We start from the raw sequence: 69,232 nt of genomic DNA, 5'->3' as shown, positions 1-69,232 counted from the left end.
TCCACACCCAACATGGAACTTGAGCTCCTGAGCCCAAGACCAAGAGTCATGTGCTCTACCAACTGAGCCAGCCAAATAGCCCTAAAACCCTTTTTTAAGTATACGCACTTAAGTGTATGCTGTAACCTACCAGATGTGTATGGTAACAACCGTTGCCTCTGGGGAATAGTAATTGGAGTGGAGATGGGGGTCAAGTGCACAAGGGAGACTTTTTCACTGTATATCCTTTTCAACTAGTTGACTTTTTAAACCATATACGTGTATTACTTTGAAAGACAAAGGAAGGCACCTGGGTGGCTTATACGGTTAAGTGTCTGACTCTTGGTTTCAGCTGAGGTCATAATCTCGGGGTCCTGGGATCGAGCCCTGTGTCAGGCTCCATGCTCAGTGGGGAGTGTGCTTGCGATTCTCTCTCTCCCTTTGCCACTGCCCCTGCTTGCAGGTGCACTGTCTCTAAAATAAATAAATAAATGAATGAATAAATAAATAAATAAATAAATCTTTGAAAGACAAAGGAATATTTTTAAAATTTTCCATTTTTTATACTTTACACTTTGTTTTCCATAGTTTTTACTGTGACTATGAATTATCTTTTAGAAATAAAATAAAAATTCAACATTTGGCATAGAAGACTTAAAAGCTAGGAGGATAGCAGATTATCAGAACACTTTCTAGGTCAAAGCCAGAAGAAAAATAGTGTTATTCTTCTGGTTCTTAGGTGAAATTGGTTGGGGAAGAAAACATTATCCAGTATTTTTCCTTTGTGTGGGAATCCTCACAGTATATTGTTTTGATAATACATAGTTTGCTATTTTCATGATATAAAACCTTTTTCCTCAGACATATGATGTGCTTTTTAAAATTATCTTTCCTAGAGATTCTAATATGCTACTTCTGTATCCTACGTTGAAAATCACTTATTTAATGTTTGTCTCTCTAAGTAAAAAAGATACGTCCTCCATATGCTCACTAACTATTTCAGCTAAACTTTATGAATTTTTTTTTCAGGATGAATTTACAGGAATTGAGCCCTTGAGTGAGGATGCTATTATCACAGGTTTCAGGAATGTAACTATCTGTCCTAACCCAGAAGACACTTGTGACTTCGCCAGAGCAGCTCGCTTTGTATCCACGCCTTTTCATGAGATAGTGTCCTTGAAGGATCTCCCTTCTGATCCTGAGAGGCTGCTGCAGGAGGAGGATCTAGACATGAAGCTCTCTGAGGACCAGCAGACTGCTTGTGGCACCATCTACAACCCGACTCTCAGCATCAAGAAGCTCAGGTGATTGATTGTATGTTGCACTTATTCGAGTGATCACTTATTCTGTGTGTGCTTGTCAGTTAGAGCCATCATTTATCACGTTCTCACTACCTGCCAGGTACTGTGCTAAGTGCTTTACATGACACCCTGATGACGTGGTGGTGGGATTTGGTAATTGATTTACGTATGAGGGTTAGAAGAAGTAAATTTTGGTGGTTATGAGACTGAGAGCCCCAGGAGGATTCTGGTGTCTTTGAGAAACTTGGCAAAGTATACCTGATTGAGAGACAGGAGGCATTTTGTTTTTCCTTTAATACTAAGTTTTAAATAGTGGTAGAATAGCTTGATACTAATTTCAAATAGGCTAGAAGTGTACTTTTTTTTTAGATTTTATTTATTTGAGAGAGAGAGAGATCATGAGTAGGGGGGAGGGACAGAGGGAGAAGCAGACTCCCTGATGAGCAGGGAGCCTGAAGTGGGACTTGATCCCATGACCCTGGGATCATGATGTGAGCTGAAGGCAGATGCTTAACCAACTGAGCCACCCAGGAGCCCAGGAGTGTACTTTTTTAAAGTATCTTTTAGGAGTGCCTGGGTGGCTCAGTTGGTTGAGTACTCAGGTTTCAACTCTTGATTTCGGCTCAGGTTATGATCTCAGGATCATGAGATCAAGCCCTGGGTCAGGCTCCGTGCTAAGCGTGGTTCCTCTGAGCCTGCTGAGTCCCTCTGCCTCTGCCCCTCCCCCTGCTCTCGCTCTCTCTCTCAAAAAGGAAGGAAGGAGGGAGGGAGGGAAGGAAGGAAGGAAGGAAGGAAGGAAGGAAGGAAGGAAGGAAGGAAGTCTTAAAAAAGATAAAGTTACCTTTTAATGGGAAGGTGGAAATGAATAAAGGGTGGTATGAAGGAATGGCATAGGGAGCCACAGACTAAACCTTATGATCTATCTATATTTAAAAGTTGGCTAATTTAGGGGCGCCTGGGTGGCACAGCAGTTGGGTGTCTGCCTTAGGCTCAGGGCGTGATCCTGGCGTTATGGGATCGAGCCTCACATCAGGCTCTTCTGCTATGAGCCTGCTTCTTCCTCTCCCACTCCCCCCGCTTGTGTTTCCTCTCTCACTGGCTATCTCTATCTCTGTCAAATAAATAAATAAAATCTTTAAAAAAAAAAAAAGTTGGCTAATTTAAACAAATGAATATTGGTTTTAGGAATATTCTTTAATTTGCCGATTTGTGCTTTTAAAACTGCATTTTCAAATTTTTGTTCAATCAACTTTCAGTCACTATTGCTAGCATGTATTCACCTTGACTGATTTGGGTTTCCCTTTTTCTTTCTTGACCTTTTCTTATTAAAGAATAAAATGTATAGAGAAAGGATAAACAAGAAAAAAGTATCTTAGTATTTCTCAGTAGTCTAGAATAGATATAGATTAGGCATTTGCTATAGATTAGGTAAATAAAGCATAAATTTAGAAAATCTAATGCTGAGCATTGCCTGTCAACCAGGGTAGATAGAGTCACCTAAATTCTGATTATGAATCTATATCTGTTTCAGGAAAATAATAGACTTTGAAAATTAGGCTAATGAATATTAAATAACAAAGATAAAGTGATACCTGTTATCCCTATGAGGACTGACTCTTGTGGTTCTTTCAGCCCAATTATCGAAGACAGCCGTGAAGCCACACACTCCTCTGGGTTCTCTGGGTCTTCTGCCTCAGTTACAAGTTCCTCCTCCATCAAATGTCTTCAGATTCCTGAGAAACTGGAGCTTACTAATGAGACTGCAGGTAGCTTCATGCACACCACTTGTAAGCAGACCTCTATATCCATGTTTACTGAACACTTATTTATGTCAGCACACTGAGCTATGTGGGTTTTTTTTCCTATAGAAAAGTTCCCATAAATTGTGCAATTTCTAGAATGAATCAGTATTAACCGAACACCATAACGACCTGAGGTGGATGAGTTGTCTTAGGTTAGCTGTGTTGATTGTGCTATCTTGTGTTTTTTCCTCTCCTCTGTTTATAACACCTATTTTAGGTTATGGGGGTGAAGGGTTTTTTTTTTCCCAACTGTTTTTTTTTCCCCCAGACAACCCTACTCAGTCACCCTGGTGTCCACAGTATCGCAGACAACTACTAAAATCTCTGATGGAGCTGAGGGCCTCTGCAGAGTTTTTTATAGAAGATAGACCGATGCCTAAGTTGGAAATAGAAAAGGAGATTGAACTGGGTAAGTATCATTGAATGCATGGGGGGTTTTGTATGGCACTATAGAAGTAAGTGATTGTTTGTACTTGAGCTTGATGCTTGGGCACAGCAAATATTTTTAGATGATAAGAAACAGCATTATAGGGGCACCGGCTGGCTCAGTCAGTAGAGCACGCAACTCTTGATCTCAGGGTCGTAAGTTCAAGCCCCACAATGGGGGTAGAGTTTACTTAATTAAAACAAAAAACAAAAAAACTCATGTATTAAAAAAAAAAAGAAACAGCATTATAGAGGTTGATACACTGTTAAATTCATGTCTGGGTAACAATATGGATTCTGTCTTCCCCTCTTCAACTTTTAACAAATGATTTGGAAAAGTATTCTAACTGGCTGCTAACTGGCAAATATAAAGTACTTTTGGCCCTTAAACCAGGAAGTAAAAGCTAAGGGGGCTGTACGTATTCACAGTGATTTTTAAATGGAATCAAACCTTCTCAACAGGTAATGAGGATTATTGCATAAAACAAGAATACCTAATATGTGAAGATTACAAGTTATTCTGGGTGACACCAGGAAACTCTGCAGAATTAACCATAATAAAGGTGGGACTGATTTTTTGTCATTTCAGTTACCTTGTTAAAAAAAAAAAAAATAATGTGGGTTGAAGCAGTAACTATGGTCCCATGGTACCGTCAACTCCTTTGAATAGTCCATCAGTTTCCTGATGAAAAGTTGGTGAGACAGTAAAAAATCACCCAACATTGTGTGCCAGGATCAGATATCAAAAATGAGAGGCAATTGTGTAAATCTCTTAATATGTCCAAACATACTAAATATTCTATCAATTCTGTCTCTTTGAGGAAATATCCTGAAATTTTCTGGCCTGCTCCAATTTGACAAATTACATTCTGGGCTTCATACACACACACACACAGACACACACACACACACAGACACACAATATTATTACCTTGACATTTCCATTCACCATTATCCTAGGGAGTCACATTGCCTCTTTCTTATATTGGATGCCCAGTGATATTGGCTCCCATTTTCATTTCTTTCTTGGTTTAAGCCCTCATATTTTAGTAGCCTCCTGAGAAAGGATGCATGGGATATAAACTTTTTTGAAACCTTTCATGTCAGAAAATTGTTTATTCCACATCTTTACTTGATTGGTAGTTTGGCTGGATATTAAAATTCTAAGTTCAAAACTTTTTCCTTAGAATTTTGAAGATAAGATTTATTATCTTTTGGCTTGTGGCCTTGCTTTTTTAAAGTCTTTTGCCATTTTTTGGTGAGACTATTTTTCCCTCTCCCTGAATCCTTGTAGGATCTTCTGTTTGTCCCCAGTATTCTGAAATTCCACAAGTATATGTTTTGGTAAAAATCTATTATTGCCCATATGCTAGGCACTGAATGGCCATTTCATTGTGGAAACTCCTTCAGTTTTGAGAAATTTTCTTCGAAGAATAAATTATTTCTTCTTTTCAGTCTTCTCTGTTCTCTTCCTCTAGAATTCCTTTTATTAGGATATGGGGTCTCTTGGAGATCCTTTAAAAATCTTTTTTCTCCTTTTCTATCTCTTCGTCTTTATGCTTTACTTTCTAGAATGTTTTGTCAACTTTATTTTCAGACTTGTTACTGGGTTTTTCATTTCTTTTGTCATGCATTTGATTTGCCAGAGCTCTTTTTTATTCTCAGAATTTTCTTCTTTATAACATTCTGCTCTTCATTTCAAAGATGGAATATTCTTTATTTCTCTGAGTGATTTTACAATGCTTTAAATTTTTTTCTCCCTGCATTATCTGTTTCCTTTTGTCTGTTTTGTACTCTGTCTTTCATATTAGAGGCTTTCTTCAAGTCTTTGACTCTCTATTCATATTTTAAGTGTGGGACTCTAAAAGCTAATTGAAAGCTCTATGTATACAGGACCTTGGCAGCTGTTGGGCCTCACTGTAAGATCTTGCTTAGGGGCACCTGTGTGGCTCAGTTGGTTAAGTGTCTGCATTCGGCTCCGGTCATGATCCTGGGGTCCTGGGATGGAGCCCTCATTGGGCTCCCTGCTCAGTGGGGAGCCTGCTTCTCCCTCTCCCTCTGCTTGTCACTCCCCCTGCTTGTGCTCTCTCTCTCTGTCAAATAAATAAATTAAGTCTTAAAAAGATCTTATTTGGCCATTCAGTAAAATGCCTCAATCCTTGACATCTTTTGAGCTGATCAGATCCTTCAGAGAAAACTTCTAATATCCTTCCTGGAGCATATAATCCTGGCTGCTAGCTTCTTGGAAGCTAAGTGGAAAAATTAGTCTTGAGAGTGGAGGGGCGGACAGGTGTATGTTAACATTTGATGTATAAACTCCCCCACCCACTCTTAACAGTGCCTGGTGACCTCTAGCCCAGAGCCCATCTGCTTTATACCTACTAGGGTTAAACTTTTGGTATTCTAGAATGGAGGAGAGGCAGTAGTTAGTCTGGGCTACAGGAGCAGCAGGGCAATCCGGGGTTTAATTTCCTCATTAATAGAGTTCAGCCACTCCTGTGTTAGCTCCACCTCCACCCTCACTTCTCTAGGTAATTGGTGCCATCAGTTTTATACAGTGGGGAGATGGTCCTATAGCATAAATTTGGTTGTTGTCAGCTTTCTCTACTGCTAGAATCAGCTTTCCTTGGGTCTCCTAAGTAGATTGTTACCTCTTGCGGTTCTCTCCAGCTTCCAGAATTTGTTGCTGCTGTGTTTTTTATTATAGATTTATGACTTTTAAAACATTCCTGTACTATTATTTCTGTTGGGGTATCATAAAGGCTGGAGGGAATGTTTTCAATCTGCCAACCATAACCAGAGATTCTAATAGCTCTTATTTTTTAAATTTCTTACAGGTATCGTCTCAACCTGTCCCATGGGACTTTTATATCAACCTCAAGTTAAAGGAACGTTTAAATGAGGAGTATGACCATTTGTGCAGCTGTTACCAGTACCAAGACGGTTGTATTGTTTGGCACCAATATATAAACTGCTTCACCCTTCAGGTTTGAATAATATAAAAGCATATCATTTCAAGTCCTTAAATAGAGAGATTTGTGCTCCATGTAGCAAAGGAATTTAGTGCAAAATTCCTGTTACTCTTCTAGAAATAGACTAATGAAATTATAAACTTAAAGCATTGATCATTTTCCTTTCTCAAGTTGTTTTGGCCAAAAACTTCTTTGGTTTTTATTTTGGCTTTTTTTTTTTTTTTTTTTTTTTTTTTTACTTTTTATTATGTCAGTTTTCTTTTTCTTTTTCTTTTTTTTAAGATTTATTTATTTACAGGGGCGCCTGGGTGGCGCAGTCTTTAAGCGTCTGCCTTCGGCTCAGGGCGTGATCCCAGAGTTCTGGGATCGAGTCCCACATCAGGCTCCTCCGCTAGGAGCCTGCTTCTTCCTCTCCCACTCCCCCTGCTTGTGTTCCCTCTCTCGCTGGCTGTCTCTCTCTGTCAAATAAATAAATAAATAAATAAATAAGATTTATTTATTTACATAATCTCTACACCCAAGAGAGATGGAGCTCGAACTCACGACCCCGAGACCAAGAGTCACATGCTCTACTGACTGAGCCAGCCAGGCACCCCTATTATGTCAATTTTCAAATAGACAGAATTGTGCAATGACCCAGTCATCTAATTATAATCATCATCAGTTCATGGCCACTCTTATGTTAAACTCCTAGTGTGATAATTCCAATATTCTTTCCATGTCTGGTTTTGATATTTGCTCTGTCTCTTTAAATTGTGTTTTTGGCCTTTTAGTGTATCATATGATTTTCCTCTTTTCTTTTTTAATGATTTATTTATTTGAGAGAGAGTGCACGTGCGCATGTGTGAGTGGAAGAAGGGGCAGAGGGAGAGAATCTCAAGCAGACTCCCCGCTGAGCCCAGGGCCCTATGTGGGCCTCCGTCTCACCACCCATGACATCATGACCTGAGCCAAAACCAAGAGCGACACTTAACTAATTGAGCCACCCAGGGGCCCCTAATTTTTCTTGACCTCCAGACATGATGTACTGGGTAAAAGGAACTGCTATGAATAGGCCTTTAATAATGTGATGATAAGGTGTGAGGGGAAGGAAAGCATCATATAGTTCTGTGCTTTATGTTCTTTTATAGTGAGCCTATGCCTCTGGTCTGTGTACCTCACAAGTATTTCTCCTCCCTTAGGTGGGACATGATGGCTAGAGTGGACTGGAGTTGGGTATTTCCCCTTCCCCAGGTCAAGTAGGCTCTGATAATACCCTAGCAGGTTAGGCTCTGGTTAACTAGTTTCTCCTAACAACAGAGCTTTTTAAGAACAGAATGCTCTGGCCTATTTCAGAATGTTTCTCTTCTCTTCCACCTCTGGAAGCACAAGGAGAATTTTTCTCCAACACTTACTGTGAGAATCCAATCTAGCTCCTAGACATAAAATTCACAGAAGTGTGAGGAACCCCCTCCACCACCACCACCATGCTTATAGATCCTAGAAAAGTTGATTTTTCACTCTGTTCAGCTTTTTACTTGTTAGGACAGAATGGCAACTTCCAAACTCTTTACATAAGGAATGGTCTGTTTTTGCTACTCGTGTTTTATCTATGCTATCTCCCAGTAGATTATTTTTAGAACCCAAACACAATATATCATTTTATTCTTTGGAATTTTTTTTTTTTTTAAGATTTTATTTATTTGAGAGAAAGCGTGTGCGTGCCAAGGAAGGGGAGGAGCAAAGGGAGAGGGACGGACTCTGTGCTAAGTGCGGAGTCCATTACAGGGCTTGATCCCAGGACCCGGAGATCATGACCCGAGCCAAAACCAAGAGTTGGTTGTGCAACAGACTGAGCCACTCAGGTGCCCCTGTAATGTTCTTAAGAAGATTTTGTTGCATATTTCGATGATAAAACGAATTTCCTAAAATGGTTGGAATGAGGGTATTTTGAAACTACTATTTATAGAGCACTATTATGGGCTGGGCTAATCCTTGATGTTCTTCATCCATTATTTCATTAAATCCTTATAGTCTTAAAGGAGAGCAATGTTGTTAGAACTGGGACAAAGACCCAACCTATGAAAGAGCCCAGATTCTAGTAGAGAACAACAAGGAGTACAGAGCAGCGGGTGGCAAGGTATTGAGTGTAAGTATAGTCACCCCAACTTAAGAAATAGTGAATTTTCTGTCCTTTTGTTTCTAGGATCTTCTTCAACACAGTGAACTTATTACCCATGAAATAATAGTGTTGGTTATTTATAACCTTTTGACAATAGTGGAGAAATTACACAGAGCAGAAATAGTCCATGGTGACTTGAGTCCAAGGAGTCTGATTCTTAGAAACAGGTTGGTCCTTTTCATTCTCTTAAAATTCTGTCAACTTTCTCTTAAAATACGCATAGTCTCCATTTCCTTTTGCCTCTTGATAAATGTCATATTGAGGAACACAGTATGTTAAAGCATTTGCTATCTAAAAGTCAATAATCAAGGGGAATAGTTTAAAAGAATTCGAAGAAAAAAATATATTGAGGAAATACACTAGTTCAGAAAAAAAAAGTTAAATTAACCATTGTGATGATTCCTGGCAAGAAGAGCTATAAAATATGAATATTTGGAGGAATGTGAAGTAGATCGTGTAGGGGCCAGTGCAGATCGAGTGAGGCTGCTAGCAAAACCAAGGCACTTCTTGGTTTCAAAGCCAAGGCTTAAGTCAGGCCAAATTGATGTAATTGCCAAGAGAAGTGGCTAAGCCAGGATGCAAATGCAAACTATGCCAAGGAAAAGGGCTTAGTGTTCAAATTAAACCCAGTTTAGCCATCACATTCAAGGGGTGAACACAGAGCAGGAAATATATAGTTTTATGATGGCCAAAAATTGTTGTATCTTGTGCTAAGGAAAAATGGGAGCAATTGTAAATTTTAAAGTAAAATATATCATTCTATGCTGTGGAGGTATGTGATGAGATTAGTCAAAGCCTATATTTAAAAACATAGCATCTATCACTGATACTAATCAGGGACTTGAAGGAACTGAGGAAAGCTGAGACAAAAGGAACACAAAAATAGTTCATTCTTTTCTCTCACATAAATAGTTATATGTCTCCTTGGAGAGTAGCTTTATTGCATGCGATAGATAAACCCAAGGAAAATATGATTAATAGTGAGTTAGTGTTATTAGGTTTTCTTTTGTTTGTTTGTTTGTCTGTTTTGGGAGGGGTTAGTAAATAACATTTGGAATTACAGATAAGAGTAAGAGCGAATATGGTGTTAGTTTAATAAGAACAGGATAGTTTACAGTATAGGTGGCATCTTACACAGAAACAGCATTATGTTGTTTCAGTTAAACTCTCAGAAGGAGGGATCTGAATGACACTTGGAAAGCTTAATCATAGTAGTGAACAAGAAAGGCTATGACATCATAAAAGCTTAATTTCTTCCATAATTCTCATTGTTGTGTAAATCATTGCTATTGTCCGCATTAATGTGTCTAGTATAAGACAGAGGCTTGTACTCTACATCCAGCACTTGTTTTATATAATAAATATAATATGATAAATATTCTGTGGTGGCTGTACATTATGGTTTAGATATTCTTGTGTCACTAGACTAATCTCAACATTCCCCACTTAGCTGGACGCTGCCACTGCTCTTACAGGTGCATTTTCATAGCTAACCACTGGAGGGAGCTGTTGGCATAGATACGACACACCTGCAATACCTTTTTTTTTTTCTTTTCTTTTTTTTTAAAGAGCAGCTCTGCAGCTTCTTTCATGGCCTATTTTTATTATCTCTTTCTCTTAAATCTGGGCTTAGAATCCACGATCCCTATGATTATAATAAGAACGATCAAGCTTTGAAGATAGTGGACTTTTCCTACAGTGTCGACCTTAGGGTGCAGCCTGATGTTTTTATCCTCAGCGGCTTTCGGACTGTACAAATCCTGGAAGGACAAAAGATCCTGGCTAACTGTTCTTCTCCCTACCAGGTAAGTGTCAAACAAGCCTGAGCAAATATGGAGAGGGTTTCTTAATCTCTTTCTTCCATAGATAAACCACTAAAGCTAGTGTTTACTGATATTGTCTCCCCTGGAATAGATGACCTAGTTTTCAAATATCACCAAGTCAAGCAAAATGTACCATTTTTCTGTCACAACACTAAAGGCTGTACACATACACATGCAGACACATGACTAACTCAGTAACCTAAGTGTCAAGGCCATTTCTGTCACTCATCTGTGTGATCTTTTGTAAGTAATTTTCTGTAATCTTTATAAAATAAGGGTAACAATTTGCTCTGTGTATCAGAATTATTGTGAGGGTTAAATGAAATAATATACGTAAAAAGAATGTTACAAGTGTAAAGTGCTTTGCATGGTAGTATCGAGACAAAATCCCTTCTGACTCATCTCTGGACGTTTGGCATTTGCTGATTAAAAATGTAACATGAACTTGAACTAGTCATGGGGACCACGTTTAGATCACAGCTAGAGTCCATGCACATTCAGTAGGTGTACAAATTCGAATTTAACAGTCCATATGTTATTGTTCTTCAGGATAATTTTGTTCTTAAGGATAATTCCTAGAGTTAGCTCTATTTATCACTTCTTTGGGGATCTTCTCCCTTTACGATAAGGATAGGGAACAGTGTACTAAAACATATGTCATAAAATAAACTTAAACACTAATAATAACTTTCAACTTTCTACATAAATAAATTGCCATGATAGTAGCAGAAAATTATTTTAGCTGATGGTGCTTTTTGTGATTTCAGGTAGATCTGTTTGGTATAGCAGATTTAGCACATTTACTGTTGTTCAAGGAACACCTACAGGTCTTCTGGGATGGGTCCCTCTGGAAACTTAGCCAAAATATTTCTGAGTAAGTATTGGTGATTTCAGGGTCTTTGCCTATCCAAATAATTTTTTTTTAAAGATTTTATTTATTTATTTGACAGAGATAGAGACAGCCAGCGAGAGAGGGAACACAAGCAGGGGGAGTGGGAGAGGAAAGAAGCAGGCTCATAGCGGAGGAGCCTGATGTGGGGCTCGATCCCATAACGCCGGGATCACGCCCTGAGCCGAAGGCAGACGCTTAACCGCTGTGCCACCCAGGCGCCCCTGGACAGCCTTAGTTTTCTTAGTCCAAATGCCATGATTCCATTAATTTCAACAAGTTTTCATTAGAGTGTCAGTGGAGCATCTGGGGCAGAACAAATGAATTGCTAATTAATAATAAGAATCAAACTAGTCAGACTTGAGGACATCATTCTGGACCCACATGTATCACGTAGACCGTGACTATGTTATGTTAGCCTCTCATTCTGGAAGTGTTAATAGAAACATTTCCTGAGAATAATTTTATAATCAATTGACGTTAGTCTTATACCCCTTTTTGATAGCTATTGTTATCAAAGTTAATAAGCATCTCTTGAAGAGAATTAAATTTCTAAATTATATACTGATTTTAGGCTATTATTTATTTAATGAATGGGTAGAACCAAAGCAGAGAACGGAGTCTCCTTGGAGAAGTAAATGCTCCCTTAATAAGAGCTGCTTGGTCTCAGAATCTTAGTATTCCCTCAAGCCTACTCATAAAACTTATTAAATATCCCAAGTTCCACTTTAGCTTATCATAGCTAATAACTTCCCAGAGTAAGCTTTCTATCTATCAACTTACTGGTATATTCTTTGGCTTAAAAACAAAAACAAAAACCACTGTTGAGAATTTAACACCCCTTCTCCATTCCCGCTATTCCTAACAAGTGAATTGTATTTTTTTCTTTATTTAATTCAGAATTTTGTCAGTCTTGTCTCTGAAACATACTTTAAAAATAGGCTTTAAATACAATGTAAGACCTGTAGGATAAATTCTGGTATCTCCAGTTGGCTATGGTCCTAGGAGGGTCTAATACAAACAGGAACAGGTAGGGTCACTGGCGTTTCCTAACAACCCTGCCTTATACGATAATAGAAGCTTCTTTGATTAAAAAAAACAAGGAAGTTAAACATCGTAGACGTAAGCAATGGTTACTTCAGTCAAGCTTAGGAGTCTCAGAGATTGTGAAGATAATAAAACTCTGGGCAGGGGGAGAAGGAGAACTGCAGTCTGTCTAATGACCTAGACTTTAGGAAAGTTAGAGGAAAAGAGCAAAATTCACTTTTCTTCTTTTTGTAGAGCAGTGTCATGTCTTAGCACACAGAGGAAATGTGTAGATTCAGATCAGAGACTTCAATCAGAGACAATGTCCTCACGCACATTGTGTTATGGCTCTCCTCTCTTTTTTGTAGTTCCACCCTGGGCTTTGAAAGATTACTTGAATGAGTTCTAACCCTAGACTTCTAGCTATTACCTTAAATCATTTAGTGCATAAATGTTCCACTGATTCTGCAGAATTCTTTTATATGCCTAATCTTGATGGAAATGGTTTTATATATTTTAGGCTAAAAGATGGTGAACTGTGGAATAAATTCTTTGTACGGATTCTGAATGCCAGTGATGAGTCCACAGTGTCTGTTTTGAGGGAACTTGGAGCAGCAATGAGTGGGGTGTTTGACACCACCTTTCAAAATCACCTGAACAAAGCTTTGTGGAAGGTAGGGCAGTTAATCAGTCCTGGGGCTTTGCTCTTTCAACAGGATAGGCAATCACATCTCTCACAGATTCCTGCCTAAAATCAATGGTTGTATTGTAGAACACTGGACCTGTGTATGCTATAATTTAATTTAGGACATGTTTAGATACACTACCAACACATTGCTACTTTTAGTAGAGGTATATTTCTAGGTAGCTGGCATTTTCTACATAGTGCTATATCTATTCTTGGCCTTGTCTAACAAAGAACTGTTTTATTCTTAATGGACTCCAATGAATAGGTACCTTGTTGTCATTTAACGCATTTGTCTCTACTTTTCCCTGTACATTTTTCTTTTGTAATTTGTGACATGTACCCTTATGATCACTGTGTATTTTTAAGTAATAAAATAGTATTTGTTAAATTTGTGCTTCTAACATCTCATCTACTTTTTGCTAACTAAGATAATAAATGGCTTGATTTCGCAGACAGGAGCTGTTTTACCATGGAAATTTGTATGTCCTAGACATGGAACTGCCATGATAGAATCGTAACAAGACAGAAAAGCCAGCCATTCCTTCGGGTGTTCCTGACCTTCAACTAAGTGGTCTAGATTTAAAAATAGATAAAACAATTTAATACAGGGCCAAATTTTCTTAAATTTCAAGTGGCAAAATTGTTTGTTCTGATTCTATTTTAATGTTTTCATTTTTTTTTTATCCACCAAACCCTTTGGTCTATTTATATAATCTTGTGGTGCTGCGGCTACTGGGTGTCTTGATTAGGACTGTGACTGTTAGAAAGGAAGAGAAAAGGTTTTGAATGGGGGATAGCAACCTTTCAGAAATAGAAGAATTACCATTCTACGACCTGCAGAGTGACTTGGCAAGGCAAGGGTTAATAAAGGTATGGAAGGAAGTTTTGTTGATTGGAAGATTTGAAGAGATAGAGGCCAGGATAAAAAGATCACTTGGAAGCGTGTAATAATTGGGGAGAGACTAGATGTAGAGGGAGTAGACCCCCAAACAGAAGCATGAATTATACCTGGTTGTGGGCATAGGGGAGAGAACTAGAAGAAAGGGACAATGAAAATGATTTATTTCATATCCAAATATCAGAATTCTCAACTGTGCTCCCTCCATTGCTGGTGCCTGTTTTTTTGTTTTTTTGTTTTTTTGTTTCCTTTACTCTAGTTGTCACTGTTACTGCTCTAAGATTGCTGGAAAGCAGGAAATTCTAAGTATATCTCAACTAAAAATATTTAAGCATATATAGTTGAAGCACTGAAATATGACTTGAATCCGAAAGATAATCAACTTAGAAATTTTTGCTCTTAACCAAAATACAACTTTTCAAACATTTTCATGTTTGCTTCTTGTACAACTGATGATGTAAAATTATATATCCGTATCTTTGATGTGATTGAGCCCTTCTACCCTTCTGCTCTCCTTTCTCAATCCACCGTTTTGACACATAAAATCATTACTCTGAGGATGGACAGTAAATTTAGATTATTTCTTAACATAGCCTTAGCTACCAATTAGTGACTTCTTCAAGAACCTTGGCAGCAAGGCTGAAAAACCAGAGCTCTGTCTCCGAAAGTCAGCTCTGAGGAGAGGGAAGAGAATCTGGAGAAGTTTCTTTGTCAGAGAATTTGCAACTATTTTGCCACCTCTCCCTCCATTCCCCATCCCCTCCAACCCTGACCGTTCTCTGTAGGGGAAAGAAAACAGTTAGGACCAATGATGTCTTAGTTTTCTCTTTGCCTGGGCATAAAACCACAAAGTGGGCACATTTCCATTTCCCTTGTATTTTGTGCTTGTTTGTCTTTGAAGAAGGAAGACTCTGTCTTTTGGCAGAAGCTTCAAATCGTTCTTATTTCTTGTCTCACTAATGGCAAAAGTAGTGTAACAGTGGACCTGGCAGGGGAAACAGCTGAAAAGACAGGATTTTTACTTTTGTTTGAAAAGAGACAGTGGAATATATCTAGAGCCTCACCATTCACAAAGTCTGCTTCCGCTAATCTTCTACCGCCGTTAGAGCCCTCATCTTCCTGTGCTGGTTGAGTAGGAAACCTTCCACCCAAGTCACAGTGCTCTAACTGATGCCAACCTGAATCTGGACGTAAGAAGGTTTTCCTATAGCAGTAGGACTTTAGACTATTAGTTGAGCTATTATCTCCAGGTAGATAAGAAAGCCTTCAGATGGTTGCCTCAGGGCTCTTTGAAAAGACCCTTCGTGCGTTTAAGCTAACATCTTTAAGCAAAGACACCAAAGAAAGGCTTCTTTTCTTTTGCATTGGAAAATGTGGAATTCTTCCTCCAACTGCACCAATTCTTTCTAACATGCCAAAATTTGCTTCCAGTCTGGCTCCTAAAATTAAGACTTCCCTAGTGAGAAAGATATATTGTAAAAAAAATTTTAATACAGCAAACTTCGACCTTAATGAGGTCCTTGGTTCCACCAAAGACAGAAGAAGCTATGACTACTTAATAGAATAAAGGTGGCATTTCCGACCAGTGTGGGAAGAGATGGGGTATTCAATAACTGGTGTGGAAACAATAGGTTAGAGTTTGAACTCTGTCGCCAGTGCCACCACTAGTTCATACCTTTGTGCAAATTAGAAAAAGGCCCCTTCCTCCAGTGGATTCTGTGCTTCCCAGTGCACCATAGCTTTACTGGATTGCAGCCCCCACGTAGCCAGTCAGCCTGCTCCCCTTGTGCAGTGGGTCAGCTGCACAGCCATATGCAGTGGGCTTGCCTGCTCCACTGCTTATCTGCAGAACCATCTTAGATAGATCAAAAACACTAATGTAAGAAGATGAAAATGTAAAATGCTAGGGATGCCTGGGTGGCACAGTCGGTTAAGCGTCTGACTCTTGGTTTTGGCTCAGGTTGTGATCTCAGGGTCATGAGATCGAGCCCCACAGTGGGCTTCACATGTACACACTCAGCACAGAGTTTGCTTGAGAGTCTCTCTCTCTCTCCCTCTGCCTCACCTGCTCGTGCTCTCTCTCTCTAAAATAAATAAATAAATCTTTGGGGGAAAAAAAGAAAATATAAAATACTAGATGACTTTGTAATCTTTTGTCATTGTGACGTAAAACCAAGATACAAGAAGATTGCTGTTTATTACTATAGTAGATAAAAACCAAAATCTAATAGGGCTACCTATCTCTCCCCTCCACAAAAAAAAACCCCAAAACCAAAAAACAACCCATGAATTAAAACTAGGAAAAATAACTTGCAACATGTATTTGCATCATCTCTCACTTGAATTATCTCAAGCTCTCATAGCTGATCTCTATGCTTCCCTACCCACACCCAGTCATAACAGAACCCTTAGCACAGCCTGTGAGACCCTACTGGTCTGCCCCCACTGTCCCCTGCCCTCTTCCCTGACTCTCCTCTTCCCCGCTCACTCCTCTCGAGCCTGTCCACCTCCTTGCCGCTCCCTAAACACGCCAACTAGCTTCTCTCTTTATGGCCTTTTTGCCTGCCATTTCTTCTACCTGCATCTTCACATGGACTACTCCGTTCAGGTATCCTCTCAAATCTCCACCTTATCAGAGAGGTCTTCCCCGGCCGTTCTGTGCACAGCAGCATCCCCCCCGCCCCCGCCACACACACTGCTGCTACTTTGTCCCTCTTTACCTGCTTTGTTTTTTCCAAAGCACTTATCACACCCTCGTGTGTGTGTGTGTGTGTGTGCGCGTAAATTTTTTTTATTTCTGTATCCTACTACTAGAATTTAACTTCCTTAAGAGCAGGGATTTACTTTGTTTCCTGTTTTAACCCCAGTGTCTGAATGAATAAAATATGGTAAAGCATTATTTAACTCTAAAGTACAAAGAACTCTTTAAAAAATTTTGAAAACCAATAGAAACAGACAAAGGCCATGAACAATCCAGTAAAAACATTTTAATGGCCAACTTACGTGAGATGTTCGCCCTTCATTCGTAATTAAATAAAATGCAAAATAAACCTGAAATTTTTATCTTTCATATAGGAGATAGTTGAAAATTGTATTGTGATGGTGAAGGGAAGCAGTTACTCATATATTTGTATTATTAGCTGGAGTGCAAATTGTACATCATCAGAAGGTGATTTGGCAAAATTTATTAAATTTAAATATTCCCTCCAACTGAGAAACTTTCCTAAGAACTTATCTTAAAGAAACATTGGCACAGGTTGGCACACTCAAAGAAAGGCACGCTTTGTATAGTTGTCTTCCTGCCTCCAAGGTTCATTAGTCCCGAAAAGGTGATCAGTATGACAGACCCCAGGAAAACAGGAGTCCGGGAACCAGTGCAGAGGTGACATGGGACATTTGTGTAGACTGCAGGGGTGCTCTGGCTCTGGTGCTGACAGCCAGTCTTCTCGTTTGGCATGAGCGCATAGAGATGGCAGAACGTGCATTAGGCTTGGAGAGAGAAACTCCAGACGTTTTCAGCTTAGGTTAAAAACAAAAAAGAAACTGAAGAGAAAACGTGATTACTTTTGGGGAGAACCATAGGAGTGGGGAGAGAAAAGAACAAAGGCTTTTACTTTTTGTTTTGTGCCCTTCTGGACCTTTTGAATTTTCTGACCATGTCTGTGAATTACTTTTTTCCTTTTTTTTTTTTTGTCTATTGTCTAAGAAATGATGGGCCACCTAATGACTGTTAGTTTGGGGGTGTTTTTTTTTTTAATGGGAAATTTGGGAAGCTATATCATCCAGATATCAAAGCAAGATTAATTTGGAATTAATGAGACACTGAGGGGCGCCTGGGTGGCTCAGCTGGTTAAGCATCTGCCTTCAGCTCAGGTCATGATCTCAGGGCCCTGGGATCAAGCCCAGCCTTGAGCTCCCTGATGAGTGGGGAGTCTGCTTCTCCTTCTCCCTCTGCCCCTCCCCCCGGTCATGCTCTCTCTCACTCTTTCTCAAATAAATAAAATCTTTTTTTTTTTTTTAAAGATTTTATTTATTCGACAGAGATAGAGACAGCCAGCGAAAGGGAACACAAGCAGGGGGAGTGGGAGAGGAAGAAGCAGGCTCATAGCGGAGGACCCTGGTGTGGGACTCGATCCCATAACGTCGGGATCACACCCTGAGCCGAAGGCAGACGTTTAACCGCTGTGCCACCCAGGCGCCCCAAAATAAATAAAATCTTTTTAAACAATGAGAGAGTGAAATTATTTTAACTAATTGAAGATATTTCTAAACTTCTATTTTTAGTTTGCTAAAAATTCATATATATTCAAATGTTTTGTAATTTTTCTATTTGAGAAATGCTTTCCAAAATTGCCGTCTTCCTTATAATTTCCTATTTCTGTGAACAAGGGATTAAATTACATAAAACTTGACTTTTTTTCAAAACAAAATGCATTTTATGGCTTTCATATAAAAACTTGAGTTTCTACAAACTGACATTGATTAAGAAAGGAAGAGACAGGCCATGATGAACTTAGGCTAAACTTCTATAAACACATACCCTTTTCTACCAAAGCACACCACTACCAATAGTCCTGCTCCCCACGGCCTCCTGTGGCCGACTTTCGGCTGCTGAGCAGTATTGTCCCATGAGTTCAGATTGGCCTCTCCATGGAAAAGGAGTGGTTGCCAAACTGTTTGTTTTCAAACTCCTTGTGAACAAAGGACTATGCATCTATTAATTTTATATATCCCAGAAATTAGCACATAGTTGTCAAAAATATGTTGTGAATTAAAGTGTTGGAAAAGAGCAGCTATGAGTTCAAAAATTAGTTGCACTGGAGCTTTTGTGGAGGGGAGGTAAAATCTATCTAGGCTCTAGATGTGCTTGGAATCATAATCCCACTTTTCTAGTGTGAGCATGTTGCTTTATGTATGTTTCTGTAACCTTCTGTTGTAATTGCTGACCTTACATTGTGAGACATTTCATTGTCCTGTTTACTCCTTTCAAAATTAAATGTTATTTCCACAGGTGTATTTATTCCATTGGAATGTGTACTTTATTTCCCACATGTGTTTAATCCGGCCTCACATTCATTTGAAAGTTATGTGAATCAGCGTATGCTGCAGTTTCAATCTTACTGGCCTGGTCATGTGATGTATTTTTATTTAATTGCTTCAGTCCTGCAATTAGCAAAGTGAGAATGGCATTTCATAAAAACAAATGCCCATTAAAATCTGTGAACAAAAAGATGAATATATACATTTATTTGTTTGCTTTTGCATTTTTTCAAACAAAATTGAAAAATCTGGTAATATTAGAATCAGGTGATAAAAACACCGAAAAGATGACACGTGAAGCTTCAATGAGATTGGCTCATTCGAGGAAATGAGATCACTAAGGATGAGTGCGTGTGTGGTACAGTGAGTCAAGGAGTCCCAGCAAATCGAGGGGGTTAGGCAGGCAGAAATAGGAGCTAGGCAGAATAGATGAACGTTAGCTGCTGTTGCTAGGAGATAGCTTCCACGTCAGCTGGACTCCATCGTTGAACAGGTAGAGAAGCCCCTCCACTTCCTCAGGACTCACCCAGACGGGCACATCCCGTCCTAGCATGTTGACCAGTGGTTGAGGCTCCATGGTGTCGGCCACTAGGGGCCGCCCCATAGCTCCTACCTGTACCGTCGCCCTGCTGCGTTACAGGCATGTGTACGTGCCTTCCCTCTCTCCCTCGGGTGAGCTCTTTGAGACAAGACCTGTGGGGTTTTATTATACCTTAGTTTTAACTTGCACATTACAGGGGGTCAACTCCACAGGCCCAGGGCCTGCTAGAACGTCCTCAGTATTGAGGTGGCTCCCTGCCTATGGTGCCAAATCAAATCCTAGCATGGTGGTCAGAAATGCCTCTAGAGCCAGAATACCTGGGCTTGAATCCTGCTGTGTGGCACTGAACAAGTTACTTACCCTTTCTGAACTAGTGTCCTCTATGAAATGAGGATAGCATGAGTGCCTACCTTATAGAATATTGTGAATTAAAGTTTTTAGTACAGATAACTCGTAGATAGCTTGTATTGATTTAGTTCTAAAGTTGCTTGCATGGTCTAAAGTTCTCTGGAATCCTCTCAAGTACATTGGGATCCCAGCTAGTTGATCCCCACCTTTACTGTCTTGAGTTAATTTATAGTATAGCGTATAGCCAAATCTGTAATATGATAAGGGTAGGGGAAAGAAGCATGATGTTCTATAATCTGAAGATAAGGGGAAAGGCGTTGTTTCTGTTGGAGGTGACCTTCAGGAAACCAAATCTTTGTCCTTAAGACAGTCTCAAGATCAGCCAAGTACCAAGCTACCAGGAAGGGTCTGTCTGGTCCCCAGTCTTCAGTCCACAAGGGCATTTCTGTCTGAAGGGTCTCCTCTGGCTTACAGCTCTCTGCTCCTCCTGTGCCGTGTTCAAAGCACAGGAATCCTTAAAAGGCTGCCTCTGGTCAGTTTGTTGTGATGCATCAGGCAGGGTCTTGCTCGGTGGTGGGCAGAAGGATGCGGATTTCCTTCCCTCTAGCCACTGATAGATGTGGCTGACTCCTCTCCCCCACCAGGGGAAAGACTGTCCGGCTTAGGGAGCAGGACCTACTCACCCCACTTAAGCCCAAGACACTAGTCTTTCTGACACTCTTCTTGCTAGAGCTCAGGCTTTTGGGACAATTTCTATTTTACCTTCTGCTATCTCCCTCTCCTGAGCCAGTGAGTAAAAGATGACCACTTGCTTAATAGGAAAAAGAAAAAGGGGAACAGAGGGAGCCCTATAAACTCAATTCAGGAACTAAAAAACTCGGGCCCAAACCCTAGGTCTGCTTCTTACCAGCTACTTGATCCGGGCAGGTCAGTCTGCCATCTAGAAACTAGTGCGCATGGCTCCTACCCCAAAAGGCCATTGTGAGAATTAAAAATAAGATGTGGTTGCTCAGCATTAAAGCTCCTTAGCTCATAGCAAGGAGCAGATTCCTCTTGTCCCCCCAGCAGACCCCAGAGCTGGGTGCACAGGAGGCAGTTGGAGCTGCTGTCATCCACTGTGGAGTCTAAGCCAAGATGGAGACGCCTGACTTTCTTACTCACTCAGGCCTCTAACTGCAACCTGTTGATGCCTGTTGAAATGTGTTCATTTACCCCTCTAGGGCAGCAAATAATCTCTCAGAATATGTCAAAGAAGATGAGCCAAGAAATATTTATTAAGCTCTACTGGGGTTCCATATTAATGACAGGAACCATGAAGGGCATAAATAAATGTAAGGATGCTCACTCCCTTCAGGGAGTTTATGATTTAGAGAACAGGATATTACAGGTTAAAACCAACAGATATAGAGAGAAGAAAGTCAAGGGACATCTCAGGGTAAGCGACCAAAGTTCAAAGGAGTGGAGCAGATGTGTTTTAAGACGCTGAGAAAGTGAGGGCCAGACAAGGTTGGGGTGTCGTGGCGTGGTAGGGACGGGAGCTGGTCAGTATTAGGTAGTTTTCAGCTACAAAAGTCAGGAAAACAATCCAAAATTTCATAGGGGGTAAGAATATCTGTTATCTCACATAACAAGGCTGGAGCTCAGCAGGTGTGGAAGGTCCAAGTTTCTATCTCGCCATCTTCAGCACATTGGTTTTGTCCTCGGGCTGGTCACCTTAGGGAACCCAGCTGGCGACCACAGTTCCCAGATCCACAACTTGGAACAGCACAAGAAAACTTTGCCCAGAAACCCTCCCAGCAAACTTCCCCTCTTGTCATCCACATGGGGGATCCCTGGGGCCTAAACTAATCCCTGGCAAAAGGAAGGAAATTACGAAGACTGGTTCAAACTAATCAAGATTCCCTCGTGGGGCTGGGAAGGGGCCCTTCCCTGAGCACACAGGTAGGAAAGTGTACATCCAAATAAACTGGGTTTCTTGCAGCAAGCACGAAGGGAGAGGCAACCAACGGTGCGTGCCACATGGGTGGTGCTGGGAAGAAAAGAAGGAAGCATTTGATAGCAAGTAGCCTCCTGGACTCCGAAACAGGTTGCCTGGGCTCCATGTCCTGCCCTGTCACTTAGTGACCTGAGCAAGTGAGTTAAATTCAGGAGGCCTTAGTTTTCTCATCTCTGAAATGAGATAATAGGTCTGACCTAGATTGTAAATTTCATGAGGACAACTTGTCTTGCTCACTGAGTTATCCTCAGCACCTAGCACAGAGCTTTGCACCTAGCAGGTACTCAATCGGTATTTGTTGAATGGATTCATAAATTAGATTGTTGTGAGGATTAAATGAGTTAACATATGGCAAGGGTTTAGCACAGTGCATAGCCTTACATTGTGCCCAAGAAAATTAGCTTTTAGCCCCATTATAGAGCCCATGGGAGCCCTCCTCCACACGTGTCCTTTTACTGCTTTGTTTCACTTGGACTGCCACATCGATCACTAAGCCCTTGCTCATGCAGAGGCTGAGATGTGTCAAGAAGGCTCTGCTCCTGGTGAACTGGGGCCCGGACAGCAAAGGCCCATGGCATCCTAGGCTGGAAAGAGGATAACACTTGTGAGTCCAATACTTGGGACTCTGCAGTTCGTAGCTCTGACCAGTTTCTGAGCCGGCCTTCACGTTGTCGTTAACTCCTGAGGGTCAGTCCCCTGAGCTACCCCCACACACACACACACACACACTGGGACCAGCTCTACTCACTTTTAAGGCCCATGTAGCCAGAGTGGAGGGGCGCCAGTTTCATTCTGACACAAAGCTTCCCCCCACCCCCCGCACCGTCTCAGCGAGGTCCCAGCCAGTCTGACAGGGGCGCCAGCCCCTGTCATAGAGGCTGCTCCCAGGAAAGGCTCATCCTATTTCTCCTCAGGGGGAAAAGTCCTGCAGGGCAACAGCAGAGTCCCTAGCCGGGGTCACTCCTAATCCTTTTGAGATTCTGATCTGTCCTCCCCTCCTCACGTCCCCTGTAGCATTGTGACAGGGCATAACGGCAAGAAGGCAAGACCATAAAAAATGGTGCCCACCTTCTGCCCTCTCATCCATCTGCTGCCACTGGCCTCTTCAATGGGTCTATCTCCCCACTGGCCATGCCCCGTCACCCTCTCTTCTTGCTCCCCCTGGTTGACCCAGAGGCAGGGGCACTGTGGGGATGGAGGCATGGGGAATGTTAAACCAGTTTCTCAGGGAATAATCCCTGTCTTTCCTCAAACTGCACTATGGTCCCTTGGCCTTCTCCCAGCTTCCTGTGCCCATTGGTATCCAGGTAGGTTCTGCAGGCCAGACTGGGCTACGGAAGGCCTCGGCATTCCCTCTTCACTTTAAGGCAGCATTGGGCCTTCTGATCAAGGTCAGTGGCCAGGCAGCAAGGCTATTAGCCAGCAGCAGTAACTCTCCCTGGGCTTTTCCAATTTGCTTTTATTGAGGAACGGAGTTCCTGGAGAAATTCCCTAATCTGCAGCCCAGCAGGCATTCCTACTCCATGGAACATGGTGGAGAAGATTCCCCTGCCAGCTGTCTTCCACACATCTTGCCCATCTTGCACCTCATTACCCTGGGCTCCCTGCCCCACCCCACACTCTCAGGATGGACAGAGGAGCAGGCAAGAGATGGCACAAAAGGGACCCAGAACAACCCAGAACCCAAGCGCTTGAGCTTCCCACTGAGGACCCCCAGGACTTGACCTTTATTTGACCATCTTCCCCTTTACTACCAACACCTTGGGGGGGTGGCAGATATCCTGGAAACCTCTGCTTCGCCCACCTGCCACGTAGGAAACCGTTTGAGAAGATCTCTTGAAGGTAGGCCTCTGCCTCTGGTCTGGTTCTCCCGGAGGCCCAAGAGAGGTTCTCTAAGGTGAGGCCGCCCCGGAGTGCAGGACACACAGGCCTCCAGTGGCAACACATGGTCATTCATCCAAGCCCTTCCTTTCCAAGTAGGGGATGAAGGTGGGAAGAATTTGTCCCTCCCTTCCCGGCCCTGCAGTAGAGCTGTTGACAAGTGTAGGCAGGTGGAGACAGGCCCACACAGCCATTAGGAAGGTCTTCGTAAAGCTTCCTACATACACGCAGCACAAGGGGAAGTGTGGGGAAGGACCTAAGTATCTAGAAAAATTCACCTGGAAAAAGGAATTTTTACCACAGACTAAAACCCTCAATTTTGTTTCTGAAACTTTTTATCCTTTGGGAAAACCTGGGAAGCATTCGTTTATAAAAACTTCCGGACTTCACTGCTTACATGGCCTTTCTGAGCACATCCCCAGTGGTTTCTGTAAACCATGCAGCGGGACACTGGGGATGCAAGAATCATTCCAGCTGCCCCTGACCGAACCAAAATGAGGCACGTTACCTTTGAGGCTATAAGCATAGCTCCATTTTCAAGAACAAAAGAATAAAGGGAAAAACTTCAATTAAGAAATTGTAAGGCCACCGTCTTGGCCAATTCGCAAAGGCTGCAACTCCCAGGGGGCCAAGATTCAAAGGCAGGGAGGCCCCGGGTGACAGCACCGCGCCCCTTTGACTGAATTACAGAGCCAGAGCGGGCCTGTGTGGGCAGCAAAGGGGACAATCCGAGCCTGTGAGGAGGGAAAGCTGAGTTCCAGTCATGACTCTGCCTCTCATTTCCTCTGTGGCTTTGCTGAGTCACTTATGCTCTCGGGGCTGCAGTTTTCACACCTGTAGAAGGGGCGGGAGGGGCTGATGTTTCTAGAGTCCCTTTCGGCTCCATGATTCACTGTATTCTAAGTAAGGCTGGCCAGAGCACAGAACCTCTTCAGATGTTCATTCATTCCACCGCGTTTACAGGAGCGTTTACTATGTGCCAAGCACCACGCTGGCTTTCCTGCCCCGGGGAGATCAGAGCCTGCTGGAACCAGCAGAGACGGGACTCAGCTGGGATAAAGAAGGGCCCAGGGCGCAGCCACTGGCACAGGAACGCCTCCGCCCACCCATCCCTGCAACAGGCAGTCAAGCTTGGCAGGGGGTCTTCCAAAGGCTGGCAGGTCCCCCTGCCCCTTGTACAACCTAAGAAAGAAATGGATCTCAGTTGGCAGGTATTCTCACCAAATCAAGAAATCACGCCACGTGGAGTAGAGGAGTAGGTCTGTTTGTGCAGCACATCAGTTTCCAGAAGCTCAGGAAGACAAGAAGAATAAAAGAATCAGCAATACCGAGTATCACGCTCAGAATTTGAAAATGAATAGAAAAAAATAGCAAAGGGGCACCGGAGTGGCTCAGTCAGTTAAGCGTCTGCCTTCGGCTCAGGTCATGATACCAGGGTCCTGGGATCAAATCCCGCATCGGGCTCCCTGCTCAGCGGGGCGTCTCCTTCTCCCTCTCCCTCTGCTGCTCCCCCTGCTCTTATGCACGCTTGTGCTCACTCTCTCTCTCAAATCAATAAATAAAATCTTTATAAAAATAGCAAAGATGCTCTTTTGAGCATCAGCTCATTTTTGGCCCCCAGCACCCATTCCCCTTTCCTTCAAATAATAGCACCCTAGTTTTCTTCCCCACGCCATGTGTGGGAACAGGAGCACTGTGCCCAGGGTGCCCCCCCTGCACGTGACCTGAGTCTGCCAGCCACTCCCCTTGCTCTTGCAGTAAATGCAGAGGTGCACCTGGTGCGGCACGTGGTAGGGGGCACCTTCCGGCCAGGTGCAGCCAATCCTGATGTCTGGAGTGCTGGCTCCTGCCCTGGACTCGATTCTCTAGGCTTCTCATCAGTGTTAGGACTCAGTTACCCAACAGCCATCAAAAAATTCCTTTCCTGCTCAGGATGGAGCTGGAGTGGGTTCCACAGCTGGTAGTTGGGGGACCTGACTCATCAAAATTTTTATGCTTAATGCCATGAGGCCCAATGTTGTGCAGTTCGATCTAAGTGTCTATGTGTGCAGCTTGAGGCCTTGGCTCAAAAGGTCACTGGGGGGTCACGGTTTTAGAAGGTGAACCTGCCACGATTTGGTGGGTGGGTAAGGATGAGCAACTAAAAATACAGTCATGAAAGTGGAGAAAAAGATTAATGTTTATTGAGCTCTCAGGATGAGCAGTCCCTGTGCCAGGAGCTTTGTTCATTTAATTCCCACAGCCCCGTGAGGCAGGTGAAATCATCCCCATTTTGTGGATGAGGAAACTGAGTTCAGCTGGTTAAATCACAGGCCAAAGGTCACTCGGCTGATGACCAACAGAGCTGGGATGGGAACTCAGGACTAGGAAAACTCAGAACCTGGGCTTTTACTCAGACACCACATCGCCTCACTATGGAAGATTTATAAAAGAGTTTTCAAAAATAATTTGAGCAGCCTAATGCCACCTAGGATATAAGGGCCTAGGGCTGGGAAGAGCCAAGGGGAACAGCAGTCTCCCTCCGGCTGTGAGCAACAGTGGGCACTCGGAGCAGGAGCTGGCTCGTCAGGGGTGGCTGCAATGGGGCAGCCAGACACGGGTTCTGGGGGAGCCTGTCCAGGCTGACGGTCAAAGCCAGGGAGAAGATGGTGTTTCTGCGAGTGTGGTGAGAGAGGGGCAGGGGGCCAAGACTAGGGACCCGCAGTTGGACACTGGGAGGAGAAAAGGAGCTAGGGAAGCAGACAGAGAGGCTCAGAAACCAGGAGGGCGTTTTGGAAGGCCAGACTCCACTTGGTGTATTCAGGGGAGCTGGCCTGTGGGCGTCCAGAGGGGCTCAGGCTGCCGACCCGCACATCCCCCTGGTTCTAAAGGGTCTGACTGAGTGGCTGGCTTCTGGCCCCCCCAACCCAGGAAGCTGGCGCCCACGCTGCCCAGCACCCACTGTGTGCCGCTCTCCCTGTGCCCTTCACAACAACTCCAGCTGAGACCCTGAAAGGGGAGTTCTGCCCAGCTGCGGCCAGGGCCAGCCAGCTCTGTGGTGGGGGCGCCTGGGGGTGTGTGGGGGGGTTCTGGCTTCTGCGGGCTGGGGGAGGCTGCCTCTGAGCCTGGCAGGCAGCCCTTCCTTTCCCTCCCCCTCAGTAAAGGAAGGCAGGGAAAAAACGTGTTTTTATAAATAGCTCCAGCCCCAGCTGATTTGTAAATTCAGTGGGTTTTTTGTGTCAATGACATCACCCTCCTCCCCATAGCAACCCCCGACGATATCAAAATTGCCAAGCAACGTTGGAGCAGCTCAACGCCCCAAACGAGCAGGTCGCTGCCTGAGGATTTAATGGAGAAATCCCAAAGTGAGCCTGGGTGCCTGGTGGAGGAGGGGCGCGCTGCGGCGGGGAAGGAGGCCGGAGCTCGCGCGCCGCCGTGCAGCCTGCCAGGCAGCCCCGGGCCAGCTGGCGCGCCCCGGTGAAGGCCACGCGCCCTTTGACAGCCCTGCTGTCGACAGCAGATGGGGGAGGGCACTGGCCTGATGTGCCAGGAGCTGGGAGCAGCCATCCAGGTGACTAAGCCGGCCCACTGGCACTGAGTCTCTTCCTTCCCTTTCGCATCTGATTATTCTGGGAGCTGGAAACTCGGAGCTGCACCTGGGTGCCGCCCCTTCCCATTCTCCCCTCTCTACCTTGGGCTCCGAGGAAGATGGGACCTGTCAGGAATCGGCTGCCACCCCCTAAGGACATGGAAGATGCTGTGGGGGCCCGAGTTTCCGGGAGAGAGATGCTGGCCGGCCAAGTGCAATAGCAGACATGGTGATCGGGCTGCAGTGTCCTCCGGAGGTGTCAGGAGAGAAGGGGAGACTGGTCTGTGCTAACTGGAGTCCTCCCGGGCTGGCTTTGAACTCACCTCCCACAGGATACTGCTGTACATGAGTGGCTTCTAGGGCCAGAGTGGCATTTGGAGAGCGAGGCTGGATTGGCTTAGGCTGGCCTGGGCAGGTAGGTGGCTCTGTGATGGGTGTGGCCCCACGTGTGTGTGAGAGGGTGCGTGTCACCCCCCACCTCCACCCCTGCTGAGGACAGAGGGCTGGGGACGCGGGGCTTGGCAGCAGTTCACCTCATGGATGCTGGGCCCCCCTAGGCCCTGAGGTGGGTGCTGTGGAAAAGGGACCCCAAGCCCCCGGCCTGAACAGGGTGAGGAGCAGCTCGAGCTCAGACAGGCCCAGGCCCCCTCTAAGCCCACGGGACAGAGACTCGGGAGCACTTCCAAGTCGGGAATGGTGCAGAGGGGTGCGCCAAGGATGGAAGCCAACCCGCCAGGGGGCCAGACAGAGCCTCAGCTGCCCCCCCTTCTGACAGCCCCCAGGAGTTGTGTCATTCGACCGCGTAGTGCCAGTCAGCACCTAAGTGTGTCCCCAGGGACGCATGCCCCGAGCGGGTGTGGGCCGGGACATGGCTTCCCCCTCCTCAGGACCCCGCTGGGGGCCGCCCGAGCCCCCGGCCCCCACAGAGCATGCTCCGGCGTGTCAGGCAGAGGGGCGTGGGCCACCTCCCGCCGCCTCCCCCGTGCAGCTGGCAGCCTCACGGGCACACCGGTGAGTAAGCCGCCAGGGGGAGGACGGCTGTGTGCCCACAGAGGCAGGACGACACCAACCAGGAGCCTTCAGGAGGAGCGGCTCCGCCAGAAAAGCACTGAGCTTTGCTTCTGTTCCTTTTTCTCTTTTTCTGCCTGAAGGGAGTGCCTCTTCCTGGGCTAGAGACAAGCAACGGCCTGCGGGGAGGAGCGCGAGGCCCGGCGGCCCCCCAGGAGTGGCCACGGTAAGGCCCCTGCGGCCGCTGCGGGGTCAGGCTCCCTGGGCGGGGCTGGGGGCCCAGGCTTCCGGGCTGCCCACCGCCCTGGACAGGGGCAGAGGCTGCGGGTTTCTAGGAGAATGAGCCCCACACCCCACCCACTCCGCCGCTGCCTTTCCAGGTTGAGGTTGAAAGAGCCCGGGGCGAGCTGGCTTCTGGCTTCCCACCCCAGGGAGAAATGCTTGTTCCTGCCTTTCTGCTCTTCTGCCTTTACCTCCCCCTCCCGCCGGGCCGAGCTGGTGTGGTGCCACCGGGACACCCCTCGGGAAGGCCCCTCTCACCCCACCACCTCTGGGACACTCGGCTCAACTATTCATCCCACAAATATTTATGAAGCATTGCTGGGGCTCCCAGTCATGCCCTGATGCCGAGTCTGACCTGGCTGAGCTTCTGACTCTGAAACTTGGCTTCAGGTCAGGTTCAGGGGGGCTGCCTGGCTGAGCACCATCCCTTCTCACAGGCCTCAGGCTCCCCACCTCTGCGGCAGGGTTGATGACCTGGTTGGCTCCAGGGGTCACGCCCACGGAGCTCGGGGTTTAAATTGCCCGGGCCCCACCGAGAAGCCAGGTGAATCCAGCGTACACAGTTTGTTCTTTCCCTGGTGTCACAGAGCAAGGTTGGAGGGTCCTGCTTGGGGGTCTTTCCCTAAGCTGGTTCTGCTGGCAGTGGGGTTCCAGGAGTAGTGGATGGACTCAAGGCCACCCGACTCGGCCCCACAGAAGCTTATCAGCTAGGAATAAGGCCTTTGGGCCAAGCAAGGAGTCCCCTCTGCAGCTTAGGAGTGGCAAACCTGGGAACCCTACTGACAGGCGTGCCTAGCCAGGAGGGGTTTGGCACTGGGAGCAAGGCTTCTAGAAACACCCAACTGGGGTGAAAAGCTCTGCGCACCTGAGAATGGGCACAAGGTGGGAGTGTGGGGGCTGCACAGACCTTCCAGGCCCCCAAAGACAGACTGATGAGTCTTTGTGAGCTGAGCTCTCTAGGCTGTACCAGGCACAGGGAAGGTGCAGGCTGGTCTGGGGTCTCTAGCACAGCAAAGTCCACTCAGCACAATTCCCAAAGATGACCAGGAATGCCCTCTGTCCTGGAGAAGCACATGGGACTGGAGTCCAGATGAACCATAAGTGTCTCCCATTCAATTAATCTCCATACCTGGCTCCAGTATGAGGAAAATGACCCAGCTGTGACAGTATTTGCCTCCTTGCACAAGGTGACTCTGAGCCTAGGGGTCTCCCAGGTATGCAGAGCCAAGCGGCAGCTGGCCAGCTGGGGGCAGAGTGACAGAGGTTGCGGATGCCAGACAAACAGCAGACAAGCTGCCTGGGCGAGGAGGAAGCAGAGGATAGAGGGCAGGGCATAGGGGGCATAAGGGACAGGAGGAGAAAAGGTTGCCTGGGCTTTTAAGAGGGGAGGGCTCTGGATGGCTGGTTTTCTTATACCTGCCCACCTTCATGGGAGGCACTGGGCAAGACAGAGGTGGAGACGCTGAGAGACTGTGCTCCTTACCCAAACAGTCCCAGAAATGCTTCTTTTTCTTTTCTTTTTTTTTTTTTTAAAGATTTTATTTATTTATTTATTTGACAGAGAACGAGAGAGAGAGCATGGAGCAAGCGGGAGGGGCAGAGGGAAAGAGAGAAGCAGACTCCCCCCTGAACAAGGAGCCCAATGCGGGAGTCCATCCCAGGACCCCTGGATCATGACCTGAGCTAAAGGCAGGTGCTTAACCAACTGAGCCACCCAGGCACCCCCCAGATATGATTTTAAAACACTGTGCCCTGGGTGCAGAAAGCAGGGAGGACTGTCCTGTGGCCTGAAGCAGAGCCCTTCCCATAGGATACCCTCCACACCGTAAGTGGGAAGGCCCAGAATTCAGGACTAACTTGGGCAGTAGGAAGGTTGCTAGCAACCCTCATAATCAGGCAGAGCCAACCGGTTGGAAGGGAGCATGGAAAATGGAAGCTTTGGAGGCAGAAAGAGCTCTCCACTCCCTGAAGCCAAGCTGGCCCTGTTGCCCCCGGGGAGCATGCTGACTGGTAGCTGCCCCCTTCTGAGCTCAGCCTAAGGGCCCACTCAGGGCTAAGGTGAGATGCACAAAATGTGAGATGAAGGGGAACTTGACTTGTCTGTTCTTGGCAAGACCTTTGCTCAAGGCAGCACATGGAGATGGCAACTGGCGCCTGGTCCTGGCTTGCTGGCTTGCAGGGAGGGAACAGGGCTGCCTCACTACTAAGTACAAAACACGTGTGGCAGGGACAGGGGGTGGGAGAAAGTGCTGCTAAATGAAGGACCAAACCTGGCCCCTGGGGAGCTAACAGCTCTTCAACAGAGCAGTGGAAAGGGAAGCTGAGCTTGGAGCCAACCCCACCAGAAACCAGCTGAGCTACAGAGCCTGGCTCAGCAACAGGGTGGTGGCATTCTTTGGCCCACCCTGGGCCCCAGACTCATGGCTGAAGCTATCAGCCATGACCCATCCAGTCCAGATAATTTATGAATTTAGACCAACACTGGGAGATGGATCTTAACATAGAACTTAACAAAGATGGACAAAATCAGATTAGTTGAGAGTGGAAAGCAAAGGAAGAAGCAGTTTGAACGGCAGTGGGTGGAGGATGAATGCTCAAGGAGACAGACAAGTGCAAGAAGAGGGAGAATGCTGGGAAGAAATGTGGTACCAGCTCCAGTTTTTCCTGAAGAGCAAATTGTCTGCCCCTGAGTTTCTCTAAGGAATGACTTGAGTCTGTGGAGAGTTTCCTTCTCCATCTGGGGTCTAGTTTCAGGTGTTGAGGACTTAGGCAGTAGACAGTGAAGGAATGGTCCCCTTCCATGGTCCCCTCTTTGAGTCTGGAATTTTGTCACGTGGTGGCCCTGACTCGTTGAGGGACGATGTACTCCTGAGCCCCATCTGAAGCACAGACTTGGAGAGGCTGCGTGCAGGGGGCCAGACCGAAGACCCTGGGGGACTTTTTTTTTTTTAAGATTTTATTTATTTATTTGACAGAGAGAGAGACAGCCAGTGAGAGAGCAAACACAAGCAGGGGGAGTGGGAGAGGGAGAAGCAGGCTCCCAGTGGAGGAGCCTGAGGCAGGGCTCCATCCCAGAACGCCAGGATCACGCCCTGAGCCGAAGGCAGCTGCTTAATGACTGAGCCACCCAGGCGCCCCACACAGGGGACTTCTTGATCACTCTGGCAAGTGACTTAGAAATGCCAGGAACCATTAAGGTTCAGACTCAGAGACTTTATGCTTTTTCTGCCAAAGTTATCTGTTCTATGGATTTAGGAAAGATAATGCCAGGTTCTGTTCACCTAAAAGAACAAGAAAAAAGTATGCCCCAGAACATGACATACTTTCATATGCTGGGGGAATAAGGATGCGAAAAATGGGTTCCGGTTCCCCCAAAACTGCATGGAGCCACATTAGCCCCAGCAAAGGGACACCCATGGTGGCCACCATTTTCTATCAAACCTCTTTATAACACATCAGGCAGTGCAGAGACCCAGGTCTTTACAGAGGGAAGATAATGACTTTTTTTGCACACCTGTGGGTTTTCTGTGGCAACCTTCCCCCCTCGAAGTGTTGCCTCAGTCAGCAAATGCTGGTGTCTGTCTGCTTGGCTCTGGTTTGCCCAGGTCTCAAAGCACTCAAGCCCCAGGGCCACTGGCTAAGGGGGCGGAGGCAGATCTGTGTTCTCTTGCACACTCAGGCTGATCAGGACGTGGAGAGGGGGACCTCTGGGTGCTCAGAGAAGCAGGTCCAGAAAGCTCAGGTCAGCTAGTGGGTTGTTCTGGTCTCTGATCCCAGTGCAGCAGGGACCCAGCCCGCTCCACCCCGGGGGGCAAATAGCTACCAGCCAGTCACCTTTACTGAAGGTAAGTAAAGTGCTGCCTGCCGGCCTGCCCGAGCTCCTAAAGGCTGCCGGAACAGCAGCAGGGTGAAAACCGGGAGGACTGGTTCTCTGCTTCAGCTTCCTGGCCAGGAGCCTCCAGCCTCCATTTTCTTTCTTTTAGCTTCAAATGAGGAATTGCACAGGAAGGCACAGAGGGGAGAGGGAGCCAGGGGACCATTTATTCCACCACCTCACGGGCATCCAGAGCACAGTCTGGGGGCCGTGAGGTGGGGTGCAGAGGAGGAAAGGACTGCCCCTGAAAGGAGCTCGCCACCTTGGATGGCCATAGCACCTTCAAGCCAAAAGGAGTCCCTAAGAATGTTTACTCAAGCCCCATAATACTAGAGAGGGAAGCAGAGGCCCAGAGAAGCAAAGTGGGTCCTGAGATCACCCAGCTGACTGGTGGCAGAGCCTTGGTTTCAGGCCCTGGGGGTCCCCACCTCCCAGTCCTGTACTCCCTCACCACCCAGGCTGCCCTTCTGTCAGCAGCAGCATCAACGGTGCCCCCCAAGCAGGGGCAGGCAAAAGCTGCAGCGTAAGCTGATGGTTTGAGGAGACAGCCTGGCCCAACACACTAAGAGGCCAGACAGGTCCTGGTGCTCGGCTGTGCCTCCTGCCCTAACAGGGACCTGGCTTTGCCACACCCACCGCCCCGCCCCGCCTCACCCGGCCCCTGCATCTCGCTCAGCAAGCAGCCCCTGCTCAGCCCAAGTTCATTGCTCAGTGCCCCCCAAGGAGAGGCTTTGCCCCCCACACTGCCCCACCCCTCCTCCAGGATACTCTCTGAGAAACAGAACCAGCTAATTCATAAATGGATTGATTTGTCCCAGGAGGCATTTTACCTTTTACCATAAGGCTGGCAGTCGTGTCTTAAACCAAAGAAGAAAGTATTGATGAAGGTATCTAGGAATGAAAGAGAGATTCTGGGCAGAAGTCAGAAGAGGCGCGTAGGACACCCTTTATTTCCGGTGGTCTTTTCACCAGTATATACTATGACCCCAGGCAGGAAATTAAATGTCCGGAGGTTAGATTCCAGAAGCAGGAGGCCTGTCGCCTGTCATCTGTCACCCTTGTCACCAGGCCCAAGCTGGACAAGAAGACTTGTATATTGCACTATAGTGGGTCTTGCTGGAAGATGGTGTGTCTGGGACCCAGAAAGGTGGGGTCCCATCCCCAGGGAGGGATGAAGTCAGGCCCAGAGGCAAGAATGCAAGGCCAGGAGTGAGCATGCATGCAGAGCTCTTGGGGAGGAGAGGATGGTCAGACAGGAAAAGCTGGCCCCACACAGTCCGTCATCCCAGCAAAGGCCATTGTGCCAGCCACTGGTGAGGACATGGCAGTGTGAGCAGAACCCCTGCCAAGTCCGTGTTCACATAAAGTTCCTGCGGGCACCATCCCTGGGGTAGTCAAGGCGTGGACCAGAGACTAAGGAAGGAAAGCCCCCACAAAGGGATGGCAGTAGCTGCCTGGGCCCCTCCAGGCCCCTCTAAACATGGGCCGGCCCAGCCAAGTGGCAGTTAGATAGGCCATGCCATCTAACACTGACCCAGGGCAGATGCAGAAAGTAGAGTTCAGGAAGCACTGTAGCCAGGGAGTCAATGTTCCCAAGAGGCCACAGGCCAGAGTGTGTGAAGTGTCTGTATTTAGAGCTAAGGTGTTGCCCCCAGACAGTTGTGGATGGGGCCTGGGCAACCAACAGCATGTTTCCTCACACTCTTCCCTTCCCTGGGGCTCCGGTCTGGACCCTTACCTGGTCAGGCACGAGCCTTCTGCTCCCCCCCCCCCACTCACCTGTCCTTCCTGAAAGCCAGGCCCTGGGATCCAGGGCACGGGTGACAGTCACGGCCCTGACCCAGCCTCAGACCAGGGACAACAGTGAGAGGTTCAGAGGAGAGGAGAGGACAATGAAGGGTTTCCATTCAAGCCGCTTGCAGCTGTCAGCTCTGCCAGCAGAAATGCTAGCCAGAGAGCCAAACTGCCAGCAACAGACATTTGCATGGAACTTTGGAGCCCATCAAGAGCACGGGCTGCGAAGTGATCATAGTGAGAAGATATTACATGAATTCATCATGTCTCTAAAATGGGTGTCCTTGGAATGCAGGTGGCCCGTTCTGTTTCCAGCCCTCCCCAGGGTATCTCCTACCCCCATGAAGCTGGGAAGGGTGCCGCAGCCAGCTCCACCCCTGCTTCAGCCCCTTGAGGCAGGTGGACGGTGGCCCCAGAGTCTGAGCACTTGTCCATATCACCAGGCCGCTTAGGGCCATCAGACAAGTTCAGCCTCCAGTGTCAGTCTGCATTTGGGGAGGACAGGCCTCTCTATCCCCAGCAGCACAGGAAATCTAGTACAGATGCAGGGCTTGAGAAAAAGGCAGGCAGAGAGAGGCTGGAGGCTTCTAGGTATGGTTCACCTCTGCTAAGGTTCAGAATGGCACAAAGACACATCTGTCCAGCCGCTGGGCAGGTGAGTCCCATAGGCTTTCCCCAAACACCTAACGGCCCAGGCAGTGCTGCCACCTGGGGCTAGGGTTCTCTCTCTGGGATTTGTAGTGGCTAGATCTATTGGGTTGACGTAGTAGCAAGTTCCCCTGAAGAATCCTGGGACTCTGCCCTTGTGGCACCCACACGGGGCTCTACTGCTCCCTGCAGCAGCTGTGTGCACCCCTGGCATGGGGGAGGGGAGTTTCTGCCTGGGTCCCTTTAGCAGCTACGGGGGCCAAGGGTCAAGAACCTCTCACCCCGTCTGGGAGTGCGGGTCCTCGGGACTCTGGTACCCCAAGGCTTTAGCCTTGTCATTCCATCCCCTTCCCAAGAGAGAGGGACACTGTCTCCCCTGTTATACACATCAAGAAACTGAGACTGAGACATGCGGGAAGCCTAGAGAGGCAGAGGGCTCCAACCCAGCAAGAACCCATGGTCTCTGCAGCAGCACTGTCCACCTCTCTCCTGCCTAAGGGCCCCTCCATTCATATTCCCAGACCCTCAGAGGTTTGCACCTGCCTCTCGGCCCCATCAGGGGAGGGGCACTGGCCCAGGCTGCCCCACGAGCAGGAAGGGACAGGTATTGGGCACCCTGGATGAGAGGGAGAGGAAGGAGTCTTTTCCCAAGTGGGCCTCTCTCCTGGGTCCAAGGGCTGCAGGGCGAGTGCACACCTACCCCTCCTGGGGCCCCGGCTCCAGGAGCTCCTCAAGCCAAGTAGCAAGCGGGGGCACCAGCACCCACCGGCCCAGCCATGCCGCATGCGGGCCTGAGTGCGCCAGGCCTGGTCTAGGTCTGTGGAGGATAGATGGCTTGATGAGGGGTCTTCAGGCAGCATGCTGGTTCATGACAGGAAATCTAGCACCCTGCTCCTAGCAGGAGACTCAGTAACAGGGTGGAAGAAAGTGAGGCCCTCTCTGCCCCACATACCCACTGCCACGTGGGGGTCCTCATGCCCTTCTCAGAAACGGGGGAGGGATATTTCCCACATACACTGTGTCACGTGACTCACCCTTCCTGGGTGGTGGTCAGAGTTGGCGCAAGGAGGGCAATCCTCCCCGCTCAGCTGTTTCCTGGGACTTGACCCCACATGATCAAGTCATGTCCGACAGTCTGAGTAGCACAGATAAGAGAACAAGCTGGGGGCAGATACACTGGGGTCGAGTAACCACAAGACCTTGAGCTTATCCCTTAACCACTCAGCCTGTTTCCTCGTCTGTAAAGTGAGAATATAATAGTATAGCACTTCTATGCCTGGGCTGTTGTGAAGACGAGTGAGATATGTGTAAATACTCACGAACTGGCAGCATTACTATTTCTCTTACTAGAGGAGGGCAGAGTCACCCAGAGGAAGGAGCCCTGGAAGGAGTAAGTGAGCCTGTCAGCAGTTCTTGATCCCCAGGAAGCTTCTGAAGTCACGGAGCAGAAACGTACAGGGAAAGGATAATGTGTTTTTGTTTCTAAACCACAAGCAGATCCATATCTTTCCTCTTTGGCCCTAACCTGGGCTCTCAGCCCCGGCTTAGGTGCTCAGATGTTCCAACAGGCCCCAACAGCCAAAGGCTGAGAGATAGCTAGCTGGGAAGCACCCGCCCTGCTCTGCGGGGCTGCCCTGATGCCCTCGCAGACAGTACTGCTTGGCCAGTGCCCCAGAGCTGGAGCGGCTCCAACGGCATTGCCCATGGTGAAATGTCAGTTGTCCGTGTCCCTGTACAGAGCTCCTGCCCGATCTGAGAATGGCAGTGCATGGACAAGCAGGAGGCCTATGCCAGCCACCAGGGTTCTCCAAAGAAGGCTGTGCCTGGTCCCTTACCCTGTGCTCAGGACTCTAACCTGGGAACAGGGCCAGAGGGAGGCACATGAATGCTAGAGGAGTCACTGTCCCCCAAACTGTTCCTGCCACTGGCTGGGCAAGGCTGAGTTAGGCGTGGATCAGAGGAGGATGGGGGTGCAGGGCAGGGGGAGTTAATCACAGGACAAATTCTGCACATCCCAGTTGTCCCATTTTGCAGAGGGTCATCCAACCCAGTGCAGCAGACCCACCTGCAGATGGGACTGGACGTGCAGAGACTGAGGTTGGGAGGGGCCCAGGAGGTCCCCTAGTGTTGTCTAGTATCCAGGATGAGAACCTTTCCTCTAGCATATCTGACTGATAGTTATGTGGGTTCTTGGATACCTCCAGTGTTGGGGGATTCATTACCTCCCCTGGTCAGTTGTATTTGGGAGTCTCTGACTCTCTTCAGGCCCCAAACCCAATCTCTGTTCCAAAAGGACCCCAGGGTTTCCTAGACTCACTGCTACAGGGTGAGGATGGGACTTGACTAGTAGCCTTTCTGGGACACCCAAGCCTGGATTCAAACCAGATTAAATACCAGTTCATTTCTGATAATATTCTAATGGTCAGTCACACTTTATCGTGGTTCAACAGTTCAAAAGTACTGCTTGGAGCTCTGGTTTTGGTATAGAAGTTATCTGAATTTTTTTATAAGTTATTTGTATTAAAAGAAAATCACTCATGTGTGCACTTGTGAGTCAGTAAAAAATAATTTAGGGTGTTGATTCTAGGTCCAACATCATGCAGTTCATTCTAGCTTTGTTCCTGGTTCATCTCAAGTCCTCAACAACCAGTTTCCAGAACGCTCCCACCCAGCACAGCCTGCTTCCAGTAGCCAGCATTCAGCCAGTGCTCCCACATCTCTAAGGGGAAAGCCACCCTTGTACCTGCTGTCCCCTCCCTGCCACATGGCCCCCTGAGCCTAGGCTCAGCAGGCAACTTCCTGAGGGGACGCAGGAGGTCTGGGGTTGGCTCACAGGGTCAGGCCTCAGTGTTGCCCTGTCAGAGGAAAGAGAAGGAATCTTCTTGGGAAAGACACAAAGAGGAGGAGGGGAGACAGAGGGTAAGAAGAGGAGCAGAAACTAAATATACGTAAGAGTGCGTGCGTGGAGGTGGGCAAGGGGACCTGCACTTTGCTGCCCAGCTGCCACACCACTAAGCCCTGTAAGCAATAGAGCCCATATGCAAATGCTTTATCTAGAAATTGCACCGATCTAGAATCAGTGAATAAAGACGATACATGGCAACAGCGAACTCAATAACGGAGTTCGAGGCACCCAACGAAGACAAAAATCCCAGCACTGTCCTCAGTCCCCGCTGTGATGTTGGCAGTCATCCAACCACTGCTTGGGAGCAGCCACTCAAGGCCTAGAGGTACCAAATTTCCAAGCCAGAATCCCCCAGCACTCAGTCAGATACAGCCCTGTCTGGGGGCCCAAGTCTAGGACAGCAAGGGTCTGCTCACTTCCTGGTTTAGGGAAGAGACAGACAGGTGGCCCTGCCTCTGCCCCACAACACATCGACCCTCTAATTCAAAAGAAGCAGGGTAAAGTGCAGTGAGGAGTGAGCCCCTCTGAAGGGCCATCCTGCTCCGAGGCCAGAGCACTGCAGGGGACAACCTGGGGATGCCAGCTGTGTAACAGGCCCATTCTCCGAGAATGCAAGGTACTCAAAGGCTTTGTTTTTCTGAGGGGTCCCCTTGGGGGGGGGGGCTGGGAACCCTGAGGCTGAGATTCTCAGAACTGAGCCGTCTGACGAGGAAGTTGGAATCCCTTTAAATCCTGGCTTTCCCACCCGAGAATGGGAAATACCTCAAAACAGTCTTAGGGCCTTGTCGGGATGGGACAGACAGGCTTTAGGACTCCAGCTGAGACTCCCCAGTGTATGTAGGTGGGTGCACTCGCCCCGCTGCCCCTCTGGTATCCGGGAGGAGTCGGCGCGCGGCCTCCAGATGTGCATCTGCAATGCACATCAACGAGTTAATGACACACCGAGGCACTCAGCGGATAATCCAAGTCAGGCCCCTGGGCGGCCCTCCAGGGGCCACGGGGCCATCGGCAGGTTGCAGCGGGCCCGACCCGGATGAGGGCCCGCAGGCGAAGGGCCGGCCAGGGCGGGAGCCGAGTGATTAGAAGAAAAGGGTCGAGCAGGGGGGCGCCCCTCCGGCGAAGAGGCTCCTGGCCATGGCCCCTGCACCCCTGGGCGACTTTTCCCGGGCTTTGTGTTCGCCCTGTCCTACCTGAGGCCACACCCTGAAATCAAACTCGCGGCCAGGTGAAGCCGGCGCTGCACAAACAAGTAAGCGCGGCCTCTCTCCGCCGTCCCCGGCGCCGCCAAGGTCCCTCCCGCGGAGGGCGGGCCCGGCTCCCGCGGCCTCCCCGAGCTCTCCAGGGACTTTCCGCTGGGCAGGTGGGTGCCCCGGCCACCCCGGGAGGCCGGCGACCCCTCTGGGGGGGGGGGGACCGGGACGCAGGGACAGGTCTCACGCGCGCGCGGCCTCCTTTCCCCGGGTTTTCAGTCCCTAAAGTTCGGGGCTGGCCGGCGCCCTGTGCACCCAGGAGCGGCCGTGGGGAGGACGCGGGGCTGACGGGCCCTGAGCGCCGGTACCGGGAGCCGGCGCAGCTGGGGGTCGGACCGACCTCCGCGTGTGCGCCGGCGCTTCCGGCCCAGCTGCTGGGGCTGCTGCGGCGCGGGGCTGGGGGATTCGCGCCCCAGAGGGGCGCCCCATGCGGGCCTGCGAGGTGGGGCGGGTGGCCGCGCTGAGTCGGAGCGCGGTGGGGACAGCGGCCCGAGGCGGTGCTGCGCCCACTGCCCCTCCTCCCCGTGCGCCGGGCGGGGAGCCCGCCACCTTGCCTTGTACCTGAGATGGTGGCTCAGTCGGGAGGCAGGCCTAGGGCGGTTCCGAATGCTCTGGATTCGGCCGGTCGCAAAATCCACCGAGACACATATAGCATTTGTCACAATGCATTTCTGATCTCTTTCCACCCAGGCCTCCGAGGACTGGCCGGGGAAGGTCCTCAGTCTTCCTTCTCCTTGGTGCCTGAGAGCTCTGCCCACTGAAGAGTGAGGAGTCGGGAGGAAGAGGAGGCGAGGAAGCGGCCAGGAGGTGAGTGAGGAACCTTCAGCCCTGGTAAGGTGTCCAGGAGCCTTCTCAAGACCTCCATAAGGGACAGGCTGGTAGGGGCAGTGGACAGGCTGGTGGCCCTCCTGTGACGTTCTGGGTACTGTTAGGCAGGGGCAGTGGTCCCTCCTAGGTGCCATTTCTCCATCCTTACTGGATGTGCACTGTAACTCCCTCCAGCCCACAGCAGGAGGCCCCAGAGCAGACTTCTGCCTGCCCCTGGCCCAGCCTCTGCTGTGGTCAGGTGTGATGCCTGTCTGGGGCGAGCCAGTGTCACGAAGGCCGGTGCACTGAATTCTTGCTTGGGAAGGAGGCTCCCGAACAGGAAGGGCAGCAGCCAGCCCAGCGTCTGCGCTGAGCAGACCGGAGGCAGCCCCAGGCAGAGGTGCTGCTCGGCACATCCCAGCCTGCTAGCTCATTGCCCACATCTCCCAACCTGCTAAAATGGACCCAGCTTTTCCCTCGCCCGTGGAAGATGAGCGGCATCCCATCTGGGATCTAGATGCTTCTAGGAGCAGCCAGGGCTAAGACATGAAGAGCTCCCGGCGTGTGGGCTGGGTTTTCTGTGTCTTGTCCTATTCTGGTGTGTTTTCGGCTCCCCTGACTTGTTTTTCGAGGTAGGGGAAAGAGGGGCGTCGAGACCATGGCCGTGCTCGGGTCTTTTGGGACTGTTACAGCATGTACTGTAATACTGCGAGCCCCTCGGGCCATACATACGACAGGAGCGGAGAGCACGTTTGCAATCAGAAAGAGCTGGGTTCAAATTCTGACTTCGCCTTCTATTTATTCCTTAAGCGAGTTGTTTTACTTCTCTATAAACTTAAATGTCCTCCCCTGTGAAACTGGGCGATCGAGCGTGCCTCAGAGGGTAGTTGTGAGAAGTCACAGTGATAAATAATCAGTGTCCAACAGCCCCAGCCGTGAGCCACCTCCTCACCCTCTGGTCATTACTCAGGAAAAGTTAAACTACCCGAGCCCTGAATTCTCCTGGAGAACTTTGAGAATGGTCTGGCTCTGTGGCAGCAGATTGTGGAGGGTTTAGAGCAAGCCACGGGAACAAAGTAAAGGCAGAGGGTCTGTGGTGGGCAGGTAGAGGTGGCCCGGGAAGGGGCCGGTTCTGGAAGAGGATCCAGCTTTGGAGGCAGAGACAGCGGGATGCTCTGTATGTGTCACAGGTGCTCACATGTCTGTGGGAGACCCGGACACATTGTTGCCACAGGGCTGCCCTGGGCAGAGGGAGCCTCTGGCTTGAGGCTTCTAGTCCTAGCTCTGCCCTCAGCGGCTGTGTGACCCGGGGCAGGTCGTTTGACTTCTCTGAGCACCAGGCATGTTAGCTTAGAGACACTGGGCTTGAATACGAGCTCCAAACTTACCATCTCAGACAGTCTTTCTCTCTGAGGCTCGGTTTCTTCACCTGTAAAACAGAGCTCATAATATCTAGCTTGTAGGGTTGTGGCCATTAAATGCACTTATAAGCACCTAGCACAGCGTCTGACGTGTGCTATGCACTTTATACCCATATGTGTGTATATTCCCTTTCTGGTCTCCTCCATCCTCTCCCCGGCCACCTGTCATCTTTAAGATGCACCCAGTAAAGCAGGTTTGACACATCTCACAGTATTGTGAGCATAAAGTCAAGAGGGGAACGAAACAGAGATATAGAAAGTGAAGGGCTGTAAAACATAATCTTTTTGTGTGGTTAGGGGCCTTAAGCCTGTGACTGGGGACTCTAGAGGCTCTTTCCAGCCAGGGTCTAAGGACCCTGTGATGAGGACTCGGGCCTCTGCCTATAGAGTCTGCTGAAAATTGGGCATAGTGAAGAGGTGTTCGACCTACAGCCCTTCCAAGAAGGCCATTCTTTACTTTTCCCTTGGAGATAACCCCGAGCCCGGGAAAGCCCAATGCTGTGGATTCTAAGTACAGTGAACAGAGGTCAGAGGGCTGCTCTGGCTTGGGCCGCTGCTGGACCACAGCATTGCATTAGTAGGCTGGAGCGGGGCCCGAGGCGGGCCTGAGTCAATATTGACCTTCCTGGCTGGCCAGCCTGGCTCTTTGGCCTCTCATTCAGCTGGAGTGTTGACACAAGAGATTGAATGAGCTTTATTATCATATTCTTTTCAACAACAGCCCCATTATCTCTCCCGTGGGGATTCGCTGGGACCTGTAGTGTGGGAATGGTGACAAGTGCAGGGAACCCAGGCATTTTGGCTTACATGCAGAATGCCCTCTGCCTGCACACTCAGCTTCTCTCTGGGTCTGTCCAGTGGGCCAGCAAAACCTCAAGGTCCTGCTCAGCATCCTGGGGACACTCCCTGCTTCAGCACGGAGGCCCTGGGCAGATCTATGAGGCCCTCAAGCAATGGCGGTGAGGGGCACAGCCTGGCTCTAGGACCCAGCCACCCTGCAGGTGACCACTGGGCAGAAAAACACATGAAATTCTCTTCAGGCCCTTCCCCCTGGTGAGACTTGGAGGGGGGGAGGCAGGAAATGAGTCCCCTGACTCACATGATGTGAAGAGGGGTAGATGGCAGGCCCAGACCTCTGCTAGAGACTGAGGGAGGGCAGAGATCAGCTCCATACAAAGGAAGAGCAGCAAGGGGACAGAAGAACAGAGGGCAGGGGCGTTGGGAAGCGGGGAGGAGCTCCCCATCACTGAATGTATTCTAGCAGGCCACAGACACGTCCCTGTCAGGAGTGCCACTGAGGGACTGAAAGTTGGCCAGGGACAGAGGAGAGGCCAGACCCCATGAGCAAGTCCCCAAGCATGTACACTACCATCTCTCTGGCAGGTGGGGCAGATCAGGGTGGGGTCTAGCAACATCTCTTTGGAAAAGCAAGCCAAACTGCATGAGACCAAGGATTTTGTGTTATTCACCACAGTCCCTAGAATCTGGAGCAGAGTTGATGTACAATAAATGAATTTATTGAATCAATGAATAATAACATACTTTTATATTTAAACAAACTCCAGAAAGTAAAATTTGAGAATATTCCTCGCCAATAAGAATACTTCAGTGAAAGGCTAGCTTCTGTTCACGGTATTCTCAACCAGGGGGCCAGTGAGGCCCATCATTCTTCACGGAAGCGTGTGGATGACAGTTCCCAAAGTGGGTTACAAAGAAGTTGGGCAACCTAGCTACAGCTCTCTGGGTGGAAAGGCCCGGCCCTGGAGGTGACATGGTCCTTTTTAGGCCACTCTGTGCCTGGATGGTGGCAGTAATGGAGGTACCTTTCTAAGTGCTATAGAACTTTGGGGCTTGGGGGGCCTGGGGGTTCAGTCAGTTAAGTGTCTGACTTTTTTTTTTTTTAAAGATTTTATTTATTTATTTGACAGAGATAGAGACAGCCAGCGAGAGAGGGAACACAAGCAGGGGGAGTGGGAGAGGAAGAAGCAGGCTCATAGCAGAGGAGCCTGATGTGGGGCTTCGATCCCAGAACGCCGGGATCACGCCCTGAGCCGAAGGCAGATGCTTAACCGCTGTGCCACCCAGGCGCCCCAAGTGTCTGACTCTTGATCTGAGCTCAGGTCTTGATCTCAGGGTTGTAAGTTCAAGCCCCACATTGGACTCCATGCTGGGCATGGAGCCTACATAAAAAAGAAGAAGAAGAAGAACTGGGGGGCTTACCTACCTCAGCATCATGATTCTAGAATTGTTCCTTCCCCAGGGCATCATGAATGGGTGTGAGAATGAGACAGGGGTGGTGGCGGAGGGTGACAGCTGCCTGCAGCAGCATTCACATCAGGTCAGAGAGACACAGGTCTTCCCCTTCTTTGCTGCTTTACTTGGGCAAATGACTTGATCTCTGTAAACATGGGTTTCCTCGTCCGCGTAATGGGTACAGTCATAGCCCTGCCTTATAGGCTTGTGGGGACGAGATCCTAAATGTGACATGATCAGCCCAGAGCCTCGTGCTTACACTAAGCACTCCCTAAGTGATGACTGACTGAGTGTTTAGGTATTTACTGAAAATACCTAAAATTGCCCTTTGAGCTAGAACAGGTCCTGTTCCCCTCCTCAAGTACCTGGAGACGCCAGCAGAGGTGAATGGGTCTGTTCCCTTGTCACCACTGGAAATGCTACAGCCTAGAAAGGAGGAGAGTAGGCCGAGGTCACGGGCAGGAACTCAGGAACTGCATACTGTGGGGCCACCCCAAGCCAGCACTCAGTAGTGCTAAGCAGGCACTAAGCCTCCCTCAGAGGAAGCCCATGTGTCCCTCCACTCTGGCTTACAAGCACTGGGAGGGGGGCCCACGGTCCCTCTGTTCCCGTCACCTCAATATGGAGGGGAATCCCACTGGCCTCATTCCTAAGAATTTACCAAGATCTCAGGACTGAGACAACCAACCAAATCCTGCCCCCTCAGATTAGCCTCAAACTCCTCCGGACTCACTTTCTGGAAGCCACCCCCCAGCCTGCAGTGCCTTCTTGTGTATCCCTTCAGTGGGCTCCAGGTCCTTCCTTTGAAAGGGATCTGATGTGTGGAAATAGCCAAACCCCACTCAAAGCTGGGTGTGGAAGGTAAGCTAGGTGACTCAGCTGGACAGCACCACTGCTGGTGAAACAGCTTGGGGGCCCTGGCATTCCAGGCCCTGGCGGTTGCATGTCTGCTCCCCCAGAGGAGCAGTTTGAGAGGGTGACCCACCCACTGTGGCTCTTCTCCTCATTCCCATTGTGGCCTCTAGGGCAGCCTAGCCTAGCAGTACCCTGCTCCAGGGGCCCACCGCCCAGACCCCTTGTAGTCAGGGGACAGTAGCATCAGCCACGAGGCTCTGCCCACCACTCCTTGAGCCAGCCTGCAGGTTGCCTGGCTTGAGGCCGAGGCCCCACCGAGGGGCCGTGGATCCGTGCTGGAGAGAGTACACTCCGGCTGCTCCTGCAGCTTTTCTCATATGCCAGGCCCTGATGTCACAGCCATCAGCATGAGCTCTATGGAACATTTTACCCACCCCTTGCAGGGCAAAAACAAAACCTGATTCCAAACAAAGTAAGGGTCAGCCTACACATCAGGACAACCCCGATCTCCTCTGGCTTCTGACTCACAGATGAGCCCAGGAAAAAAGTCTCGCAGTCTTGATTGAGGGAGCTGGCCCTGCCTCCCCCCCTTCTCCACACTCCCATGAGTCCACACAGGCTGCTCAGCCCCATGGCTGTTCACAGAGACCCCCGGGAAAGAGATGAACAGCAGCCCAACTCCCTCAGAACAAGCATGGTGGACAGAGCAGGGGCTTTGGGACCAAATGTAGGTTCAGACCCCCAGCTCAGTCCTTTCCTGATTCTGTCCCCTTGGGCAAGTTATTTAGGCTCTCTGAGCCTCATCGGGAATCGAGAATCATGGGTAATAACAGTAATTCCTACCCCCCTGGGGTTGGTGTGAAAATGAAATGAATTGATCCTTGGGAAGAGCCAAGCACATTCCCTTTCTGGCTCCTGTTCCTCTGACATGACAGCCATACCATCAGGGACGCTGGGCCTTTGGCTCCCTGAACTCTCCCACCAGCTCCACCCTTGGGAGCTGGGTGTGGCAGGATTTCCTCCAGAAAGCCTCTGCCAGGAACTGACAGGCCCCCCATCTGCCAGGCTCTGGCTGGAGGAAGCAACCACAGCAGGAGCTGTGCTGGGAGTTTCCTTCCCAAACTGGTTTGGGCAGGGCTCTTCCCCTCCCGGGTGCTGGGCATCCCCCTCTGGTCCAGTCCAGGGCCAGCCAGCAGGTGACGTCTGCAGCCATTCAGAAGAGGGAAGTTCAAAGCATTCCTCAATCTTAAGGTTGGATCCCCGCTTAAGAAAGAACCTTGGGCATCTCCTCCATCCCCTGTGTTGGGATGAGGCCTGCGACAGGAGGGGCTGGGGCAGTGGAGGGCTCCCTGAACCTGAGCTGGTGCTCAGCTTCTGGCCATTTCTACTTCAGAGTGTCAGGTCCAGGTGGTTTCTGTCAGGCTAGGCAGAGGGAAAGGCAGGGACTGGCTCTAGGAGGGAAGATCATCTTCCTTCCTCCTTCCTCCTCCCTCCTCCCGGTATCTTCTTTGAGGAAAGCCCTCTACTAGGTGAGTGGAGTGTGCGTGCAAAGAGGTGGCGATACTAGGAAGGCATCAAGGCAGCTCTAAGGGTCGGCCCCGGCTGGTTTACCACCACGGGTTTACCACGGCCTCAGGGCCGATGCCGCAGCCAGCCTTCCTCGGCCCCTGGGCCCTTGACCTTGGTCAGAAGGTAGGAAACAGGGCTGGAAAATGGAGACCTAAAAATGGCAAATGGAGGCCTCTGTCTGGACCTGGTGTGCTCCAAGGACACAGGACCCATTGCCAGAGAGATACAGGACGTCTGTCTGCATCTCAGGGGTTTCACACCCAATGACTTCTCAACATTGGACACCTGAGTGGGGGAGTGTGTCTCTTAGAAACTCAGACCTCATGATCACTCTTTATTCTAAAATGTTTTGTTTTCTTTATTTTTTAAAAATTCTCTGAAAGATTTTATTTATTTATTTGACAGAGAGAGTACAAGCACAAGTAGGTGGAGTGGCAGGCAGAGGGAGAAGCAGGCTCCCCACTGAGCAGGGAGCCCGATGTGGGGCTCGATGTGGGGCTCGATCCCAGAACGCTGGGATCATGACCTGAGCCGAAGGCTGGTGCTTAACCCACTGAGCCACCCAGGCGCCCCTTGTTTTTTGAGAAAGAAATTCTAGAGGGGCGCCTGGGTGGCTCAGTCAGTTAAGCATCCAACTCTTGGTTTTAGCTCAGGTCATGATCTCAGGGTCCTGAGATCAAGTCCTGTGTCGGGCTCCCCACTCAGTGCAGAGTCTGCTTGTCTCTCTCACTCTGCTCCCCCTGCCCCCTCCCTCTAAAATAAATAAAATCTTGAAAGAAAGGAAGGGAAGAACGGAGGGAGGAAAGAAGGAAAGGAGGGAGGGAGGAAAGAAGGAAAGGAGGAAGGAAGGAAGTTGGAAGGAAGGAAGGAAGGAAGGAAGGAAGGAAGGAAGGAAGGAAGGAAGGAAAGGGAAGGAAGTAAAGGAAGGGAGGGAGGAAGGAAGGAAGGAATCCTGGAATCCTGGAATCCTAGAAAGGATCCCCTACTCCTAACCGTTGCCATCAAGAATTCTGCTTTGGACAAAGAATTTATCTTGGTAGTTGAATTTATCCCTGGGACCCATGGGTGTGGAGGTTTTGACCCCAGCACATCAAGGGTTCCGGGAGAGCCCAACAAACTAGGCTCCCATGTAGTCACCCACCCTGGACCTGGGGCAGGCAATGGCCAGACTGTGGGTTTCCCCCTCTCCCATCCCCCCATTACTGCCTCCAGCTTATTATTTTAGCTTTCACATTTTAGATCTGATTAATTTTGGGGTATGACATGAATTCATTTTTCAGGATTCTTTTTTTTTTCCATATGGTTATCTAATTGTTTCAGCTACATTTTTTGAAAAGATCATCTGTTCCCTACCATATTGCAGTGTCACATTTGTCATAAATTAAGTGACCTTATATGACTGGATCTATTTCTGGATTCTCTCTTCTGTTCCATTGGGTGATTTGTCACTCCTTGTGCCAGGTCCACACTATATCAATTATTGTACTGTTACCATAAATCTTGATATTTAGTAGTGTAATCCTTCAACCTTGTTCTTCAAGATGGTCTCTACTATTCCTGATTCTTTATGTTTGCTCTGTACCATTTTCAAGTCAGTTTGTCAATTTCTACCAAAAAAATATGTGGGATTTTGATTGAGATTGAAACAAATCTGTAGATTAATTTGGAAATAATTGATACCTTTATATCATTGAGTCTTCCAATCTATGAACATTCTTTAATAAATTTAATAATGTTTTATACTTCTTGGGGTGCCTGGGTGGCTCAGTGGGTTAAGCATCTACATTCAGCTCACGTCATGGTCCCAGGGTCCTGGGATCGAGTCCCACGGTGGGCTCCCTGCTCAGCGGGGAGCCTCCTTCTCCCTCTTCCTCTCCCCCTGCTTGTGTTCTCTCTCTGTCAAATAAATAAAAACAATCTTTAAAAAAAATAATGTTTTATACTTCTCAATGTAGGGACCTTGCACATCTTCGATTACGTTTATTCCTAGGTATTTGACTTCTTTTTTTTTTAAATGTCTTCATGGACATTTTTTTAGAAGTTTCTCCTGGAACTCATTCATTATAAAAAATACATCCCAGGCACAGCCGAGCGGGGAAGATGCATGCGGGAAGCCCTCCCTGGCTGCTTCACCCTCCCAGTGCCTTGATGTGTGCACCAGCCCAGAAGCTCCCTGAATCCTGTCGTTTAGGGGTTTCTGTGGAGGCTTCAGTACATAGGCACAATTGATTAAATCATTAGTCATTGATGATTAACTCCATCTCCAACCCCATTCCCTCCCCAGAGGTGGGGCAGGGCTGAAAGTTGGAACATTCTTTCCATCTGGGATTGCAAGGGTGTTAGGAGTTGTATACCAGGAACTGGAAACTGAGACCAAGTATCTCTTTCCCATTGTACCGCAGAATCTTTAAAAAAAATTGTTTTTTCTATTTGTTTGTTGTTGGTATGAAGAAAAACAACTGATTTTTTAAAATTGACCTGGAATCAGGGATCTTCTACATTCACTTATCTAATTCCAACAGTTTGTATATAGATCTTTCTCGATTTTCTATGTACACGTTCATGTTGTCCCAGGCAGTGTTAGTCTCACCACATTTTGGATGCGTCTTTGCAGCCTCTCTTTAGGTGGGGATTTCCCATTAGCTAAGTGACTCGCTCTGATTTCTGACCCTACAAACCCCCCTCCAAAACCTGAGCTCAGTTCATTGCTTCCAGCAGCTCCCCACCTTCACTACCACAACCTGGGGTATCCTTCTTTTTCCTCAGACTTTTCCTACTGCCTCTGGGAAAAACTTGTTCTCAGGAGGGGACCCAGGAGGTGGATCCCAGGGCCATTTGCCTTCTGCTAAAGATGCTATCCCCTTGCATTCCTGCAGAAAAAGCTGGGCATTCAGGTGGGGCTGGGGGAGTCGGGAAGAGGGATGTTTGGGGATGAAAGTATTAGCTTACTCTTCTTCAGCTCTCGGGTGTGTCCCTACACCTGCAAAAGAATGTGAGTTCACAGAGCAAGGTGGGGAGCGATGAAACCATCAGTGAAGCTAACCTAGAGACAGAGGGTCTATTGGTGAGGCTATAAGCACAGGACTGCAGAATGAGGATTCTGGGAGCCAAAGCCTGAGAGGGAGAAGGGTGTTTTACCAAACCGCAAAGCGTCTACATAAAGGAGAGGTGGTGAGGTGGCCCCCAAATGAGGCATGGCCCTTTGATCAGCGAATCTGTAAAGAAAGGTATTGGGCATCTCTCCTGGATCTGGATCTGCTCACGTCCTGATTTCTGCAGGGCCCTGAGCTCGGAAACAGAGGTGCACAGAATCAGAAACATGAAGAAAGAATCAGCCGTTCACCAGGGCTCTGCTCACTTAAGCCTCCCGAAGCCTTGTGAGGCAGCCTTTACTAACCCTGTCTTATAAGTGAAGAGCCCTGAGACACAAATCATTTAGGTAGCTTGCACAGAGTCTCCCCGAATTAGCAGGAGACTCCCCACAATTTGCCTGCAACTCAGCAGGTGTATTTCACTCCAAAGGCCTTGGTCCTTGGGGCTCCTGCATAGGTGGATTTGCCTGCAGGGAGCATTTGGTAGACTCCCAGTGGTGGTGGCCCCATAAGCAGCTGACGTTCCAAGAGGTGTCATGTGGATTCTGATTGATTCACACAGGCTGAATCCTTTGTTGGGAAAGCTGTGGCTGTCCGAGGACCCCTGCCTTTCCGAGTGGGCACCAGCTGCCTCCCACATCTGTGATGTCCTCCAGAACATGCTAAAGTGACCAAGAAAATGCTGTTTCCAGAGTGGCAACCAAAGGAGAACCCTTGGCTCTGTCTGTTTCCAAATCTTTGGGGCTTTTGTTTCTTTGTTTTATATGCAAAAACTTGTATTCATTGCAAACGAGAACAAAACAACAAAAAAGAAAATGGTCAGAACCACACCACCAGGGGCGCCTGGGTGGCACAGCGGTTAAGCGTCTGCCTTTGGCTCAGGGCGTGATCCCGGCGTTATGGTCGAGCCCCACGTCAGGCTCCTCTGCTATGAGCCTGCTTCTTCCTCTCCCACTCCCCCTGCTTGTGTTCCCTCTCTCGCTGGCTGTCTCTATCTCTGTCGAATNAAAAAAAAAAAACTTTAAAAAAAAAAAAAAAAAAAAAAGAACCACACCACCAAATCTTTGGATAGATGAATGATCCAGGCATTCAATTCAAGAAACAAACATGCCTGTTTCTTGAAACCTAGAAGTGACTTTTCCAGGTACATAAAAGCCCATTGAGTGTATTTACCATGATAAAGAAAAAAAATTAAAAACAAAAACCAAAAAACCATTGAGCGGCTTGGAGCTGCTTCAGATCCAAAAGCTTTCAAGTGAGCAGTCCCACCCAGTTTTCCGTCCACATGTGGTCCTGGCCAGGGACTCCCTGAAGGCAAGCTGGGGTCCTCATTTTACCCCGGGTTTCCAGTCTCCCCATCTCAAATCTGCAGGCCCATGTCGCTGGTAGCTGTTGACATTGTTCATAGGGCCTTAGGCAAAGCCCAGATTAGCAAGGGATAGACGTTTGGCTGCAAGTTGATGTTTTGCACGGAGTTCTAAGGCTCAAGGGAAAAGGGCCCAAAGTGGGGAGACTGACCCCTGCACAGCTGTCCTCACTCACGCCAGATGTGACCCTTCTGGAATCAGGGCCAAGCACTTGGGGACCAAGAGGGCCCTTTTGGGGGGTTCCTGGTCCTGTGATACGTGGTCCCAGACTGCATAACATGTTGGCTTTTTATGAGTGTGGTTTATTACATAAATAGGTTTTCTGTCGTTGAACCATCCTGGGACGGACCTGAGTTAAACCAAAAACCTTAACGTGCTGTTGGGTTCAGTGTATTAGTTCTGTTTAGGAGCTTCACTTTTGTTCATACGTGAGATTGGTTCAAGTTTTCTTTTTCTTGTACTATTCTTACCTGGTTTAAGAATCAAAGTCGTACTTGCTTCATAAAATGAATTTGCCTGCTTTCCTCCCTCTTTCCCCTTTTTAAATTATTTGACAGTAAAATGATATTTGTAATGGGCTTGGGATCTTATAAAAACACACCCCCAGAGTCTGCCTGCTCGGCAGGAGACTTGGCACAGACGAGAAGACAGACACCTCTCTTCCTTGTTTATAGTCTGTGTCGGCTTATTTCTGGCACTTTTGTTGTTTCTGGGACTGTTTGCTGGGAGCTAGCCATATCCCTGAGGAAGTAGGGATGACAGGTGAGGGGAAGCCCCGGGCTGGGGGGAGGGAGCCCCGAGCCGGAGTGGGGGGGGCCCAGCACCCACTGCAACCACCTAGGCTTCCGGGGGCCAGGCTCCCAGGAAGCCCCTCACTGGAGCTCAGCCCAACCCTCTGCACGCAGGCACCATGTTCCGAAAGAAAAAGAAGAAACGCCCTGAGATCTCAGCCCCACAGAACTTCCAGCACCGCGTCCACACCTCCTTTGACCCCAAAGAAGGCAAGTTTGTGGGCCTCCCACCACAATGGCAGAACATCCTGGACACACTGCGGAGACCCAAGCCCGTGGTGGACCCTTCTCGCATTACTCGGGTGCAGCTCCAGCCCATGAAGGTAAGGGGGGCGGGACGGTCGGGCTGACTGCAGCCTCTCCCCCTCCACGGAGACTGTGCCTGGCAAGACCACAAAGGCACCTGGAGGAAGCACCTCATTGCCAGCTATCAGTCAGCTGGCTGTTTTCACTCCCCACTCAGGAGCATCACCCAGGGTGAGGACTCCATGTCCAGTGGGGAGGAGCCTGGGGAGGCCCTCTCTGCGGGCTGGTAGGGTTGCCAGATTTAGCAAACAAAATCACAGGGTGCCCAGTAAAATCTGCAATTCAGGTAACAACACATTACCTTTTAGTGTTAAGTGTGTCCCATGCCATATTTGGACACACAGCCCCTGTTTGGGCTGGGGCTCCCAGACCAGTGGGATTTTGCCATGTGGGTCACGAAGGGCAAGAGGGGTTGGAGTCAGGAGCCTGTCAATGTGGAGGAGAGCTCTGCACTGGTTGCTGCCTTCTCGGAGAGCTCCAGACAGCTTCCAGAAGGCCACAGATGGAGCTAGAGAAAGACAGCAGGCCCCGGGCGGGGTCTGGACCCCACCCCCCTGCCCCCTCAGCTCCCCAAGCTCAGCTGCCTATACCGTTTGAGGGGCTTACCCCCTGTCTGCCCTGCCTAACTGCCCCATGACAATAGGCTTCCTCCTTGTATCTCTGCCCTCCCCCCGCCCCCCCGCGCCCCGCACAGACCTGACCTGCTGTGGGCCCGGTGAGTGGCTGAAAAAGTAAGGAACAGATGGATGACACAGCAAGTGAGGCCCTTCAGTGTCCCCCCCCAAGATCCCCCACCCCCCGTGGAGGCCCCATGCCACAAACAGCCTGCTTGCTCACACTCTCCTCCCTCCCCTACAGACCGTGGTGCGGGGCAGCTCGGTGCCCGTGGATGGCTACATCTCAGGGCTGCTCAATGACATCCAGAAGTTGTCGGTCATCAGCTCCAACACCCTTCGTGGCCGCAGCCCCACCAGCCGGCGGCGGGCACAGTCCCTGGGGCTCCTGGGGGATGAGCACTGGGCCGCGGACCCAGACATGTACCTGCAGAGCCCCCAGTCTGAGCGCACTGACCCCCACGGCCTCTACCTCAGCTGCAATGGGGCCACACCAGCAGGCCGCAGGCAGGTGCCATGGCCAGAGCCACAGAGCCCAAGGGTCCTCCCCAATGGGCTGGCCGCCAAGGCACAGTCACTAGGCCCCACGGAGTTCCAGGGCACCACGCAGCGCTGCCTGCAGCTGGGTGCCTGCCTGCAGAGCTCCCCACCCGGCGCCTCACCCCCCGCAGCCACCAGTAGGCGCGGGACCAAGGCTGCCAGGCACGGTTCCGAGGAGGCCCGGCCGCAGTCCTGCCTGGTGGGCTTGGCGACAGGCAGGCCGGGCGGGGAGGGCAGCCCCAGCCCTAAGACCCAGGAAAGCAGCCTTAAGCGCAGGCTCTTCCGAAGCATGTTCCTGTCTACTCCTGCCACGGCCCCTGCAAGCAGCAGCAAGCCGGGCCCTCCCTCCCAGAGCAAGGTAGGTGGGGGCTGGGGTCAACCCTCTGGGGCTGCTCTCAGCAGGGCAGGGAGCCTGGCCTTCCCCACTTACAGGGTCAGGCTAGGGAGAGTAGAAGGGAACAGAATGATCAAGAAACCAGCTCAGCCTCCGCTGCGGATTCTACCCTGAGCCAAATGAGCTCTGGTCTTCCAGAGGCTGTGAGGGTGAGTCAGAGGGGGCAGGCCAGCTCGTTCGTTTTCTGGGGGGCCTCAGAGGGGCTTTCGGTACACTCCGGTTTACATTCCTGCCCTCTGCCGTGTGTCTCAGTGGACCACACTGGGAGGCAGTCACCTTTAACCATAAGCCCAGACCCTCCCCCCGGTGCCCAGCGACCCCCAGCCGGGCTCCAGCACTGGGCAGTGGCAGGCTCCGGCCTCCCTCTTCCCAGAGCTTCTTTCCGCCTCCACCCCTCTCTTGCCCCAGTGCTCTCTGAGGTCCAGCAGATGCTCCCTGGACTGCTTCTCCCTCAGGTGTCAGAGATGTTCATGTGAACTCCTTCTCCAGTGAGAAGGATTCTTTGCTTCCGACCCTACCCTTGCCTTTTTTTTTTTTTTTTAAAGATTTCTTTCTTTATTTGAGAGAGAGTGCAAGTGCAGGGAGGGGCGGAGGGAGAGAGATTTCAGCAGACTCCTCGCGGGGCTCAGAGCCCAATGTGGGGCTCGATCTCACAACCCTGAGATCATGACCTGAGCCGAAATCAAGAGTCTGACACTTACCGACTGAGCCACCCAGGCGCCCCCCTCACCTTTTCTTGAGTGGTTGTCCGGTTTAGCATTTCTGGAATGATTTGTGCAGTTCACGTGCCACATGAAAAGCTGGAGGATTGAGTTTGCCTCGGCCCGGAGCAGCAGGAAAGCCGACTTTTGGCATGCGCGACAGCCTCGAACGCACAGATTTTTCTTGTGAGATAGAAAACAGCGAAGGGAGCTCTAATGGTGACGTTTCTTGGCAGGCAGAGGAGAATGTTTTTGCTTTTTCTTTGCCCTATGATGTCCTGTCCATGGTAACAGCACCATCCTTTCTCATTTAGCAGATGAGAAGGTGGGCTCTGGGAGGGTCACATAAGCCCCAGGTGTGGAGACTGAGTCAGGGAGGGCAGCAGTGAGAGGGCCCTCCGGGCTCGCGCCTCTTGCTCCCCAAGGCTTTCTGATTATGGCATCTGTAGCTCCTTTGTGGGGGGGCAGGCAGAAATGAGCTTACGCTGCAGCATGAGGCTGGGAAGTCTGACCTAAGAAACAACTGGTGACAGTGACATGAGTGACAGACCTCCCCTCCCCGGAGGGCTTTCAGAGCAAGCCTGGTGCCTCCCCAGCGACGGTGCATGAGTGGGCTCCAGCCTGGACTTGGGTGGAGAGTTTGGGGAGTGGCCTGACTCTCAACCTTTCTAAGTCACTGCCAGCCCAAGGCTCCCAGGGAAGGTTCTGGGCTTTGTGCACTCGCTGGGATGAAGGACGCAGGCCGGGCTCCCCCATGGAATGGGGGGTGGAGGGCTGAACAAGTGAGATGTGGCTTGTTGTGTCTGTGAGCGGAGAGTTCTCCAGAAGGCTTTGCTCCTGGAGAGACACTTCCTTAAAAAGGAAGATGGGAGCAGGCCAGTGCACACTGCCCAGGAGGTGAGAACTGGAACTTGATCGCTCGCTGCCCTCTTGGGAATCCTGCGGCAGGGTTTTGGGGATTTGGAAAAAGGGGGTGTCAACACTGGGTGGGCACTGACATGCCTGTTTCCGAGCTCCTGCCGGCACCCCACAGCAGGGAACAGGCTGTCCAGCCAGCCTCAGTCGGCCTGTCCATCCTGCATTTTAGCAAGGATCTGGCATAGGCCACTGCAGCTGGGTGTGCAGTGAAAGCAGGTGGTGGTCATCCTCTGGGGCTTGGAAACACCCCAGTTCCAAACTCGGGGCAGTGGTTTCTTTCCCGGCCTCTTGGGCTTACATTTCTAGAGAAATACTTCCAAGCCAGGCCTCTAAAAGGCAGGGCTAAGACTTCGTCTGAGCTGCTTTGGGCCAGGCCTTCTCAACCCCTGCCCTATTGACATTTGGATCAGAGAATCCTTTGTCGAAGGGGCTGTCCTGTGGCCTCTACCCACTAGATGCTGGCAGCACCTCTGGCCTCTACCCACTAGATGCTGGCAGCACCTCTGGCCTCTACCCACTAGATGCTGGTAGCACCTCTCAGCTGGGACAACTGGAAATCCTCCCCATACATGGCCAAATGTCCCTTGGGGGGATAAAATCAGCCCCCATTGCCAACCACTGCAACCAGCTTCCTCCTCCACCCCCACCGCCCCAGGAACCACCAGACCAAACCAGCAGCCAGCCTTCTGCACCTCGGCACATCCCAGGGCTTGGCTCAGGACGCTCACAGCAGCAACTACAGCCGCCGTCCATGCACTGGTGCCCTGGGAGGTCAAGCCACCAATTGCCACAGCGTGCCAGAAGAGGCTACAGAAGGCTGTGTGGCTCTCGGGCTTTTGCACTCAGCCCCAGGAAGCTTGGCCTGCAGTCACTCACTTTGGCTAAATAGCCGAAGACCTCGAGTCCTGACTGGGGTCGGGGGCAGGGAGGCCGAAGCATTAAGACAGGAACTGGGGGATTTAGAAGTGGTTCCACTTAGAGGCAGAGAGGCTAAATCAGAAGACCCCGACAATCCACAAACCTTGGTTAAACACCTACTGTGCACGCCGTACTCTGTTATGTGCCAAGGATCTCTGATAGGAGCACAGCTAAGGTTATCAGGCTGACCAGGACTGAAGTGAGCCGGCTCCTTACTCAGTGCCTCTGGGCAAGTTACTTAACTTCTCTGAGCCCCTTTCCTTACCGACAAATACAGATAATAGTAGCACCCGTGGAATGCTAAAACAACCCAGAGGTTATGAGAATTCAATGAGATTATGCATGTAAGACCCTTGTCAAAGTGGCACATCCTTAATAAATGGCTTTATTATTTTTAAAATATTAGGACATGGCCTTTGCCTCCAAGGCACTTAGATTGCAGCCCCCAAGCCCACGGCTGGAGAGCCTGGCCCTGTCGCCATGACCCAGGAAGGGAAGATGAGGCATTGTCGTAACCATGCACGGCTCTTCCCAGTGGCTTCCCACCCAGGAAGATATCTCAGTCACACAAGGAACTCCAGAGCCCATGACAACTAATTCCATCTTTTGTCCCCCTTTCTCTTTCTCGGTATGACTTAAGATGTTACCCCTGGTCTTTTCTTGTGGGGACATTCAGTAAAAGCTCCCTTCTTGTGGAGACAGGCAACAAGGCCAACAAAGGGACGCTGGGGACCAGAACCCTGCTGAGGTGAAGACTGAGCCCAGCCCCACTACCCCGCATCCCCTGTCCCAGGCTGGGCTCTCAGCTGGATCCTGGCCCTTCGCCGCTTCCATCCACCCACCCACCACACCCTTGGCCCCTGAGTTCAGCCAGCACCTGCAGCAGTGTCTCCACAGGGGCCTTGTGGGGGGAGGGGGGAGAAAATCCCCTCCTTGGCCCCTCAGCAGGGCCTGTCCTTAACTCCCCCGTCCCTGCTGCCCAAGCCAACTCAGCCAGAGAGCAGAGACAGCCTGTGTAGGGGTCCAAGAGGCCAGCAGGTGGAGGGAATCATTTTACAGCCTGCCGTCGACATCCAGGGGAAGAGAGGTTAGGGGGCCATTAGAGCAACCTCAAGAGCGGCTCTAGCTGCCTCTAGGCCCCCAAATTGTGTGCAGCCCGACCCAGACGCTCAGAGAGCGTGTCTTCTGTGACCCACGCCTTGCAGGCCAGCAGGCAATGTTTTTGTAGGGCCTTGGGGGCTGCCTCGGTGATGGCGTGATGAAGTGCGCTGTGGTGGTGTCCTGTGAAGCCTCTGCTTCCAGGACATGGCCTCCCAGCCTCAGTAGTGGCCTTGCTCCCTCCACCCCCAGTCCCACCCCTCCCACAGCCTCCCTGAGGCCATGGAGTCACAGAGCCCATTTGTCCAAAGCTGCTCCCAGTGTGGTCCACAGTCCTCTGGCATCAGAGCCCAGGGACCTCATTAAAATGCAGAGTCACTGCTCTAGGGACTTATTGAAGCTGGAATCTGCCTTTTGTCTGGCTCCCCAGATCACCATGCATTTATAGACGAGATGGGCTCCGAAAGGGTGAGTTGCCTGAGATTCATCGCTGGTCAGAGCAGAGCAGTACTGGAATCTAGGTTGTGACCGCCAGTCCAGAGGTCCCACTGCTCCACTACACAGAGTGGGGAAACGTGGGTGAGGGTCAGGTGCTGGTGACGACACGGGAGGGTCTCTTTACTATCCAGATGTGCTCTCCAGGCAGGATGGAGTCGTCACAGCAGTGCTGGGAGGCTCTCCTGGCCCCTTCACTGTGAGGGCTGAGCCCAAGCCAGGCATAGCCTGCCAGAGGCTGGTGCACGCTTTGGGGTGTGCAGGCAGGGTGGGGGTGGCAGAGTCTGCCACAGCTTGGCTCTCTGCTGGCAGGGTTACTCTCATACATGCTCCCCTCTAGGCAAGATCAGGCACTGTGTAAGGTGGGGTGGACACCCTGAAGCCTGGGGAGAGGGTGCTGAAGAGGTTGACAAGGTTCCGCTGAGCATGGTAGGGTCCAAGGCCCAGACGTGGGGTCCCTCAGCCCAAGCTGAGAGCCTAAGGAGATCTCTTGGAAATTGATGTAGTTCTGAGGATCTGGACCAGGGCCCGCTGGGCAACTAGACGACTGCCATATGATGGGTTCTGAGATGTTCTGGAAAGTTCTCTGCAGCCCCTGAAGTGTACCTTGTTAGGTTAACTACGGCCCTTTCCAGGTGCCCCTTTTAAAATCATATAATCCCTGGGAAGAGTCATGTTGCACATCGCCAGCTCCTTGGAGAGAACCCAAGGATGGGGCACTTTCCTGCCAGGCTGGCAGGAGGCCTTGGGCCCTGAAATGCAAGGAGCCTCAAAGGCTTCAGGGTTGGCCCTTGGGCTCACCGAGGCCCAGTCGGCCCCTCAGTTCTACCTTCCCTCCCTCCCACCAGAGGCCATAGGATAGGCCCTCCACCTTCCCTTCTGTGTGGGGGGTCATCAGCCAGGAGTGCTCAGGAGCAAGTCCAGAGGCTGCTCTGGGGAGCCCCTAGGAAACCTCCCTACCCCTGGCCCCAGGGCTCGGGTTAGGCTGGACCTACCTCCTAATTCCAGATCTCTCTGGCACCAGGTCCCTAGCCCAAGAGACATACCTGAGAACCCCTCAGATGGTAACAGGGCTCTGTGGTCCTCTGTTGGGGACACACTCTCACAGCATACACATGCAGACTCCCTGCTGTCAGGCAGGAGTGAGGCTGTCAGACCCCTTGCTGTGGCTTCCCTGCCTTGTGCTGGGAAGCAGTCCCAGCTGCCCCACTGCCCAGGGCCTCTTCCGCCCACTTGGGTCCTTGGGTGGGAGCACCCCGGGAATGAAGTAGGTCTCTGACCCAGATTCCCCACAAAGCCTGGCAGTACAGAGGGAAGACAGCCTCCCGGTGGCCTCCCTGGGCTCTGGCTGTCAATTACCCAGGAAGAAATACCCAGCAGAGGACACCCCAGGGACTCTGCTTTCCTTCAGTGTCCCCAGCGAGGCAGAGCGGATGTCAAGAGCTGCTGTTTGGACTGCTCACCTGGGAATGCTGGGGGCTGGGCTCCTAGGCAGGAACATTGGCTGCAGCTGCATTTGAAAATCCTTGCCCACAGCACCTCCCCAATTTGGTCCGATGCCCTGCCAGACCTGCCTCCGTCCAGAGGTCACCCCTTGCTTCTGGGAAGGTCACTCCAAACGCTGCCACAGCCAAACCCTTCTCTGTTTCTCTTTCTCTCCCTGCAGCCTAATTCCTCTTTCCGGCCACCACAGAAAGACCCCCCACCAAGCCTGGTGGCCAAGGCCCAGTCCTTGCCCTCGGACCAGCCCATGGGGACCTTCAGCCCTCTGGCCACCTCAGATACCAGCAGCCCCCAGAAGTCCCTCCGCACGGCCCCCGCTGCCGGCCCACCCCCAGGCCGGTCTTCCCCTGCGGGCTCCCCACGCACTAGGCAAGCCCAGATCAGCACCAGCAACCTGTACCTGCCCCAGGACCCCGCGGTGGCCAAGGGTGCCCTGGCTGGCGAAGACACAGGTGTTGTGACACATGAGCAGTTCAAGGCTGCACTCAGGATGGTGGTGGACCAGGGTGACCCCCGGATGCTGCTGGACAGCTACGTGAAGATCGGCGAGGGCTCCACGGGCATCGTCTGCCTGGCCCGGGAGAAGCACTCAGGCCGCCAGGTGGCCGTCAAGATGATGGACCTCAGGAAGCAGCAGCGCAGGGAGCTGCTCTTTAATGAGGTGGGAGGAGGGGGGGGCGTGGCGGGGCGCTTAGGATGACCGTCTGGGAGCAGGGCCGGGGGGACGGGGCCTGGCACTCAGGCAGCCCCATCTGCCCCGCAGGTGGTGATCATGCGAGACTACCAGCACCTCAACGTGGTGGAGATGTATAAGAGCTTCCTGGTGGGCGAGGAGCTGTGGGTGCTTATGGAGTTCCTGCAGGGCGGGGCGCTCACGGACATTGTCTCCCAAGTCAGGTGGGCAGCTGGGAGGCCTGGGCTCTGGGAGCTGGCTGCCCCCACCATTGTCCCGGCAGGGGGATTGGGCAGCCTCGGGCCAAGAGAACTTGGGGTGCCTGTCACATCATTGTGAGCAGCCCCTGTCCATTTGGGTTAACAGACCCAGGAGGGTTCGGGGGAGTGGGGTGGGGTCCAGGCCCATTTCCACTGAGGATCTGGCCTGCCAGGACCCCCACACCTATTGCCCAGGAGCTGTGGGGCCCCACCCCAGGGGCACCTAATCTGCCAGCCCGGCTGCCCCACAGCCCTGCCGAAGCTCACGTTTTCTTCTGTCTGTGACCTGGCCTTCCCTGTCCAGGCTGAACGAGGAGCAGATCGCCACTGTGTGCGAGGCCGTACTGCAGGCCCTGGCTTACCTGCACGCCCAGGGTGTCATCCACCGGGACATCAAGAGTGACTCCATCCTCCTGACTCTCGATGGCAGGGTAGGGCCCTCCCCAGCCTGGCACACCTGTGCCCCGCCCCCTGTGTCCATGCTCCCAGCTCAGCTCCCACTTCTAGTTCACCACTCCCTGCCCCCCCCACCCTTCTCAACCACAGGTGAAACTCTCGGACTTTGGATTCTGTGCTCAGATCAGCAAAGACGTCCCTAAGAGGAAGTCCCTGGTAGGAACCCCCTACTGGATGGCTCCTGAAGTGATCTCCAGGTCTCTGTATGGGACTGAGGTAACCTGTCCTTCCATGCGCCAGTCCTCCCAGAAACTCCTGTTTGGGAACAAACAGCCCCTGTGGCCACTGCAGAGACACCCCTCCCCCAAAGAGCCCTGGTTTTCAGGTTCCCACTTAGTCAATACCCTACCCCACTTCCCATTGCCCTGCCCGCTCTTGGGTGGGTCTTCCCTCGCTTGTGACTTTGTTGCCAAACTATTCCCAAAAATGTTCCTCCTGCAGCTTGTGGGCAAGGTGGGGTATGGCCAGGCTTCCCCATGTGTGATGGCCATTCTCCCTGAATGGATGACAGCTCTGTCCCTAGAGTCAGTGGGCACTCCTGCAGGAAGTCACTGGCCACAGGGCAGATGGACAGGAAGGAGGCCAACTCACCAACGACAGCAGGGACCAGCTGCTCCCATCCCCCTGCAACACACTGCTACCAAGGGGCCCTACTCTGGCCAGTGGTGTCAAGGACATTCTCTTCCTCCAGGTGGATATCTGGTCCCTGGGCATCATGGTGATTGAGATGGTGGACGGGGAGCCACCCTACTTCAGTGACTCCCCGGTGCAGGCCATGAAGAGGCTCCGGGACAGCCCCCCACCCAGGCTGAAAAACTCTCACAAGGTCAGTCAGTGCTCAGGGTGGACGCTGCTGGCCCCATTCTTCCTGAGACTGAAGGGACCAGAGCCTGGGCTTCCAGGCCCACCCCCTCCCTTCCACAGAAGCCGGAGGCTCCCAGAAGAGGCTCCACCTTCTCCACACAAAACCTGCAGCAAACTCCTGTGGCCGTTTGGACAAGTTTCCACCTGCAGGCAATTGACAGGAGCCCGAGAGAAGGAAAAGCAAGCCTGCCAGGAATCCCTGATGTCCTGGGGAGGAATCTAGAGAAGCTAACTGAGCAGGAGCCCCTCCACTCCCTCTGTCAGGGGAGCCATAGCGCGGCACTGTGTTCCCAGTCTAACACAGCAAACTGTCTTTTCCTCCATCAGTGCACATCCTGACCACATCTGAGCCACAGGTTGTCCCTTAAAACCAGTGTGTGTACGCGCGCGCATTTAACCCTTTTCTGTCAAATCCACCCAAACCCACAGGCCTTACCAGTGGACACCCCCTGCTGGTGGCCAGGTCAGCATAGGGCGGCAAGTGGCACTGCCATCTGGTGGCCAGAGAGAGAAATGTCCCACAGGGTTGAAACCCAGTCCCTAAATAAAATACTACTGTGGCCCCAACACAGGTGGATGGGAGGACAGTCAGGAAACACCTTCCCAGTCAGCTGGTCCTTGGAACCTGCACTGCCAGCCCCAGGACTAACCACACAGGGGAGATTTCCAATTGGTTAATTCCCCAGAGGATGTAGCCTTTTGTAACAGCCCAAGACTTAGTCTTATCCCAAGATACTGGCTCAGAATGAACCAAGATAAGCCCTTGGCTCAGAGCATTAAAGAAATCTTCCTTGTCAGGTCTCACTTTGTTCTTTTCCATTTTTCAAGACACTTCATCCCTCGCCTCTTTTTTGATCCTCACTAAAGACAGGGCACGCACATTTTATCATTAGCCCTTTGGGCAGATTAAGAAAACTGAGGTCTTGGGGCGCCTGGGTGGCACAGCAGTTAAGCGTCTGCCTTCGGCTTAGGGCGTGATCCCGGCATTATGGGATCGAGCCCCACATCAGGCTCCTCCGCTATGAGCCTGCTTCTTCCTCTCCCACTCCCCCTGCTTGTGTTCCCTCTCTCGCTGGCTGTCTCTATCTCTGTCAAATAAATAAGTAAAATCTTTAAAAAAAAAAAAAAAAAGAAAACTGAGGTCTAGAGAAAATTGCAACTTGTCGAAGATCAGGGATAGACCCAGGACTGGATCACTAATACCAATCCCATGCCCCTTCCACAGAGCCATAGAGCCTGAAGTCTGCGAGCCTTGAGCGGCAGGGTGGGGAATGGGCTGTGTATTTAGAGCTGGGCTCCCTAGAGGCCAGGCATCTTCCTTCCACTGCTCAGCACCACCCCCTAGAGGTGAACTAGCCACTTTTTCTGGACTGATGCCAAGTTTCTTTACCTACCTGATGATCTGACAGTACTGGGCCTGGGAGCTGCCAGGAAGTGAGCAACAAGAGAATTCAGGACCCTCAGATGATGGTGGGGCCAGACAGATGAGTCACCCCAAAGTGACTGCATGCGATGGCTTCCTCTCAGTGCTGCCCTGTCCTCACAGGTCTCCCCAGTGCTTCGAGACTTCCTGGAACGGATGCTGGTGCGGGACCCCCAGGAGAGAGCCACGGCTCAGGAGCTCCTGGACCACCCTTTCCTGCTGCAGACGGGGCTGCCCGAGTGCCTGGCGCCCCTGATCCAGCTCTACCACAAGCAGACCTCCACCTGCTGAGCCCGCCCCCAGAGCACACCTGCCACCCATGCCCACAGGCAAGGGACACTGGGCAGCCAGCCTGCCGGCAGGGCCTGCCTGCCTCATTCTCTCAGTATTCTCTCCAAAGATTGAATGTGAAACCCCACCCACACCCTCCTGCCCTTCAGCCCACTGGGCCAGGCCGGACCTGCCCCTTGGTCTCTCTCCCTCCCAAGGGAGTCCCCAGTTGCCTTTGGGATGATGGAGACCCCTTCTACAGGATAACCCTTTGTTATTTGCACAGGGATATTTCTAAGAAACGTGGAGACCAGCACTCCTGGCCGCTGTGGCCAACCCACCAGAAAAGGCTGCTGCAGTTTTTTAAAGGTAGTTGTACACTAGCGTCCCAGGCCACCTCAGCGGGCACACTGCCTGTCTTCACCAGGATACTTGCTGTTCTCAGCTCCAGCTCTAAACCCTGGGGTCTCGAGAGGGCCACAGGGAAGGTTTCTGTTGCCTGAAGCTGTCTTCCTCCCTCGTGTCTGACTTCCTGAAGGTACAGTCCAACCTGCACCTGCTTCCCAACCCACCTGCACTGACATCACTCTCCCTGCACAGCCTGCCCTGAACTGTGAACAGCCTGCTCGCAGGCCAGGGAAGGAGGAGGAGCGTTTTTCTGGGTGAAAGAGAAAGAATGGAGTTGGTGGTAAACGTGGTCTCACTTTACAGGATGGAGAGAACATCGTGTGTGTGTGTGTGTGTGTGTGTGTGTGTGTGTGTAAGTGGCGGACGGTCAGCCCGACAGCCAGGCTCCCTTCAGGTGGCCCACAGCCAGCTTCAGTAAGGCTTCTCCATCCTTTATGCCACTAAATTCTACTCTGAAGGGACCTGCTTTCTTGGCCTGGCTTCCCGCCTCCCAAGTCCCTTGTTTCTACCTGACCAGCGAAGAGATCTGCATTGAGTCTAATGCATCCTAGGGGCTTGGCAGATTTCCAGGTTTCTTCTCTACTGTTGAGTCTGAGAGCCAGAGATAGGAATGGTGAGGGAACAGACTTCGTTTTACCTGTGAGCTCCATCTCAATAACCAGGTCATGAAGGACCCGTTCTTTTCAAAATCTTGGTCTGGGGGGAGGCAAACCACCTCCTGGGTCCCATCCTGTCAAGAAAATGGGCACCCCTTTGTGCAAACCATCGGCCCTAGCTGCCTCTTCAGACACCTGTCTCCTTGTCCCCCTCCCCTCCCCACCTTCAGGGATGTTGTGAGTCAGGGAATCCAGGGAAGAACTCCAGGTGTCAGGACCCTATCTAGATAATATTTTTAGATTCCTCTGATCCCTAGTGGCCTGCTTTGGGGCCCCCCCCAAAAAAATTGCAAGGACTTTTTTAAGGGTCAGAGTTTTAAAAACAAAAGCATCTTCCCTAGAAACTTTTGTGAATTGTTTGCACTTGTGCCTGTTTTAAATTAAACTGAGTGTTCAAAACCTCTGGGCTGTTGTCTCTGAGAATGGAGCCAGGCTGTCTTCAAGCTGGACACCCTGGAGTGGGTGCCTGGTGTGTGCCCCCCCCCACCACGTGAGTTCCCCAGCAGTCACTCAAGTCCGCAGAAAACCCAACTCCCTGGTGGCATGTGGGCCCGTGAGGGCAGACAAGGAGGAAACAAGAAATGAAAGGCCCTTGGGCTGAAAGAGCTAAGAAAGAGACAGAGCTCTCCTTCCCAGGGGAGCAGAACCCAGCCAGGAAAGCTGGGGCCATGTGCTGTGCTGGCTGGAACCACAGGGGCTCTGGGGGCAGCCACCAGGGCTGATGACCACTTTCTGCATCAGCATCTCCCTTCTCCCTTTTCCCTCTCACCCCAAGACAAGTCAGAGGCCGCCCTCTGACTCTCCATAGGAAGTGGCCTGGAGCTGCTTCCAGGGAGAAAGCAGTCTCTGTTTCGGTTCTCAGAATTGAGGGGTTATGAAGGAGCAGTGCAGTGGCTGGAAATCAAGAGACTTTGGTCCTAGTCCTTTGGATAGGGGATGTGGATGGAATTTTCTTTCAACTTCTAGCTCTGACACTGATTCCAGCACAGCCTTCCTGAGAGCTCAACCTACTCCCCAGCCCAGGGTTCACTGAAACCTCTCAACCGGCATCCAAGAGGCATGCAGACCTCCTTCTGCTCCCCACAGCAGTCCCACCCAGACAGCGGCCCTGGTCGGAGGGTCCTAGTCCCACCAACTTGGTCCGAAGCAATACCTGAGTCCTGTCTTCAGGCCGCAGCCACAGTGCCCAGGGGGACAGACAGGGATGGAGGCTGATGGAAGGCGGAAGCCTTGCAGGAAGCAAGCACACCCTTCTGCTGCTCCAAAGGGAGCCCAGAATCAGGAGCAGTTGGCAAGGCAAAGAGAGGCCAGTTCTTGCAACTGAATACTACTGGATTTATTAACTATTCTTCTGAGTTCTAATAGTCCTTCCACCACACAGTGCCATTCCAAAAGTGTGTGTGTACGTCATTTAGCCTCCCGCACAAACAGGTTCTGAGCTCATGTTAGGGTGCCGGGATCCAGTGGCCTGGGTGATTCTTCACAACGATGAAAGCAACAAGAGTTGGAAAAGAAAACTGTTCAGAAAAGTCTCTTTGAAAGTGGAGTGAGTTCGAGAGGACCCCAGCCTCAAAGCCCTGAGGCTGACAATGAGAAGGAAGTGCAGGGAAGCGAAATATGGTGACATAGAGAAGTTCCGCACAGAGCTGGGCCCGGTAAGAAATCTGCAAGAACAGCAAGTCAGTCAAACACAATTCAGTACCGACAGGAAAGATCTGCTGCGGTTTTTCAGAAACATTGCTTTCAACCACCAAGCCCTTGGCAACTCGGTGGAGAGGAGCCCTCATGGTTGTTTGCTCAGTAAGGAGGGCCCCGGGGTAACACTGAACCAGAAAGCCAAACAGGTCAGCGACATTTGAAAGATGACAGCACCTTCTACCTAATGTTCAACCCAGACCTTAATGGTGTTCTGAAGGAGCCAAATACTTGTATGCTTACACCATTAAAAAAACTCTGTGAAAATTAAACACAGAAAGGGAATAAGTGAGCAAGCAGGGACCAGGGAGAAAAAAAAAAAAAAGAGTTTGTACTTGGGATGTCCAATGATCCCCCATCCCACCCCAGATCCTCTCCCTCTGGCTTTTCAGGTGCTTCTGTATCCTTCACCCACCACCCAGACAGTGGGACTGAAGAGAGGCAGGTGTGGGGGGAGGGCAAAACACCCCCAAAACGAAACCAAATCTCATCAGAAGAAAACAGTGCAGGTCCAAGCTCCAGAAATTATAAACAAGGGTTGGAAACTCCTGTTTTTCAGAACAGAGCAGGAGCTCTCTGGACATGGGAGCCTTTACTTGGAAGATCTTGGGGACCTTAGTGAAGAAGGGACTGGGCTCCTTCTACTCCAAATCCGAGTTGTTTTTTTGTTTATCGTCCCTCACTTCACTGCTGGGAAATGACTTCAAGTATCCGGATGTAACATACTACAAGAGGAAGAGGATTCCATGGGTAAACGCACCTGGAGGGAGAATGCGGCGCCAATCCCAAGTAAAACCAGAAGTCTAACTGCAAGCCAGGGCGCCGCGAGGAAAGCGCAGCGCTGCCACCAGGGGGCACCAGAGATCACGTCCGGTGCCGGGTGGGGGAGAGAGGGCGCGGCCTTGCCGGCCTTAGAGGAGTGGAAGGACTGGGGAGGCGTCTGACACCTATACCAGGCCGGCTCACCTCCAGGAGGACCAGTTTCTCAGCACAGATCATCCTCGCTCTGGGCCGTTCCCTTAGAGTTACTGGTGAGACACCTTCCGTTCTGCAAAGGCATATAGATCGACGTCTTGAAAAGACCCCACCTCAGACGGGTGAGGCGCTGCACGCTCAACCATCGGGGTTCACAGAAAGAGCCCCCAAGCGCCAACGATCCCGCGGGCTGGACGCACAGATCCCTGTGCTAGCGACTCCGCAGGGTCCTGGGGCACGCGTTCGCCAGACCCGCTAGAACCCCCGCCCCCTTAGGCCCGCACAAAGAGGAGGGTTGGGAGGGAGGGGAGGAGAGGAAGGACCACGCCGGGAAAGGGCGTTTAACCACCTCTCCGCGGTTGCCTCTGACTCACTAATCTGCCCAGTAATGAAGCTGGGCCGGGCCTGCGTCCCACGCGCCTGGGCAGAGGCAGGGGTCCTTGGTCTCGACCTCCAGCATCCATCATCCGCCCTGCCCTCCATTAACGGCCCAGCGAGAAGCAGGAGCCCTTTAACAGCCCCCTTCCAGCTCTCGCAGGAGTTTGATGTAATTTAAACCCGGACCTGCGGCTCGTGTGGGCTTCTCGACTCCCGCGCGCCGCCGTTTAACGTGGCAAACACTTCAGTCAATTATCCCCCTCGCAGAGCTTCTATTTAAAGAGACATTGTCAGGTTCTTAAGCCTCGGATCAGACCCGCTGCTTTCTGCTTCATATACAAAGACTCGAACCACGAGTTCTTTGAGGATTGGAAAAAATACAATTAAACCAAGCCTTCGCAACCATTCCACCCTGCGGGAGCACCCACGTGCAGGACGGGGGAGCTCGGAGGTGGTGGGGGCGGGGAAGTGCCAAGTCCTTTCCATTTCAGGCTCTAAGTAAGAGTGAGAGGAAATAAGGCTGGGCCCTGAGGGGCAAGACCTCAAAGATAATACTCAAATGCAGCTGAGCTCTAGCGGGGCTCAGGTGCTGGGAGCTGGGCTCAGAAGGCGTTGGTGCAGGGCAATGACCCCACTTCCTCAGTGAAGTTGAAAACTGGGTTGGCCAGAGGCAGAGGGAGCTGAAATTACCCAGAAGCTATTTCAGGGGACAACTAACCTTCCATACGAGGCCTCTGCCACCCCTTAATATGCTCTCATCTTCTTGAGGCAAGAGTTTCTCCCCAGAAAACCTTAACCTCCAGATTCCTTCCTGATCAGCCCTCCTGTCGAGAAAGGCTCAAAAGCTGGTCTCCTTGCTCTCCTTCTCCAACACTTAAAGGAAGAGAGACTTCGGTGGCGTGCAGCATTACTGTCCACATCACTAGGCAGAGGGGGGAGGTTTTAGGCCTTTGTTCTACAAGTCAACTCTTCCGCGCAGCCGGGGTGTGGGAAACTGATAAGCAGGAGGTGCCCCGGCAGGAGTCGGCAAGACTCAGAACTGAACCTTAGGGTTCACAGTAAGGGGTCCATCTTCCTGGCTGAAAAGCAGTAGCCTGTGGAACCAGTCTTCTACTCCTCCCCTCCAGGACAGGAAAGGTAGGCCGTAGGGAAGGTGAGAGACCTAGGCAGCGAACACCAACAAGCCCAAAAAAAGAAATAAAATAAGGGTTCTTTTCAGAGAGAGGATTGATAGGGGTCTGGCCTGGGCAGTGGAGACAGGTTCTGGGATCACAGGCCGAGAAACTGCCCGGAAAGTGAGGGACCCGGAAAAAAGAAATCTCAGTGGAGGAGAGATGTAAGAGGAGGGGGACGAGGGCACAACCTCGACGCTGTTTACCGCTGAGCGTGCAGCACCACGGCCTCCGTGCCCACCTGCCAAGGCTGAGGCTCAGGCACCGAGTGGGGCAGAGCGTTGGCCTCTAACTCCGCGCCGCTCTCGGGCCCTGATGCCTCCCCGACCAGGCTGGGGATGTCTGGAGCTGTGGAGCGTCGGCGCAAACCCAAACGGCCAGAGCCGGGGCCGCCCTCCGGGTGGGGGCTAAGGCCAATGGGGGCTTGCACTAAGGTCGGAGGCGCTCCCTCCAGCACCTCCTGCGAACGCCACCGCCCAGTCCCTGAAGACTGGGGCGAGTGTGGTCGGGCCATCAGGGCTCCCGCCCGCAGCCGAGCCGCTTCCTCCTCTGTTACAGCACCCAGCGCCAGACTCATGCTCCGGCCCAGCTCGGGCCTCTCGCTGCCCTGTGCTCGGTGCCGGCCCGAGCCCTTGCCCCCTGGCCCAGCCTCGCTGCCATGACCGTGGCCGCCGGCCGCTCGCGCAAAGCGCGCCAGGAGAGGCCGAGGTAAGCGGCGGGGGCTGGGTCTTCGGCGCTCGGGGCTGGGCGCGGGAGCCGGACGGCCAGGGGGGCTGTCGGAGTTGGAGCCCCGGGCCGCGGCGGCGGCGGCTGCGCGGCCCCAGGGCCCGGTGAGGGCTTGCACGCAGGTCCCGTGGCCGCGGGCGGCTGCCAGCTGCAGCGCCGTGAGACCTGCTCGGTTGGTGCGGTCGAGGCGCAGGCCGAGGCGGCGGAAAGAGCGCACCAGGAACTCAAGCACCGCCCCATGGCCGCACGCCGCCGCCCACATCACTGGGCTGTTGCCCGCCGAGTCGGCCGCCTCGGGGTCGCCACTGAACTGCACCAACAGCTGCACCGCGTCCAGGTGGCCGCGCTCGCACGCCAGGCTGAGTGCCGTGCGGCCGCGCTCGTCCCGCAGGTTCACCGCCGCACCCTGCTCCAGCAGTAGCCGCACGAAGCGCGCGCGCAGCGCGGGGTCCGGCAGCCCCACTGCCACCATGAGCGGCGTGCGGCCCTGCTCCGCGCGGCAGTCGATGATGCTGCGGTCCAGCGCGTCCAGTA

General features: G+C 50.8%; 3 protein-coding genes across 11 annotated transcripts in view; 2 read left to right on the top strand and 1 right to left on the bottom strand.

Annotated features, from left to right (window-relative positions):
• Window positions 1-15,977, top strand: part of BUB1B (BUB1 mitotic checkpoint serine/threonine kinase B) — a 52,094-nt gene extending 36,117 nt beyond the window's left edge. Inside the window, exons 15-24 of one of the 3 annotated variants that reach the window (XM_034661173.1) lie at window positions 1,009-1,283; window positions 2,913-3,067; window positions 3,351-3,491; window positions 3,971-4,071; window positions 6,346-6,495; window positions 8,666-8,808; window positions 10,275-10,446; window positions 11,232-11,338; window positions 12,900-13,053; window positions 13,520-15,977. In XM_034661173.1, coding sequence (XP_034517064.1) covers window positions 1,009-1,283; window positions 2,913-3,067; window positions 3,351-3,491; window positions 3,971-4,071; window positions 6,346-6,495; window positions 8,666-8,808; window positions 10,275-10,446; window positions 11,232-11,338; window positions 12,900-13,053; window positions 13,520-13,585 — 1,464 coding nt within the window. In that variant the 3' untranslated portion in view covers window positions 13,586-15,977. Of the gene's footprint in view, window positions 1-1,008; window positions 1,284-2,912; window positions 3,068-3,350; window positions 3,492-3,970; window positions 4,072-6,345; window positions 6,496-8,665; window positions 8,809-10,274; window positions 10,447-11,231; window positions 11,339-12,899; window positions 13,457-13,519 lie in introns of those variants that run through there. The other 2 variants (XM_002913227.4, XM_034661172.1) reach the window with 2 other exon arrangements.
• An 11,089-nt stretch (window positions 15,978-27,066) lies between these two features.
• Window positions 27,067-64,155, top strand: PAK6 (p21 (RAC1) activated kinase 6). 6 transcript variants are annotated; one of them, XM_034661170.1, is made up of 12 exons: window positions 27,067-27,754; window positions 28,491-28,573; window positions 39,791-39,907; window positions 51,370-51,578; window positions 52,420-53,073; window positions 58,906-59,403; window positions 59,506-59,639; window positions 59,980-60,106; window positions 60,222-60,347; window positions 60,823-60,957; window positions 62,542-62,747; window positions 62,975-64,155. In XM_034661170.1, the coding sequence occupies exons 4-11, from the start codon at window positions 51,375-51,377 to the stop codon at window positions 62,707-62,709; spliced, it is 2,046 nt and encodes a 681-aa protein (XP_034517061.1). In that variant the 5' UTR covers window positions 27,067-27,754; window positions 28,491-28,573; window positions 39,791-39,907; window positions 51,370-51,374; the 3' UTR covers window positions 62,710-62,747; window positions 62,975-64,155. The 6 variants fall into 6 exon arrangements, with proteins under 6 accessions (XP_034517061.1, XP_034517056.1, XP_034517059.1 ...); XM_034661165.1 differs by having other exon boundaries at window positions 62,542-64,155; XM_034661168.1 differs by lacking the exon at window positions 27,067-27,754 and adding an exon at window positions 28,332-28,350 and having other exon boundaries at window positions 62,542-64,155.
• Window positions 64,156-65,078: 923 nt separating this feature from the next.
• ANKRD63 (ankyrin repeat domain 63) overlaps window positions 65,079-69,232 on the bottom strand; it is a 5,102-nt gene continuing 948 nt past the window's right edge. Inside the window, exons 1-2 of one of the 2 annotated variants that reach the window (XM_034661171.1) lie at window positions 66,208-69,232; window positions 65,079-65,416 (exon numbers count right to left, since the gene is read on the bottom strand). The exon at window positions 66,208-69,232 is cut by the window's right edge and continues 948 nt beyond it. In XM_034661171.1, the coding sequence (XP_034517062.1) occupies window positions 68,175-69,232 (1,058 nt within the window). In that variant the 3' untranslated portion in view covers window positions 65,079-65,416; window positions 66,208-68,174. The remainder of the gene's footprint in view (window positions 65,417-66,207) is intronic. The other variant, XM_011228110.3, reaches the window with a different exon arrangement.

Source organism: Ailuropoda melanoleuca, chromosome 5 (assembly GCF_002007445.2).
Source record: "Ailuropoda melanoleuca isolate Jingjing chromosome 5, ASM200744v2, whole genome shotgun sequence".
Lineage (NCBI taxonomy): Eukaryota > Metazoa > Chordata > Mammalia > Carnivora > Ursidae > Ailuropoda > Ailuropoda melanoleuca.
Note: the sequence above shows the minus strand (reverse complement) of the source record. Positions and strands in the feature narration are given on the sequence as shown.

Coding starts and splice junctions, on each gene's coding strand:
- PAK6 (XM_034661170.1), top strand. CDS start 51,375: ATGTTCCGAAAGAAAAAGAAGAAACGCCCTGAGATCTCAGCCCCACAG. Junction 53,074..58,905: donor GCCCTCCCTCCCAGAGCAAG/GTAGGTGGGGGC, acceptor CTCTCCCTGCAG/CCTAATTCCTCTTTCCGGCC. Junction 60,348..60,822: donor GGTCTCTGTATGGGACTGAG/GTAACCTGTCCT, acceptor CTCTTCCTCCAG/GTGGATATCTGGTCCCTGGG.